Source organism: Spinacia oleracea, chromosome 3 (assembly GCF_020520425.1).
Source record: "Spinacia oleracea cultivar Varoflay chromosome 3, BTI_SOV_V1, whole genome shotgun sequence".
Taxonomy (NCBI): domain Eukaryota; kingdom Viridiplantae; phylum Streptophyta; class Magnoliopsida; order Caryophyllales; family Amaranthaceae; genus Spinacia; species Spinacia oleracea.
Window position 1 is genome coordinate 121,683,520 of NC_079489.1, and position 72,089 is coordinate 121,755,608.

The window sequence follows — 72,089 nt, forward strand, 5'->3', positions numbered from 1 at the left end:
TAGTTTCATTGACCTGATCTCTATGTTTCTTTACTATCTAATAGAAGAATCTCATAGTTTCAGTGACTTGAATTCTATGCCTACTTGGGTATAGAACATCAAACATTAGAATATCAATAGCCACTTAAAGTCCTTTGAATATTCTGTTCTCCTTGAAGCACTTGTAAAGTCTTCTAAGAGATGTCTATTCTTTAAAGCCACTTCTAAAGTCTTAAAGAATAAGTTCGGATTTTCTGAAGCACTTCGAAAAGCCTCCGGAATGTCCGTTTTATGTTTGTTGTTCGCCTCGAAAACTTTCGAGGTCTATTTTCTCCCACTTGTCATTTTGGAAACGAATCTCCAAAAGGACATTATTTCGAGCAAACAAACATTATGTTCTCAAAAATTTGTGGTAGAAACAATACCCTTGTGTCTCATTTGAATAAATCACAATGAAACATATATCTATACTTGGGCCTTAGTTTGTTGAATAACAAACACTAAGCTCCCACTGAGTTTAGGAACTCTTTAGATATATTATGAAAAGATATTCTGAAATTACTTTTCAATAGCTTTGACGAAATTGGTTTAGTTTGGTGGTAGTTGAGCATTTTGTTTTAGAAATTATAGGAAAAGTCTTTATGATTCATCATTGATCGAATCAAGTACTAATTGACTTCGATTATTCCAACTACGATATGCCATATCTTATGGACCTAGATTGTGAAATTACAACACACAATCATTGATGATCATATTTGGTCTCAAGTAATCATTAACATGATCTAACCTAGATCTTTATGATTTCTTACCAAGTGGATTTTATACTTCTGAAACTTTGAACTAGCCAAACAGATTCAACTTATATCACATTTGAGTAAATAAACCTATATTTACTCAAATCCATGTGAAATAATAAAGTCATAAAATCTTTCTTTAGCTTTGAACTCCATTGTCTAGGCGTTCTAACAATAGTTCATATCTTTTGTTACTTTCAACAAGTAAGACTAGTTGTCTTAAAATGATCTAGAAATCAATCAACTTTCAGAAGTCCATCAAAATAGAGCTTATGAATGTTAACTTGTTGATATGGTCTAAGCAACAATGCCAAAGATTTGTGGAACTCAAATCAAGGGTTTTATTTGAACCTAGTAAAGTTCTTTAAAGAGTTGTTTGTTTTAATCAAGCATATTGACTCAACCTGTAATTGATCATTTCATTCAAATAAACAAACGAACATTGTTTTTGTTTTTCTTTGAATGTGAGTCTTTCTGTGTTTGAAGCAGAAATTTAGGTATGCTGATTATGGAACAAAATAGCCATTAAGTTCCAGCCTTTGAAAGGACTTAAAACAAACTTAGATGACCCTACAATTAATGTAGCATTGCCATGCTTCATTTCCCACTTGTAGGTCATTAGTGTATCCTAGCTTCCATTGTTTGAGTTATTACCAAAGTAAGAACCTCAAGCGGTATATGATACCAAGGAAGTTTGATTGCTAGGTCACTTCTCTTTAAACATAAACTTATAGGTAGAAACGGAATCGTAAATTCCTTTCATTGTTCCTCGTTTTCCTATTTCTTGTACCCTTTCTTATAGTCTTAAGAATTGAATTCTTTAGTGTTGACTTTTATACTTTGTTAGACATGTCCAATGTCACCAACAAGGTTCTTTACCATTTATGTTGAATATTTTGTTTCAACTAGATGATCTTACCAGAAGCTTTAAAGTTCTCTAAGCATCGATCTATTCGAATGTCTAGGGACTAGACTCATTCGAGAATTAAATGGACAAAGATATTAGGTTGTTAACCATTGGTAAAGCTGAGCGTATTAAACTCAATGCTTTATGATCTCAAAACTATATTGTATTTTGAATTCACAAGCACCAATTGGTTTGCCATTCGATTTTGATATTCGAAAACAACCATAAAAGTCGATATAAGAAACGTACATTTTAAATTGCTCACTTTCTCTCTTTTCCGTGAATCGTTCTTGGATTCACTACCAATCGAGGAAATTTACTGTTACCTTTCTAAAAGGATTTATTGCAGTGCAAGATATTTAATTATAAACAATAATTAAAACATACATTGAAGCATGCAAAGTCTAAACATTTATCATGAATAATAACTTGAAATTAAAGCAACCATGCAATTCAAACAAGTTATTAGCATTTTATTCGATTTTATTGTTCCGGCAGGTGTGAATAAAATGATTCCAAGACCCTAAAACCATTGAAGAATTAAGCACAGTTTGTCGACTCAATTCTAAAACATTTTAGGTAAGCAAAAGCCTTTTGCTAATAGTCTAGAAACTACTCTTGGTTGATAGGTACGTCTAAAAACTTATTAGGTAAACCTATCGATTTTGCCACGACATAAAAGGACTCCTTACTTATATCGTTGAGTTTCACCAAAACTAACATGTACTCACAATTATTTGTGTACCTTGCCCCTTTAGGACCAATAAGTAACACCTCGCTGAGCGAAAACTATTACTAGATTGATGTAAAGGATATCCAAGCAAGTGTATATTTTGGCATGGCACCTTTTAACTCAATTTTTAAGTTTGGAACTTAAGGCTCTTACTATGTTGGTTAGATTTTAAGTGAACTAAAATCCTTAATCTTGCAACATAATCAAGCTTTTGATCTCATGCATTTTAAGACATATTTAAAGCAATAAATAACTTAAAACATGCATAAGATATTTGTGATCTAGTATGGCCCGACTTCATCTTGAAGCTTTGACTTCAAAGTCCGTCTTGAAAATCTCCGTGGGAGGCACCATTTTCTTCAAATAGGATAAGCTATAACTAATTACAACTATTTGATGGTTCGCAGACCATATTTGAATTGAAAAATAACTTTGGTATTTTAGACCAATTACATTCAAATTAATGGTACGCAGACCATATTTTCTATCCTATTTGGGCCATACTAGTCACTTCATAACCTGCAAAACAGTACATATACAATATATACCATTCACCCATTCATTATCATGAATGGCCCACATAGCTGGTTAGTAAAACACATTATGCATCACGTAAACATTTGCAGCAATTAATCAAGGGCACCAATAATCTACCAATTATTCAGTCCTTATTAATTCTAATCAAGTTGTTTTAACCTTAAGGATTTGTAGACCTAATCAAGAGTTTATGACTAAAAAGCGCTCCCACTTAAACCAATAAATTCATATGCTTTACCAATTTTAAACATAAAAATGTATTTCTAGTCCAACCGGAAACATACAAATTTAATTAAAATTTAAAGCTCATATCAATTTATAATTGAATCCAAAAATTTAATTTAATTTCAGTCGTATTTAAATTAATTCATGATTTTAATTTTAGTAAAATAATTAGAATAAATAACATTTATTATAATTATAATATTCAAAATTAAAATCCAAGAAAATAATTCAAATTATTAATTTTAAAATTAATTAAAATTACGTGAACTGAAATTTTCAATTTAAACATTCAAAACGATCTAATCGTAACGCAAACACCCTACGCGTTGCACGCCCATGGACCGTACGCACACAGCCATTGCTGGCCATGTGCGCGCAGCCCATGCGCTCGTCGCATAGCTGCTGCTTCCCTATCGCAAGCCTCCGCACACATCGTGCTCGCTGCGCGCGCCAGCGCTCATCGCACGCGAGCTATCGCTCGCAGTGCGCGCGCGCGACATCGCTCGCTGGGCGCGCGACATCGCTCGCTGGGCGCGCGAGCCATCGCTCGCTGGGCGCGCGACATCGCTCGTTGGGCGCGCGACATCGCTCGCTGTGCGCGCGAGCCATCGCTCGCTGTGCGCGCGAGCCATCGCTCGCTGTGCGCGCGAGCCATCGCGCGCTGTGCGCGCGAGTGATGCTGGGCGCAGCGCTCGTGGCACGCGAGCTTGCGCTCGCTGCGCGCGAGGCTGCGCGCTCTTGTGCGAGGCAGCGCGCGTTGTGGCGCAGCTCGCTTGCTGCCCACACGCGACTACCTTGGCTCGCCCTTCGCCCATGCCCATTCGTTCATTTCTCGTGGCACACGACACAAGGCAGGGCTGCTGCCTTGTGCTCGTGCACTACGCCCTTGCTCATTGCATTCGTGCCGCACGGGCGACGAGCTCCCTTGCTCGTCGTCGCATGCCCGCATTATACAACACCCCTTAAGGGTAACACGAAGCGTCCATTGCTTCGTGCGTGCAAGTTATATGAACGAATCGCATAAAATTTAAAATTTATATTTAAAATTAATGACAAATTAATAAATAATATTAATTTCATAATTTTAGGGCGAAAAAATCGAAAATTTATTATCCAATTGATTTCCGATTGTTATGGATTCAAGTCTAGGTCATAAAAATTTAAAATTTATCGTAAATTTACAATTTTTATGGTGGTTTTTAATCATAGGTTTCTAATTAAATTACAATTAATTATGAAAATCAAATTAATTCTAAATTATTCTAATTTTCAACAAATTAATCATAATTACAAATTAGATTGCATAATTAACAAGACTAGGCATTCAAACTTGTTAAACATATGCAGTAGGTCAATCAAAAATTCAAGATTTATCAACAAGAATCGCAAATATTTAATTTAACATCTTAAATTTACGAAAATTTGCATTCGAAAAACTAAAACCTTCGAAAAGTCATAGTTAGGCTTCGAATTTGAGAATTCTGGGTTCGGCAGAAAAATACTATTTTTGTCAAAATTTTAGAATGCCTTTTACATGCGGAATTGACACAAAAATCACTCATTTCGGATGAGTAACGAAGAAACTGCCGAAAAACTGCGTACGTATAATTAAATAAACGCAATTTGCAATTAATTAACAATTACGAAAATTAATCACCCCTTTTAATTCTTGCAAATTTGTAATATTTAACCATGTTCATGCAATTTAGATTATGAAAATAATAAGGGGCTCGTGATACCACTGTTAGGTTATGATACATATGACATTACATAGATCATGCGGAAACAACCATTAACCCAGGACAACATATTATTTACACATAATCATATAGCATAATTTAGATGCATACTCTTTGTTGCGTGCCCTCCCTAGCTGCGCCCGAACCGAACAAGAACAAGTCTTTAGGACTCCAAGTGTCGTCCCTCCGTAGATAGTCCACAGCACGTCCGGATCCGCCTTAAGATTGACCAACTAGAATCGCCCTTAAGGTACTAGAAAATTTCGGCACTTTATGAGCAAGATGTGTGTTTTAATTTTCTCTCAAAAAACTCACTTTTGAATACTTTGAAACTTGTGTATAAATTATGACCCCTAGGCCTTTATTTATAGAGTTATGGAAAAGGAATCGTAATCCTAGTAGGATACGAATTAATTGAAATTAGAATCCTACATGAATTCTATTTAATTAATTTATCCAATTAGGAATATAAATTTAATCATACACTGACTCTTGTAGATTTAGGAATCACGCATGAGCACAAACTCACACACACACGGCAGCCACAAGGGCTGCCCATGCGCGTGCGAGCAGCAGCCCACGCAGCGCGGCCCACGCATCCGTGGCCCTTGGCGCGCGCTGGGCCTGCCTTGTGGTAGGCCTGGGCGCTGCCTTGGCTGGGCTTGTGGCGCGCGCGTGCTTGCTGGGCGATGGCCCGGCTTCGTGCTGGGCCTTCGTCCGGCAGGCCTCGTCCGATGCTAATTCGTACGATACGCTTCCGATTAAATTTCCAGTTCCGGAATTTATTTCCGATACGAACAATATTTAATATTTCCGATTCCGGAATTAATTTCCGTTTCGAACAAATATTTAATATTTCCGTTTCCGGAATTATTTTCCGATTCCGGTAATATTTCCGATTCTGACAATATTTCCGTTTCCGGCAATATTTCCGATTCTGGTAATATTTCCATTTCCAATAATATTTTCCGATACGTACCATGTTTCCGTTTCCGGCAACATCTACGACTTGGATAATATTCATATTTCCGATACGATCCATATTTCCGTTTCCGGCAATATCATCGTTTCCGGAGTATTCATTTCTTGCTTGTGACGATCTTAGCTCCCACTGAAACCAAGATCCGTCGGTTCCGAATATTCATAGATGGAGTATTTAATGCCATTAAATACTTGATCCGTTTACGTACTATTTGTGTGACCCTACGGGTTCAGTCAAGAGTAAGCTGTGGATTAATATCATTAATTCCACTTGAACTGAAGCGGCCTCTAGCTAGGCATTCAGCTCACTTGATCTCACTGAATTATTAACTTGTTAATTAATACTGAACCGCATTTATTAGACTTAACATAGAATGCATACTTGGACCAAGGGCATTATTTCCTTCACATATTTCCTGGCTCATCGATTGGTAGTATACACGGATCAACCGCTTAAGCGACCTTTCACCAACCTTGAAGCGTCAGGAAGAATGCTCAATTGGGCAATTGAGCTTCACGCGTTTGATATCTCGTATGAGCCAAGGAAGGCAATAAAGGGACAGACATTTGCTGACTTCATCGCGGAACTGACCAAGCCACCCTATTTGAAGAATGAAAAAACTCAGTGGATAGTGCATGTGGACGGCTCTGCTACTCAGAGCGGGTCAGGAGCCGGCATTATCTGTGAGTCACCAGAAGGAGATATCTATGAATATGCAATGCGATTCAACTTTCAGGCGTCAAACAACGAAGCCGAATACGAAGCCCTGATATGTGGAATTCAGATGAGCAGAGCCGGAGGGGCAGCAGATGTCCTAGTTTTGTCTGACTCGCAATTAATTATCAGTCAGGTCAAAGGAGAGTATGAGGCTAAAGACGAGGCCATGATAAGATATTTGGAAAAAGTCCGCCAAGAAGCCCAACAGCTGTCTAACTTTGAAGTAAAACACATCCCTCGGTCTGAAAACAACAAGGCAGACGCTTTATGTAAACTGGCAAGCTCAGCATCCTGCGACACGCCACGTCATGTATTCTGGGAGGTAAAACAGTCCAAAAGCATTGACGCCTCGAGAATAGACATCTTGGATCGAACAGCCACCTGGATGGATGACATTGTCAACTTCAAAATGAATGGAGTACTCCCTGACGATCCCAAGCAGACAGAAAGATTACAAAAGAAATGTACATGGTTTGAGATATGGAATGGAACACTATACAAAAAAGCCTTCTCACGGCCACTTCTCCGCTGCGTAACCCCCGAGAAGGGGCAAGAGGTACTGGAAGATCTTCATCAGGGATTATGCAGCTCCCACATAGGAGGGAGGGCCCTGGCCGAAAAAACTTTAAGAATTGGATACTATTGGCCCACTCTCAAAGAAGACGCCCTCAATATGGTCAAGCGTTGTGATAAATGCCAACGATTTGCTCACCTAATTCGACGACCAGCACAGAAACTGACGCCAATCACCAGCCCTATACCTTTTGCCAAATGGGGGATGGACTTATTAGGCCCCTATACGACGGCGCCAGGAGGACTGCGTTATGTAATAGTAGCCGTCGATTACTTCACTAAATGGGTAGAAGCTGAGGCTTTAAAGAACACTAAAGCACGGGATGTGAGAGCATTCATCTGGAAAAACATAATCATAAGATTTGGCGTGCCTCAGTCTATCGTCTTCGACAATGGGCCACAATTCAAGACGCCCAAATTAGAAGAGTGGTTGGCCGACCATGGTATCACAGCATGTTTTGCATCAGTAGGACGCCCCCAAGCTAACGGACAAGTAGAGGCATTCAACAAGATTATCTCTGAAGGGATGAAGAAGAAGCTTGATGAGGCAAAGGGTTTATGGGCCGACGAGTTACCCAATGTTTTATGGTCTATACGGACCACGGCAAAAAATTCCACAGGAGAAACACCATTCTTGTTAGCCTATGGGGCTGAAGCCGTCGTACCCATTGAAATGTGCGAACCCACCCTGCGCGTCATGTTGTTTAATGAAGATGCCAATTGGGAAATGATGAAGGTGGCTTTGGATTTCTTACCAGAAACTAGAGGGAATGCGGCTCTACGACAGCAGCTATACAAACTCCGCATGACAAGGGAATACAACAAAAGGGTTTCTAGAAGAATACTTAAAGTTGGAGATTTTGTGCTTAGGAAAATGGAAGCCGTCGGACGCGCCAATGAACAAGGGAAACTCACCCCTACTTGGGAAGGTCCGTATGAGATTTACGAGGAGGTTCGAGATGGAACATACCGGATCCAAGACATCCAGGGACGTTCGATTTTGCGTACTTGGAATGCGGATAACCTCAAGAAGTACTTTTTCTAGATTGACACTTGTCTAGATTATATGCATTGTAAAGACGTCTAGAGCCTAGACGCACCGTGTAGCATGTTTTAAGCATTAAATGAAAAATTCACTGCAAGCCGGTCTTGCTGGGAAATCCTTGTGAAAAGAATGTCATCAAAACTCTCGGAGAAATGCAAACTAATGCTCTCCCAAAAAGACTAGTCGTTTAAAGGCCTAAGAAGTGGCCCAGACTAGCACCCTCACTAGGCTGATCACCTAGAACACAGGGGTTACACATTCCTAACACAGCTATATAAAGTAGCGAAAGACCTTGGCAAAAAGACCAGGGCAGACATCTGACGACTCAAATTGGGGACGTCGGACGTAATCATAAAGAAATATATGATGAAAGCTAAAAAGCAGTAAGACGTTCAAAAGGGCATCATGTCATTCCCAAAAAGTTAGCCATAATTACAAGAATTATGCACAAAAGCCACCAAGCATGGCGTCAAAAGAACATGTGCAAAAAAAAAAAAAAAACAAAAACACATTAATAAAAACAAAGACGCGTAGGAACTCGTTCCTCATCCTCGCTGGGCACGAACTCAGGAGGGGTGCGTCCTTCCCTTTGAGCCTTCTCCGCCTCAATCTGATAGGTGAGAAACTTCTCAAACCAGCTGAAGGGACGTTCGCTTGCAAATTCAGCATTCCATGCAAGCTCCATACCTCTTCGGATCGATTTCTCACCCAGCATGGCCGACTGGTCGAGGACGCTCTGTGACGAAGCGACTTCCTTGCTAGCCGCCTCCAGTTGAACCTCCAACTCCTTAAACTGAGTCTCCAGACGAGAAAACTCAGCCTCTTTCTCCTTTATCTTCTTGGAAAGATCCTCCATTTCAGAAAAGTTCTGATCAATATGCAGGAGACGAGTTGTGTTCTCAGCATTTTGAGAGGCCAGGGCGGTAGTCACCTCGTCAATCTGTTCCCGCCTGTCTAAGCGAAGCTTCTCCAGTACAGCAAAATGCTGGTCACCACACTGACTGGCCAGAAGACGGTGACGAGCTTCTTCATGCACCAAAGCAGTGCGCCACTTTTTCAGCGAGTCCAGCAGAATGAACATCTGCGCAAAAATAGTAAGTCAAACAAAAAGAAACGAGTGTGTAAAAATAAAGGTATAACGAAACTTACGTCCAGCGCCGAGGACTGCATGGCGGCAAGCATATTCTCGGCCGCCTCAGGAAGAGTTTCAGCATATTGGGGAGGAATGGCACTGCGCATCAGCGTCATTATCTTCCTACGGTCATGAGAATTGAACCCGCCTGAAGAAGGGATCTGATCCAATTCAGCATCTATGTCTTTCTGAGGATCGGGAATTTCTATGGGAAAAATAACGGCCTTAGAATCCCTGGGGGAAACTATAGAACTGCTAGACGAGGAACGGCAGGTGGTTACGATGTTGGAGTAAAACTTACCCCCAGAATTCCTAGCTCTCTCCGCCGCCCTCAGAGGGATGTTGCGGCGGACGACTTCAGGAATCCCCGCAAGAGGATCAGCTGTCCCTCCAGTTTTCTCCAAGCTAGGAGAAGCAGATGCAGCCTTGGGGACGGAAAACTCCTTAGAAGCCTTCGACGTCATTGACTTGAAGACGGGTTTCCCTGTGCCGCCAGCCCTGCGTTTGGAAGTAGGAGCCGCGTCCGTGCTCGCCTTCCTCGTCTTCTAAAAAAAAAAAAAATGATGATGAATAAAAACAAGTTGTACACAACAAAGGAAATCACGTCTGAAGATTTAATCAATACCTTCTCCTCCTCAGCAGGAGGGGGAGCCATTTGCTCATGAATGGCTTGCTCGGCTGCCTGCTAACGCTTCCAAGCTCTAAAGGTACTGGCGTCGAGTACCTTCGCCAACCAAGATGGCCTGTCCACTTGGCCTTTGGAGGCATCATCCAGCTGACCCATGGCCTCGTCTGACAAAATGAAATAAAGACATTAGTGCGGTTTTGATTAAACAGAAGAATTTGAAGTATAGATACATTACCTCTCGGCATATACGGACACAGGCCTACAGCCGAGGGGAAAGTGGGATTGCTCAGTTGATTCAGATGAGGCAACCACCCCTCGGGTATGTAGGCCGTCTTGTCCTTGATGACGAGCGGCTTGACCAGGAACAACGACGAGATCCGCTCCCAGAGCTCGGCGGAGATGGGAGGTAAAGAAGCACAATTCCCAACGAAGTTGGGCTTGGCATTCCAACGTCTCATCCTCTCACACATCTCCAGATTGGTGGTTTTGATAACCACCCACTTCTTCCTCCAATGATGCCACTTAGACGCCTTCCCCATCACAGTCCGATAGGCCCCTTTGTATGTAAGAATCAGCCAGCTCGCGGCGACTTTCGAAACTTGGGACATAGAGGCGATTCTTAGGAACGCCGGAAGAGAAGGGGTGATGCCGGCAAGCTCGCAGCGAGCAATATAGCCAAACACACCCGCCCAGGAGTTCGGGGACATTTGGCACAGGCCAATATTGAAGCTGTCCAGCAACTCCACCACAAAGGGGTGAGGGGGGAATCTCATACCCAGCTTCAAAAACGAGCCGTAAACGGCGAACTCTCCTTTCACCAGTCCAAAGCTGGTGCAGTCCATGCCAGCCGGCATGCGGAATTTATATTCCGAACCTAGATTCAGAGACGCCCCATAGGCTTTCCCCTCTAGAGTGAGGAAATTCTGTTAGGTTATGATACATATGACAATACATAAATCATGCGGAAAAACCATAAAGCCAGGAAAGCATATTATATTCACATAATCATTTAGCATAGAATTGATGCATACATGTTGTAGCGTGCCTTCCCTAGCTGCGCCCGAACCGAACAAGAACAAGTCTTTAGGACTCCAAATGTCGTCCCTCCGTAGATAGTCCACGGTACGTCCGGATCCGCCTCAAGTTAGACCAACTAGAATCGCCCTTAAGGTGCTTAGGAATTTCGGCTAGTGTTTGCAAGTGTATGGTTAATTTTATTTCAAAAACTTACCCTTTGAATACTTCAATCGTACCCATAAATTATGACCCTAGGCCCTTATTTATAGAGGTTTGGAAAGGGAATTGGAATCCTAGTAGGATACGATTTAATTAAACTTAGAATCCTACAAGGACTCTAATTAATTAAATAATCCTAATAGGAATAGGAATTTAATCACACACCAAATCCTAATAGATTTAGGAATTGTGCATGGACATAAACACACACGCACGGAGCCACGAGGGCGCCCGCACGCGTGCGCTCGGCCCACGCAGCCCACGCTGGGCAGCCTTGCCTTTGCGCGCTGGGCCTGCCTTGCGGTGGGCCTGGCGCTGCCTTGGGCTGGGCGTTGGCGCGCGTCTTTTCTTGCTGGGCGATGGCCTGGCTTCGTGCTGGGCCTTCGTCCGGCAGGCCTCGTCCGATGCTTATTCGTACGATACGCTTCCGATTAATTTCCCGGTTCCGGAATTCATTTCCGATACGAACAATATTTAATATTTCCGATTCCAGAATTAATTTCCGTTTCGAACAAATATTTAATATTTCCGTTTCCGGAACTATTTTCCGATTCCTATAATATTTCCGATTCTGACAATATTTCCGTTTCCGGCAATATTTCCGATTCCGACAATATTTCCATTTCCGATAATATTTTCCGATACGTACCATGTTTCCGTTTCCGGCAACATCTACGACTTGGATAATATTTATATTTCCGATACGATCCATATTTCCGTTTTCGGCAATATCATCGTTTCCGGAGTATTCATTTCTTGCTTGTGACGATCTCAGCTCCCACTGAAACCAAGATCCGTCGATTCCGAATATCCATAGATAGAGTATTTAATGCCATTAAATACTTGATCCGTTTACGTACTATTTGTGTGACCCTACGGGTTCAGTCAAGAGTAAGCTGTGGATTAATATCATTAATTCCACTTGAACTGAAGCGGCCTCTAGCTAGGCATTCAGCTCACTTGATCTCACTGAATTATTAACTTGTTAATTAATACTGAACCGCATTAATTAGACTTAACATTGAATGCATACTTGGACCAAGGGCATTATTTCCTTCAGTCTCCCACTTGTCCTTAGGGACAAGTGTGCATTTCCTAATTCCTTTGCCGCTCGATGCTTGCTCTTGAACATAAGGTAAGAGTTGTCATCCTTATTATGTCCAGAGGTGTTCCTCGGTTTCAGAGTTCAACTGATCAAATAAACAGATAATCATAGCCTATGATTCATCCGAGCACGGCCATGCATTTCACAGTTTCTAGCTCTCCGAGTGGCCTTGTACAACTTTGAAGCATCTCATCCCGATTTATGGGAGGACAATCCCAATCTTGCGATCTTGAGATTAGACTTCGTTTGATAGGTGATTACCTGAGCGTTGCCTTTATAGCCTCCTTTTACGGTGCGACGGTTGGTCAACGTCAAAGCAACCAGTTCTCAAACAAGTAATCTCAAATCACTCAGGTATTGAGGATTTAGTGTCTAATAATTTTAATGAAATTTACTTATGACATATTTTCATCTCTTACAGTAAAGTTTCATAGGTCTTGTCCGATACTAGTCTTCCCAAAGTAAGTATCTATGCAAATGATTATGACATTGCCATGTCCACATAGTTCAAGAAACAGAACTACTAGTCATCTTGCATTCTAATCGTCTAACGTTTTCTATGCGTCCAATTTTATAGAAAACTCCGACCAGGGACCATTTTCAACTTTTGACATTCAAGTTCACTTGATAGACATTTCTTAGTCACAGGACTGGTCCTGACAGTCTATCTTGAATATATTGTCAAATTGAAGGGACTCATCATTTAATACTAAACCAAGATTAAATGGAATATGAAAATATATTTCATATATGATAAATGTTCAACCCCTAATGTTTTACAGCCATGGGCCTCGAACCCATCTTTAAAACATTTCATGGAATTCAAAGCTATGCTTGATTTCCAGTGCTACAATGTGAGTGTTGCTTCTCACTTGTTGCATAGGTTTAGTTATCATGTTTTGCCAATCTTAATATCTTTTTCATCGAATGATATTCGAGATAGGATGATAAGATCTTTTGAGTATGTTTATTTTGTGATCTAGTCTTTCTTGCTACATTAGTGGTTCTACGCATTTTGCAATGAAGAACCATTAAGTCAACAGACATGTGATCTTCCCAAGTTCAATGAAGAACTCATATAAACAACTCTATTTTATTGCTTCTTAGGCAATAATTACTTTTACTTCAACTATATAGGTTGCTAGTGATGCTTTGTTTGGATCTACTTATCCAAGCAGTTCACAGATATGTGGAAGACTCTCCAACTATATCTTAGAACATAGAAATTATTATTTTAATTTCCCACGCAACAACTCATGGTCTTCAATCCATGTTGCCATTTCAAAACACGATGCTCTTTAGCTCGTCCTTGTTAATGGTTAACTCCAAAGGGTCTTGCTTGATCCTTTGCCAGTGTTTATGCGTGTAGCATCAATATTTAGCATATCTTTATTTCCTTGAATCAAGAACTATTCCTATGTACATTTTCAAGTACCATAAGTGTTCTTGATCTCAATCTAGTTGATCTTCACTTAGATCAATAGAGATTGGTATATGTTCGTCATGCCTAAAGTCATACGATACGTTTTTGGCGATCCTCATATTATATTATATACATGATAAATTCTTTTGTAGAATAATTCCCAATTGAATTCTATTCATGTAACTTTAGCTCATTCAGTTACAGTAGATACTGAATCCAACTAAATTCTTTGACATATAATATAGGTGAAGAATCTCATTAGATTCTTTGATGTTTAACTTAGTAAATGCTTATACATAGTTCAAACATTATTTTACTTAGATTTATTCACATGGGTCGAATATCTCCAATGGAGTATTTCGTGTTTGATTTAGTAAATGCCATTACTTAATCCAAAACAATATTATAAGATCTTTGTAAATAGATCTTAGTACCCAGTATGTACTAAGTTTCGCCTTGGTCCATCATTGATGAATAATCTCAAATCTAAGTATTTAGCATTTGAATGTTATTTCACAATAGAGAGATATGTGTGTGATACACATAGGACCAATTAAGTTTTATGTACTCCCACTAAACTTCTTATATATCTATAAGAATCATGTATATTTTATGAAACTAAAATGCTTATTAGCTTCACTAAAATACAGTTCCAATTCCCAATTGCTTGCTTAAATCTGTACTTAGATTTCATAAGTTAGCATTCCTTTTCAAGCATTTATTTGGATCCACAAATCCTATGACATGCCATGTACATAGTTTTCTTCCAACATTTGATTGAGGAATACGTTTTGTCATCCAATTGTTATATGTACCAATATGCAATCATTGCTTGAGTTATAGACTTGAGTATTACGATTATGCATGAGGTTCAACACAATCCATGCCATGAATTCTCTTGTAACCTTTAGCAACTAATCTAGCTTTGTGTGTGAACACAATTTCATGTTTGATGGTTTTTATCCTTAAAACAAACTTGCAACCAATAGGTGTGAAACTATTCTTGCAAATCAACAAAATTTCAATTTTGTCATCAAAACATTGAGTATGTTTTATGGCCTCTAACCATTTAAAACATTTGAGTCTATGTATGGCCTCTATCCATTTTAGGGAATCTGGGTTTCGTCATAGCTTTCTTACAGGTCACAAACTCATTAACCTACATGATAATAGTTTGACTGCAAGTTGTAGGTTTCTTCACTATCTAATAGAAGAATCGCATAGATTCAGTGACCTGAACTCTATGCCTACTTGGGTATAGAACATCAAACAATAGAATATCAATAGCCACTTGAAAGTCCTTTGAATATTCTGTTCTCCTTGAAGCACTTGTAAAGTCTTCTAAGAGATGTCTATTCTTTAAAGCCACTTCTAAAGTCCTTAAAGAATACGTGTTCGGATTTTCTAAAGAACTTCGAAAAGCCTCCGGATTGTCCGTTTATGTTTGTTGTTCGCCTCGAAGACTTCCGAGGTCTATTTTCTCCCACTTGTCATTTTGGAAACGAATCTCCAAAAGGACATTATTTCGAGCAAACAAACATTATGTTCTCAAAAATTCGTGGTAGAAACAATACCCTTGTGTCTCATTTGAATAAATCACAATGAAACATATATCTATACTTGGGCCTTACTTTGTCGAATGACAAACACTAAGCTCCCACTGAGTTTTGCAACTCTCTAGATATATTTTATGAAAAGTTATTCTGAAATTACTTTTCAATAGCTTTGACGAATTTGGTTTAGTTTGGTGGGAGTTGAGCATTTTGTTTTAGAAATTATAGGAAAAGTCTTTATGATTCATCATTGATCGAATCAAGTACTAATTGACTTCGATCATTCCAACGTAGATATGCCATATCTTATGGAGCTAGATTGTGAAATTACAGCACACAATCATTGATGATCATATTTGGTCTCAAGTAATCATCAACATGATCTAACCTAGATCTTTATGATTTCTTGCCAAGTGGATTTTATACTTCTGAATCTTTGAACTAGCCAAACAGATTCAGCTTATATCACATTTGAGTAAATAAACCTATATTTGCTCAAATCCATGTGAAATAATAAAGTCATAAAATCTTTCTTTAGCTTTGAACTCTATTGTCTAGGCGTTCTAACAATAGTTCATATCTTTTGTTACTTTCAACAAGTAAGACTAGTTGTCTTAAATTGATTTAGAAATCAATGAACTTTCAAAAAGTCCATCAAAATAGAGCTTTTGAATGTTAACTTATTGATATGGTCTAAGCAACAATGCCAAAGATTAGTGGAACTCAAATCAAGGGGTTGATTTGAACCTAGTAAAGTTTTTATTGTTAAAGAGTTGTTTGTTTTAATCAAGCATATTGACTCATCCCGTAAATGACCATTTCATTAAAATAAACAAACAAATAAACATTGTTTTTGTTCTTCTGAATGTGTGTATTTCTGTGTTTGAAGCAGAAATTTAGGTATGCTGATTATGGAACAAAATAGCCATTTAGTTCCAGCCTTGAAAGGACTTAAAACAAACTAGATGACCCAACAACTAATGTAGCATTGCCATGCTTCATTTCCCACTTGTAGGTCATTAGTGTAGCCTAGCTTCCATTGTTTGAGTTATTACCGAAGTAAGAACCTCAAGCGGTATATGATACCAAGGAAGTTTGATTGCTAGGTCACTTTTCTTTAAACATAAACTTATAGGTAGAAACGGAATCGTAAACTCCTTTCATTTGTTCCTTGTTTTCCTATTTCTTGTACCCTTTCTTATAGTCTTAAGAATTGAATTCTTTAGTGTTGACTTTTATACTTTGTTAGACATGTCCAATGTCACCAACAAGGTTCTTTACCATTTTAATTTATGTTGAATATTTTGTTTCAACTAGATGATCTTACCAGAAGCTTCTAAAGTTCTCTAAGCATCGATCTACTCGAATGTCTAGGGACTAGACTCATTCGAGAATTAAATGGAAAAAATATTTTAGGTTGTTAACCATTGGTAAAGCTGAGCGTTTAAACTCAATGCTTTATGATCTCAAAACTACATTGTATTTTTAATTCACAAGCACCAATTGGTTTGCCATTCGATTTTGATATTCGAAAACAACCATGAAAGTCGCTAAAAGAAACGTACATTTTAAATTGCTCATTTTCTCTCATTTCCGTGAATCGTTCTTGGATTCACTACCAATCGAGGAAATTTACTGTTACCTTTCTAAAAGGATTTACTGCAGTGCAAGATATTTAATTATAAACAATAATTAAAACATACATTGAAGCATGCAAAGTCTAAACATTTATCATGAGTAATAACTTGAAAATTAAAGCAATCATGCAATTTAAACAAGTTATTAGCATTTTATTCGAATTTATTGTTCCGGCAGGTGTGAATAAAATGATCCCAAGACCCTAAAACCATTGAAGAACTAAGCACAGTTTGTCGACTTAGTCCTAAAACATCTTAGGTAAGCAAAAGCCTTTTGCTAATAGTCTAGAAACTATTCTTGGTTGATAGGTACGTCTAAGAACTTATTAGGTAAACCTATCGATTTTGCCACGACATAAAAGGACTCCTTACTTATATCGTTGAGTTTCACCAAAACTAACATGTACTCACAATTATTTGTGTATCTTGCCCCTTTAGGACCAATAAGTAACACCTCGCTGAGCGAAAACTATTACTAGATTGATGTAAAGGATATCCAAGCAAGTGTATATTTTGGCATGGCACCTTTTAACTCAATTTTTAAGTTTGGAACTTAAGGCTCTTACTATGTTGGTTAGATTTTAAGTGAACTAAAATCCTTAATCATGCAACATAATCAAGCCACAATCTCATGCATAATTAAGACATATTTAAAGCAATAAATAACTTAAAGCATGCATAAGATAAATGTGATCTAGTATGGTCCGACTTCATCTTGAAGCTTTAACTTCAAAGTCCGTCTTGAAAATCTCCATGGGAGGAACCATTTTCTTCAAATAGGATAAGCTATAATTAAAACTAATTACAACTATTTGATGGTACGCAGACCATATTTGAATTGAAAAACAACTTTGGTACTTTAGACCAATTACATTCAAATTAATGGTACGCAGACCATATTTTCTATCCTATTTGGGCCATACTAGTCACTTCATAACCTGCAAAACAGTACATATACAATATATACCATTCACCCATTCATTATCATGAATGGCCCACATAGCTGGTTAGTAAAACACATTATGCATCACATAAACATTTGCAGCAATTAATCAAGGGCACCAATAATCTACAAATTATTCAGTCCTTATTAATTCTAATCAAGTTGTTTTAACCTTAAGGATTTGTAGACCTAATCAAGAGTTTATGACTAAAAAGGGCTCCCACTTAAACCAATAAATTCATATGCTTTACTAATTTTAAACATAAAAATGTATTTCTAGTCTAACCGGAAACATACAAATTTAATTAAAATTTAAAGCTCATATAAATTTATAATTGAATCCAAAAAGTTTAATTTAATTTCAGTCGTATTTAAATTAATTCATGATTTTAATTTTAGTAAAATAATTAGAATAAATAAAATTTATTATAATTACAATATTCAAAATTAAAATCCAAGAAAATAATTTAAATTATTAATTTTAAAATTAATTAAAATTACGTAAACTGAAAATCTCAAATTAAAATTTCAAAACGATCTAATCGCAACGCAACAACCCCACGCAACGCACGCCCATGGGCCACACGCACACAGCCATCGCTGGCCATGTGCGCGCAGCCCATGCGCTGCGTCGCATCGCTGCTGCTCACCATTGCAAGGCATCAATCGAACACGCGAGCTGGTGCTTCGCTGCGCGCGCCAGCGCTCGATGCACGCGAGCCATCGCTCGCTGCGCTCGCTTGCCAGCGCTCGATCCATGCGAGCCATCGCTCGCTGCGCGCCTGCCTATCCCGCACGCGAGCTTGCGCTCATCGCACGAGGCAGCAGTATGCGAGCTGGCGCTCGCTGCGAGCGAGCCATCGACGCTGTGCGTAGCGCTCGTGGCACGCGAGCTTGCGCTCGCTGCGCGCGAGGCTCCGCATGCTTGCACGAGGCAGTGCGCGCTGTGGTGCAGCACGCTTGCTGCCCACACGCGACTGCTCGTACCTTTCTCTCGCCCTTGCCCATGCGCCAATTGCTCACAGCCCACGACACAAGGCAGGGCTGCTGCCTTGTGCTCGTGCACCATGCCCTTGCTCGCTGCATTCGTACCGCATGGGCGACGAGCTCCCTTGCTCGTCGTCGCATGCCCGCACTATACAACACCCCTTAAGGGTAACACGTAGCGTCCATTGCTTTGTGCGTGCAAGTTATATGAGCGAATCGCATAAAAATTAAGAATTTATTTTCAAAATTAATGAAAAATTAATAAATAATATTAATTTCATAATTTTAGGGCGAAGAATCGAAAATTTATTAATTAATTGATTTCCGATTAACATGAATTCAAGTCTAGGTCATAAAAATTTAAAATTGAACATAAATTTACAATTTTTATGGTGGTTTTCAATCATAGGTATCTAATTAAATTATAACTAATTATGAAAATCAAATTAATTCTAAATTATTCCAATTTTCAACAAATTAATCATAATTACAAATTAGATTGCATAATTAACAAGGCTAGGCATTCAAACTTGTTAAACATATACAGTAGGTCAATCAAAAATTCAAGATTTAACAACAAGAATCGCAAATATTTAATTTAACATCTTAAATTTACGAAATTTTGCATTCGAAAAACTAAAACCTCCGAAAAGTCATAGTTAGGCTTCGAATTTGAGAATTCTGGGTTCGGCCGGAAAAAAAAATTTGTCAAAATTTTAGAATGCCTTTTACATGCGGAATTGACACAAAAATCACTCGATTTGGATGAGTAACGAAGAAACTGCCGAAAAACTGCGTACGTATAATTAAATAAACGCAATTTGCAATTAATTAACAATTACGAAAATTAATCACCCCTTTTAATTCTTGCAAATTTGTAATATTTAACCATGTTTATGCAATTTAGATTATGAAAATAATAAGAGGCTCGTGATACCACTGTTAGGTTATGATACATATGACAATACATAAATCATGCGGAAAAACCATAAAGCCAGGAAAGCATATTATATTCACATAATCATTTAGCATAGAATTGATGCATACATGTTGTAGCGTGCCTTCCCTAGCTGCGCCCGAACCGAACAAGAACAAGTCTTTAGGACTCCAAATGTCGTCCCTCCGTAGATAGTCCACAGTACGTCCGAATCCGCCTCAAGTTAGACCAACTAGAATCGCCCTTAAGGTGCTTAGGAATTTCGGCTAGTGTTTGCAAGTGTATGGTTAATTTTATTTAAAAAACTTACCCTTTGAATACTTCAATCATACCCATAAATTATGACCCTAGGCCCTTATTTATAGAGGTTTGGAAAGGGAATTGGAATCCTAGTAGAATACGATTTAATTAAACTTAGAATCCTACAAGGACTCTAATTAATTAAATAATCCTAATAGGAATAGGAATTTAATCACACACCAAATCCTAATAGATTTAGGAATTGTGCATGGACATAAACACACACGCACGGAGCCACGAGGGCGCCCGCACGCGTGCGCTCGGCCCACGCAGCCCACGCTGGGCAGCCTTGCCTTTGCGCGCTGGGCCTGCCTTGCGGTGGGCCTGGCGCTGCCTTGGGCTGGGCGTTAGCGCGCGTCTTTGCTTGCTGGGCGATGGCCTGGCTTCGTGCTGGGCCTTCGTCCGGCAGGCCTCGTCCGATGCTTATTTGTACGATACGCTTCCGATTAATTTCCCGGTTCCGGAATTCATTTCCGATACGAACAATATTTAATATTTCCGATTCCAGAATTAATTTCCGTTTCGAACAAATATTTAATATTTCCGTTTCCGGAACTATTTTCCGATTCCGATAATATTTCCGATTCTGACAATATTTCCGTTTCCGGCAATATTTCCGATTCCGGCAATATTTCCATTTCCGATAATATTTTCCGATACGTACCATGTTTCCGTTTCCGGCAACATCTACGACTTGGATAATATTTATATTTCCGATACGATCCATATTTCCGTTTCCGGCAATATCATCGTTTCCGGAGTATTCATTTCTTGCTTGTGACGATCTCAGCTCCCACTGAAACCAAGATCCGTCGATTCCGAATATCCATAGATAGAGTATTTAATGCCATTAAATACTTGATCCGTTTACGTACTATTTGTGTGAACCTACGGGTTCAGTCAAGAGTAAGCTGTGGATTAATATCATTAATTCCACTTGAACTGAAGCGGCCTCTAGCTAGGCATTCAGCTCACTTGATCTCACTGAATTATTAACTTGTTAATTAATACTGAACCGCATTTATTAGACTTAACATTGAATGCATACTTGGACCAAAGGCATTATTTCCTTCAAATTCAGCCACGTCTGAAGTGGGAAGATGGCGCTGGGATGAAGGTGACCTTCCTCCCCACCTGACGTACTAGCCGGCGCGGCATCAGTGCTTTCTGGGACGTCCTCTATAGGAGAAGAGGATTCTCCTTCAAACTGCTCCTCGTCTTCTATTCGCGCCATTAAATCCTGCAACAAGCCAAGACTTGCCTCAAAACAGGGACAAACTTGAAAACAGAAGACGTCAAAGGGACAAGATGACGCCTTCAGTTTGACGAGACCCATGCAAGACTAAGAAGAAAATTTGGAAGAATCAAAATCAACAAACACATTTTTCCAAAGAAAACCTTTACCTGATAAATCAAAAGGGAGTTTGTGAAAGAACTTGGATGAAGAACTGCAAGAACACGACTTTGAAGATCGTGGCGGTGCTACGGTGGATGTCGGTGGATATAAGACGCCGGAAATCGCTTTCTCCTATTTTCTCTCAAGTGATCATTGGAAATGAGGGGGGAAATCACTCAAATTGGCCACTTATTTATAGAGGGGTAAGAAATGATTACCCTTGCCACGCGTCATCACCTTGTTGGACACTCCAAGAGCAGTGAAAACTAACGTCTATTTTCACTCCTCATGAGGGGCAAATGATGTGGGCTTGAACAAATCTCCCACAAAGCCCAAAGAGGCAGCCTACGACTCATACTATCAGATGGGCCCAGGCCTGGAAAGAAGGCTCAAAGTCCTGCTACTCCACCAGAGTAAAGACAGAGCCCCATTAGGCAAAGCCATTGTCTTTAAAAGCCGGTCCAAATATGGGAGGCCCATCATTGCAGGCCAAAGGCCACGTGTCCTAAATCCCCAAGGGGCACGTGTCCCATAGTTAGGGTTGAGGGTGCAGTCCCCAAGGAACCCTAGCACTATAAATAGCTCAGATCCCAAGGTGAAGGGTATTCAATTCTTGCCCAACAACAACAAACTTATCTTTGCTCTGCCTTCTCTCTACAAATTACTTATCTCTCTAACTTATACTTACTTAAGCATCGGAGGGAATATTCCTACGGGAATATTCTTGTTTTGCAGGTTGCCAGAAGTTCGTGCCAAGTCATACTTGATACCTCCGAGGAGCGCGTGCCACATCAGCACCGTAAAAGTTCCCACAACAATATATATTTGTGAAAGGTTTTGTGCATATTTTTAACTTCACAATCTTTTATTTTGTTTTAATCAAACACTATAATAATAAATAAATAAAAATTCATCCAAAATCAAATACTAATCTAAAATAAAATTCAATCCAAAATCAAACATTAATCCAATGTTAGAGAGCCACTTAGGAAATCTAAAGGTTTCGGCCAATGAAAAATAAGATTTTGAAATTACTTTTTAGTTAAAAAAAGTCGAGTGTCATGTAGATAAATAATTAGGTGCCACGTAGATATTTTTATTTATTAATTATTAATATTACGCAGATACAATTTCATCAAAAATCAAAAAATAAATCTAAAATAAATCTAAAATGAAATTGAATCCAAAATAAAAAAAACTAATCTAATAATATACGAAGTATAAAATATAGCTGTTGGGTATATATAGGAATTTTATTTTAAAATAACAATTTAATAGGATCTGTGCATCGCACGAGCTAAAAAATCTAGTAATTAACTGTTTGAGTATGTCTTTTAATACAATCAAACATTTTCGTCACGGAAAAAATTCTAGCCATAGTTTTTTTTAACATATAGAAAAGATTGAAAAAACTTGAATTATATTAAATGGATGTAAAATTATTTTTTGTTTTGTCGGTAAGGTAAAACTAGTTAATTTTACCAAAATCGATTTAAGCTTGTTCAAGCTCGAAATTCAAACTAACTTGTTCGTAAACTAAGATATGTCAAGCTCGAAAACTAATAATCTTTATCCCGGCTTAGATCGAACAAACTAAAACTTATTTGGACCAAATTGTTTGCAGCCCTCGCCAACCCATATAACCTGCCATTTGATGTTTGTGTTCGAATCAAATTGGATTGTGCTCTATTTTTTCATAACGAACCTCGCAAGGGCCGCAACTCACATTACCAAATACAGCCCACTTCATTAAATAAAATAAAAAAACAACGTATTGGCCCAAAGGCAAGTAAACCCTCGGATCCTCCAAATCCATAATCAGACAACAAATCACAGCCGTCAAAAACCTTAAAAACCCTAATTATCAGCCTCTCCTCCAAGAACCTCCCTATATAGTGCCGTTTGTCAGTTGTCACCCCATCTCTCATCGTTCGTCTTTACAATCGTTTTATCTCCATCTTCTCCTGTAATTTGCACTCCATTTTTTCGTTACTCATCGATCGTCTTCTACGTCATGATTTTGAAAATTTTAATTTAATTTTTTTTTACTCCGTATCTAATAATTTAGAGAAAAGGGGTTGATGATGATAAATTGTAAGGCTTGTTTCTCAAAACATTCGCAGTGGCCGCCTGAGAGTTTCCCCTTTCGCCGGGGTTGAGACTATTGCTGCTTTTTTTTTATTATTGATTTTTTTTTCAGAATTAATTTAAATTTAAGAAATAAATATGAACGAGGATAAACGTCTGCCTCTTCAGCATTTTAAAAGTTAATTAATTAATTTTAATTAATTTTTTTTGAATAGTTGCTGTAGGGATGGAACGAAATCCTTAAATTGAAAATAAAAAGTCATCCGTCACTTTGTCAGCAGATTCTTTTTATTCATTTTTTTGCTGATCATACAAGATGACATATTCTTCTCCTTTTCATCTTTAAATCATCTAATTTTCTTACGAGTTGGTAATTTCAATGTTTGGAATTTAAAATTCTTTTCTGATGCTTGGATTTTGAAATAGATTTAGATAATATAGGATTGAAATTGACCGTGGCTAGGCAAGTTCTGAAATTGAGCCATAAGAATGTGATCTGGCTTTTTGAAAATGCACGGGCTTGTAGTGGCTAGCCCCTAGTTAGATTACCCTGCTTCGATTGAAAGGTAGGATTTTGAATTGGTTTGAACTTGACATTTTGCAAACGCTTAGTATGGCTTCTCGTTGTACTAAGAGGAAGATGTTTCACACGGAAAGCCGTAGATGATTAAGCAGGTGGTGGTTGAGGTAGCGGGTATTAGTCATAGAGACCTCTTCCGGACCTTTTCTTTGATTTACCGGTCATAGAGACCTCTTGCGGGTGCCAAATTGGTGGCCTTGAGACCTTTTCTTTGATTGACAACACCACTATTCGCACTAAATTTCAATTAGTGTAGGTGGATACGACACCCATGGCTGGTAGGTTAAAACAATAGGGATAGGGGAGTAAGGATCTGTTTTGGAGGCAGCGGCAAAAACTTAACAAGGTCTACGATAACTTTGATAGCATAATTTAATGTTAATCAAACTCAATAAAATAATCTGGCCAGAAATAAACTATTCACAAATATTGAGATTAAAAAAAAAGAATGTAAATTGATTGCATAATGTAATTAAGAATTGAAATAAGGGATTGAATTGAATTGAAGAACGACACTTGATTGAAATTGAATAAATGAACTAGAACAAAATAAAGTAAATGTGCTCAAAATCTAAGGTGGTTTCTAAGTCAGAAATGCGGGAGAGGGAGTCGTCGTTGGATCGGGCCAACAATTGCCCGATTGAGCGCGCGTGCAAGCTTCAATAATCTCCTGGTCGGTCGAGCTTCCGCCTGCTGCTGAAGAAAAGTTTTTTGCCCGATCGAGACTGGCGAACGTTGCCCATTCGGGTGCGCATGCAGTGAAGATCCTTGGATAATCTGGCCAAATGCTGCCGAGTCGCCATTAGGCACGTGCTCGATTGTCACCGTGGACGTCTATTGCAAAGGCCAAGTCCGACACTAAAGGTCAAACATAGGCTTTACTGGCTCCTCGAAGTTAACTAGGATCATACCGAACTAGCTCATGATCGCATTAAACAATCTAATTGCAAGCGAAAAAACTATATATTGTCAGAATCAAAATTAATTGGACATAATCAGTTAGTATAATTCTGATTAAATACTATTTGATGCATGTTTTCTCTTTTTGCTTCCGAACCGAACAAGAACAAGTATAAATAGTTTTTTTCCTAAATCACAGGAACATAAGCAAGCAGAAAAATAAACCTTCTGGTAGAAAAAAAATATATGGAACTGTAATTTGAGTAACACAGGTCACCAAACACCAAATTTTCTGAATTTAAACAAGGGTCTTTTTCATTATGAGGGTAATTCAATCTTTCCTTGTTAAGATTGTTAAACTGTCATAAAGAATATTGTGAGGTGGGTATGGCTTTAACGATAGTGTTGTATTTAACATCAGGATTTCGTTAGTCCTTCAACTCAAATAATGGAATTATAACTGCCTCTTCACTCTATTGAATTTCTTATGCTTGAATCTCATTGCATCTGTGAAGATGATTTTAATAATCCATTTACTCGTATTAAAGTAAAAATGGAACAAATATTTGGATTAGCTGGTAAGGGAGAGGTTCGGGTGTAACTAGAGGGTTTGGGTTTGGGTTTGGGTTTGAGGAGGAATATTTGTTAGGAGAACTTTCTCTTGTTATCATGTTTACAGTTTGTAGGCCATTAGCCATTCATATTATTAGTTATACAACGAAAGGCGGTAATGTTAAAGACACCCATTTCTTGGCTATCCTCTTGAATCTTGATTGCTCTTTTGTTAGTCATGCTTGGCTTATAGGTGAATCAATTTCTAGCTGTTATCTTGGTTGGATTATTCCTACCTAAAGAACCGTTCTCCTTGATTTTGCACGAAAAATTAACAGATTTCTACGTTCTAAACTCAAAGTGTCACATACTTAGAGATTGTTTTGATTATGGGTGCATTTGGAAAATTCTCGGGAACTCTTGTTTTGAAGTTCATTTTAAGACCGCTCTTGCTCTTTCAACCATCATGGCTTCCTTTGGAATTCATTTTAGTACCGTCCTTTCTCTTTCAAGCATCATGGCTTCCTAAGGTTTTATTAGCATAACCAGGATTGCACAATACCGAAAACTAGGGGTAAGTTACATACAAATTACCTCCGTTTCATAATGATCCTTGCGCTTTCCGTTTTAGGGAGAGATCCAACTCCAGCTCAATTTGTTCATTGATAAGGAGTAGTATTATGTGTTATGTACTCCCTCCATAACTATCTTACTTATACGGAGTAGTAGAGTACCTTATGAGTTATGAAATACTATAGAAAATCCCTCATTTAGAAGAACTACAATTTATTGGTCACTGCCTTACTGGTGTTGATTGTCGCTGACCACTTTTATTGCTAATTGCTAACTACATATGTTACATTCTTGATCGTTTTAGCTGTTATGATTGATGAGCGTATAGTTGATATACGCCCTCCATTTACTTTTTTGTTTAGATTCATTTTACTGCGAGGAACTTTTTGGTTTCGCTTACTGTACGTATGTGGTTCTTCTAATGTTAACTTGATTTCATTTGGTTTATTGTGGAAAGTGTTAGCTCATGGGACTTTTCTTTCTTTTTCTGCTGCTCATGAAAATTATTAGAGTACCTGAACGTGGTCATATTGGACCCAGGATTTCTTCATATTAATTCTAGTGTCCCCAAGTTCATAGAATAGAATATGGGATGGGCACTTAGAGAGGTGTTCAAATTACGGGGTTGCTGCAGTCTGCGATCCTTTAATCTCCCAGATTCTTTACCAACATTTTGCTAAAAACTCTACCTTGTTTTAGGCTTTTAAGCTTTAGTTGGTGCTTATTGGATTGAGTACTAAATATCTTTTCTTCTTTACACCTGATTTATGAAGCAATCTTGAGCGTGGACATGTTTTGGGTTCTGTGTGGACTTAACTGAAGCAGTGATATTTTAGTGTCCCGAAAAAAGTTTAGAATATAACACATTATGTGTGTTGTTGTTCCACTGACATCAAAGTGTTTACTTGATTTCAATGGTCTCTTAATTTTGTTTACAGATGTGTGTTGCTTGTTTAATCTGTTATCTCCCATCCCAACCAATCCCCCCCCCCCCTCCCCCTCAATCCTTAGTAGAGAACTCAATCACCAGCATGAAGTCTGTAAAATTATTTTTTTCTAACTAAAGGAGAGTGTTTTTTTTCTTACTAAGACAGTACAAATTCTGAGACTAAGGTTGCAGCCTGGTTGGTAGAACAATTGAAAACCGGTGTGGCCCGGCCCGTAATATGACTAATTCTGATCGGTCTAAATCTCCACTGTTAAATTGAAGCGTCATAATTTCTTCTTGCTTTTCAACCCTATAAAGCTTAGTCTCGGGTTTTGCTTCTAGTAAGGGGGGTTTTCTGTATTTCTTTTTCGAGCTTTTAGAACAGATAATTTGGTTATGCAGGTTGTGTCCGTCTTTTCATAGGAACCAGAATTATATGATGAGAGAAGGGAAACAGATCAGGTGGAGCAGCAAAGGATAGTTAAGCTGGGAGATGTAATCAGATACCCATTAATGTTAATATTAGTACCTTCTAATTTTGAATTAAGCAGTAGATTTATTAAGCTAGTAGCACAAATTTAATAATTCGCGTAATAGTCAGGTACTCTTTGATAAATTCCCTACCAATGTGAATTGTACTACCAATTCATTGGTTCTTGTTGTTTGTCTTCGTTTCTGCGATGATGGTTGCGCAGCCTGGAATTCCTTCTAAACCCTCTTAATAAAGGCCTTACTATCGTTCTTTCTGTAATTCATGTACTGCATGCGCTTGGCACATCCTTTGTTTCATCTTAACTTCAGTTCTTGTATTGCATTGTCTAGTTGTGCTTTACACGATTATGGATGTTGGATCTTACTAATTTTATACTTCTTATAGGATCAAGTGTTAGGTTATGATACATATAAAGCATATATATTTCATGCGGAAAAACCATAAAGCCAGGAATCCAAATTAATTGCAACATAACAATTAGCATAATTTAGGATACATACTTATGTAGCGTGCCCTCCCTAGCTGCTCCCGAACCGAACAAGTTTAGGACTCCAAGTGTAGTCCCTCCGTAGATAGTCCACATCACGTTCGGATCCGCCTTAGATTTAATTAACTAGAATTCAACCTAAGGTTTTAAGTTATTCGAATATAATTGTGACAAATTATTATCTTAGTTTTAACCTTTAAACTATATGAATACTTGAATTGGGTTATTATAAATTGTGAATGCCATCACCTATTTATAGGGTTGGAATAATGGAATTAGAAGTCTACTAGGTTTCAATTAATCTAATCCTATTAGAATTAGACATTAATTAAACTAATAAGTTAATGTTTAATTTAACAACTAACTCTAGTTGCTTTAGGAAATTTAATCTTTAATCTAATCCTAATTGCTTAAAGATTCGACGTATGCACGAACTCAACGCACACACGCACGCACAACCCACGAGGGTGTTAGGTTATGATATATATGAATAAACATAAATCATGCGGAAAAACCATAATGCCAGGAAACATATTATTTACACATAATCATATAGCATAATTTAGATGCATACACTTTGTAGCGTGCCCTCCCTAGCTGCGCCCGAACCGAACAATAACACGTCTTTAGGACTCCAAGTGTCGTCCCTCCGTAGATAGTCCACAGCACGTCCGGATCCGCCATAAGATTGACCAACTAGAATCGCCCTTAAGGTTCTTAGATTTTCGGCTATTTGGGTGCAAGTGTTTGGCTGATTTTGCTTAAAATCTTACCTTGAATATACTTCAATAATCTTCTGTTAAATATGTAACCCTAGGCCTATATTTATAGAGTTTATGGAAAGGAATTGGAATCCTACTAGGATACTAATTAGCTTAATTAGAATTATATTAAAACTCTTATTAACTATTTTATCCTATTAGGATTAGGAATTTAATCTTTGAACAAACCCCTTTAGATTTAGGATTTGTATCGGACACAAACACCCACGAGCACGACCCTCGCGAGCGCTCAGCCCACGCAAGCCTTGCGGCCCACGCGAGCAGCGCAGCTCGCAGCCCACTCGTGCGCGCGCTTTGGCCTGCTGGGCCTGGCGTGGCCTTGGCTGCCTTGTGTGGCGCGCAGGCTTGCTGGACGCGGGCCTGGCTTCGTGCTGGGCCTTCGTCTAGCAAGTCTCGTCCGATGCTAATTCGTACGACGCGCTTCCGATTAATTTCCCGATTCCGGAATTCATTTCTGATACGAACAATATTTAACATTTCCGATTCCGGAATTATTTTCCGATTCCGATAATATTTCCGATTCAGACAATATATCCGTTTCCGGCAATATTTTCGATTCCGGCAATATTTCCATTTCCATTAATATTTTCCGATACGTACCATGTTTCCGTTTCCGGCAACATCTACGACTTGGATAATATTTATATTTCCGATACGATCCATATTTCCGTTTCCGGCAATATCATCGTTTCCGGAGTATTCATTTCTTGCTTATGACGATCTCAGCTCCCACTGAAACCAAGATCCGTCGATTCTGAATATCCATAGATGGAGTATTTAATGCCATTAAATACTTGATCCGTTTATGTACTATTTGTGTGACCCTACGGGTTCAGTCAAGAGTAAGCTGTGGATTAATATAATTAATTCCACTTGAACTGAAGCGGCCTCTAGCTAGGCATTCAGCTCACTTGATCTCACTGAATTATTAACTTGTTAATTAATACTGAACCGCATTTATTAGACTTAATATTATATGCATACTTGGACCAAGGGCACTATTTCCTTCAGAGGGGCGCTGGACGCGCGCGCGCACGGAGCAGGCTCGGCCCACAGCGCTGCGGCCCATTGCTTGGGCGCGCCAGCTTTGCCTTTCTCGTGGGCCTGGTCTTGCGTGCTGCTTGGCTGGTCCTGTGTGCCTTGGCGGGCTGCTGTGCTGCCTTGCGCGCATGGGCTTGCTAGGCGCAGGCCTGGCTTCGTGCTGGGCCTTGCGTCTAGCAAGCTCGTCCGATGTTTATTTCGTACGACACGCTTCCGATTAATTTTCCGATGTTTATTGATCCGTTTACGTACTATTTGTGTGACCCTACGGGTTCAGTTAAGAGTAAGCTATGAATTAATATCATTAATTCCACTTGAACTGAAGCGGCCTCTAGCTAGGCATACAGTTCACTTGATCTCACTGAATTATTAACTTGTTAATTAATACTGAACCGCATTTATTAGACTTAATATTAAATGCATACTTGGACCAAGGACATTATTTCATTCATCAAGATGATGGATTGGATCGGGTAGCAAATGAAGATTAAAGTTGACATTGAGAATCATGCACACATAAGGGAAACCAGTTGAAGATGAAAAGATAGAAGATATTTAGATTTGGATTATACATTTTAGTTTTGGATATGATCATTTGGTTTTATTTTGAACATAATAATGTAATTTTCATAGATCGTACATCAAACACATTAAAGAGTTGTTTATTAGTTTAACCTTCAAAATGACATTTTCATATTCGTGCATGCAATAACTATTTTGGATTTATATTATTATTAAGGGTTGATTCCTTCTTGTGGCTGCTCTTTGTGTTTGCTAATTTGTTAGGGAGCGGGCTGTGCTCCCTTCCTTTAGTTGCTTTTGTTGTTTCCTTGTTTGGAACTTATTTTGTCTACTACCTTTTCGTAATAAAATCGCTATGTTACCAAAAAAAATATTATAATTTTATTATTTATTATAAATATTATTATTATTATTATTATTATTATTATTATTATTACTTGTGAACCAATTTTGTAATATTTGTTAAATTATTATATTTAATGAAAAGCATTACTTTGCAAATGTTACAATAGATATTAAAAAGTGTTAAATATGTAATGCTACCTAATAATAGAAAAGTGTTCCTAAATACTGAACAAGGTGTTACGTTATATGGTGAAAACTGATACCTACGATTCAATAAAGTGTTACTGTAAATAAAAAGATGATATAAAAAAGTGATTTTAATGGTTAAAAAGTGTTACCTAAGATATTACGAGTAACACTTTTAAAGTGCTACAATAGGAATAGAAAAGTGTTACATAAAATTATTTTTGGTAACACTAGTAAAAGTGTTATTAAAAGTGTTACCTAATAGAATAGGTAGCACGAGCAGATGTATACCCATAAAGTGTTACTAATCTATTGAAACACTTTACCTCCTTTATGTAACAGTTTTTCAGTGTTACCTAAAGTTAATTATGTACTAGTGGAGCTAAACAAACCATCAAACGGCAAATGAGAAAATATTTGTCTGAAACGAAAATATTGCTGGAAACGGAAAAATGATTCGTATCGGAAATATTACGAAAACAAAAATATTGTTCAGAAATGGAAATATTATTGGAAAGGAAATTTTACCAGAATCGGAAATATTACCGAAAACTGAAATATTGTTCGAATGAGAAATATTGTTGAAAATGGAAATATTTGTCGGAATCGAAAAATTTACGGGAATTAACGGAAATATATTCCAAATCATAAATATTACCGGAATCGGAAAACAAATAGGAAACACAAAGACCGGCTAAAGCGCCAGCACAAGTCGGGCCAGCGCTAGCGCTAAGGCCAGCGCCCATGGGCCAGCGCCACGAGGCCAGTACAGCAGCACAGCGCCAGCCCTCAAGCGAGCAGGCCAGCGCCTGCGCGCGCACCAAGATGGGCTACACCCATGGGTCATGTGCCTATGTGGGTTGCGTGCTTGGCCATGCCTCGTTTTCTTGTGCACTAAGTAAACTTGCTTTGCAAGTTGTTTGGGCCATGAGTAACCAATTTATGTTAGGATTAGATTTAGATTTCTAATGTAACTATAATTGTTAATTTGATAAGTCATCCCTAATTCTAGTATCTGAATCCTAATAAGCTTGGGATATGTGATGTTCTAGAATAATCGATGCACTATTAATATGACCTTAAGGTGACATATTTTATAAACTACTTGAATATACAATAAAGTCAATACCTTTGCCTAACACTAAAAGTGAAATCGCGAACTAATAGAATATATCCTAGTTGGTTGAACATAAGGCGAATCCGAACGTGTTGTAAACTATCTACGGAGGAGAGGCATTTGGTTTGACTTTCAACAGTAACATTTGATGGATAATGATTATGAATAATGTTTAAGTAAAAGATATATGAATAATGCACCTGGTCATCTGTTACTCTAGGACTCTCTAGAAAAGATGACATCACCCGAGCAAACGATTCAGGAGGAAGTTGTTGCTTGAACATCTTTAGTACTTCTGCTACAGTATCTTTCACAATTTGATCTTTATATGGTTGTATATATTCACTAGGTATGATTACACCACCCACTGAAGCTTTTCTACTCTTGCCTTTTACTTTTGAACACCTTCCTAATTGCTTGTGTTTTCCTGAGTTCTCCAGGTTCATCACTTCAAAAAATGCACTATCTCCATCAATCTGTCTTTGACTTTGGACTTTCTAATTAAATAATTTATCATATCCACTCGCTAATTAAAATATATTTACTGTTTACCTTGAACATATCTAATATTACAAAATATCAGACTTTCGTGATTGCAAAATCAAACGATTCAGTTGCTCTACTTCCCCCGCCCCCACCCCCATGAATTCAGTGAGTATTCAAATGATATTACTTGTTTTGAGCTTTCTTGGTCACGAGTTTTACCTTATTTAATGTAGAACCCTGGTTATGAAGGGGAAAAGAAAACCATCAATGAAAATTAGGTTTATAAACATTGCGTACCTCATAAAGAGAATTTATGGTACTTACTGGATCATTTTCATTTAGTACAGGTACCAGTGTACCACTTCTGAATCCAGTAACCGATTTCAGCTTCAGAAAGTTGTGATCTAAAATTTGGATCCCTAAAGTAGGTATCTATAACAAGAAGTTGAGCAGCAGTCAGGTCCAACTGACAAAACATTCACTACATAGTCAACATATATGCTAACAAGACTGACCAAACAGAGGCAGGTACTTCCATAATCATAAGTAGACACTTACTCCCTTCGTCCCGGAATACTTGACCCGTTTTCCTTATCGGGTCGTCCCTTAATACTTGACCTGTTTCTAAAAATGGAAATATTCTAACAATATTATATTATTTCTCACTCCACCCCTACTAACCCACCTACCCACTACTCTATACAAAAAATAATTAAAAATTCAACCCCTACTCTCCCCCAACCCCACCCCTTTACATATTTCCCACTAACTACATTAAAATAATACCCCACTATCAACTACTACCTATTAAATTAAATAAGTCAATTCAAGTCCCTTAAACTTTATGCCGGTCAAACCGGGTCGAGTATTTCGGGATGGAGGGAGTAGTTACTTAAATATTAACCTAACTGAATAATGTGTCATAGAGAGCCATGAGACCATTATACCTAACAACAACACATGCTTTCCCATCATATTCAACTTGCGATTTTTGTAGATCAGCACATCTGCAATATTTGAAATATACCTTAAGTTCAAAATAATTTTTTAACATAAGAAAGCTATCATACCTAGTGATAGTTTACTTGGTATGTTAACATGAGAAAGAAGAAACCATTGGTTATTCAGGTGCTGTTAGTGTCGGTGGTCAGAGGCTTAGATTTAGGAAATTGGTTAACAATAAGTTTATAATTTTCTTTCTCTTTAAAGCTTGTCATTGCCTAAGAGTCAAGTTGTGTCGTATGAAGTGTTTTTATTATTGTGTGCAGAAGAAATAATAAATGTAAAAGAACCATAAAATAGGGAAGTTTGCATTTCCTGGCCTTCAATCAATATTGAAGTCTATAACTAGTTTCTCGAGTCATTCCTGGAAAATTTTGGCTTTGTCACGAGATATACTTGATCTTAATACTTTGAGATGTGGTAAAAGAATCTTTGGCCATCAAGAATTCTGGCGAGAAGTAGTGATTAGTAGATAGAAATGCTTAGTGAAGCTACCATTGTGGGTGAATACTCTTGCATTGTACAAACTAAAATCTGATGACATGAAAGTAAGGTGAGTTGCTACACTAGTAATTAAAGAGAAAAAACAACAAATTTTCCGATGAGTGTATGACAAACATGAAAAATACAAGGGTCATTTGGGTGATCCCTGCAAAAAATGTTACAATGAATGCAAGTCTTCGATATTCTACATGATTTTTAGTAGGATCAATCTCGTCCTGAAGTAGAGTCCCTAGTAGAAGATCGAGAAAGAACAACTATAAATTAATCCAATGAAGATATCTCTTGAACTACCCATGCAAGCATATATTAATGGAGGTATAAAGCTAGAGTCTGTAGTAGTATACACCAAACAACAGGGTATATAATTAATCAATTAATATCGTGTATTTACACGTACCCTGTCTGCTAAAAAAGCTAGAGTTGTGGCAGTAGAGCTTACATAATCCATATTGCAGATCTAAGTTTGCAAGTTTAGAATACCCTATATCCTGTTACACCAACAAAATAAAGAGAGTCACAGATGATTTTTGGCCCGAAAACAATGGAATTTCATTGTATACCCGAGGGATACAGAGACTAGCAATAGTGAGGCCATAAATGAGGTCTCCTCTAAACTTCTTGAGATTATAACCTCTTCCCCATTCAAGGATAGGAAAGACAGCTTGAAGACCGAGAATAAACTTCTAAAATTAAAACTATACAGTTTCAATTAATGAATTTCACTCTATTTTTAATCAGATTCTTCCTATGGTAAAAGATTGTAAGATTTGATTACACATAACTTAATTGTTTTATACCCAAATCACTCTTCTAGATTAAAACCTAAATTTTTATCAATAAAATCAAAATTCTTCCTCGATCTATAAGCCTTAATTACGTGAACCATTACTAACAATTAGATTAACCCTAAATTTGAAAAAATGGCAAGAAACAAATATGAAATAAGGTGGACATTTTCTAGGTCTTTCAAAACGAATAATTCTGCTAAAAACACCAAAAAAGAAGGAATCACTTCCCGAAGCAACACCACACCGAATTCAAACGGCGGCGAGGCTCGAATTTCTGGATCCCTATTACTTAACCAGCTCGCTACTTCATCAAATGGGAGAGATTGAATTGGGGGTTCAGATATGGAGGCACGAGAAAGTAAATTAGCTAAGGTTTCACTCTCCTCTTCTTTTCCTCTCCCTTTTGGAACATATAAACCTTATTCATTTGAAATAAATTGGGGAAAGTATTTGGAAAGGTTGGGTTTAAGGTTCATTTGTGCGAGTGTGCGAGAAGCTGACGAAAGACGTAGTAACTATAGATTTTTTTTATTTACTTCATATGGCCGATGCATTAGCCTTATCAGATGATAGGCCGTTGCAAGGGTTGTTGCATTATCCCTTCCTAATGCAACGGTGCAGCAGGATTGCAACGCACCGTTGCGTTAGCCGCACCTATTACAACGATTAAACCCGAACCGTTGCATTAGATTCTTTATGACCGTTTCATTTAGTCGAAAATGTAGTAGTGAGGGGCACTGGTCTTAGCGCTATCGTTGGGCCGACTTGTGCTGACGCTTTGGCCGACCTTCTTGTTTCTGATTTGTTTTCCGATTTCGGAAATATTTCTAATTTGGAAAATATTTCTGTTTCCTGTAAATTTTCCGATTCCGATTTCCATTTTCGGCAATGTTTCCAATTGGAACAATATTTCCGTTTCCAGTAATATTTCTGATTCCGGTAATATTTTCCAATAATATTTCTATTCCTGAACAATATTTCCGTTTCCAGTCATATTTCCGATACAAACCATTTTTCCGTTGTCGGCAATATATTCGTTTCAGACAAATATTCTTGCCTTTTCCTTTTGATGGTTTGTTTAGCTCCCACTGAAACCAACATCCATCATTTTCGCATGTCCATATTTAGATCGAGTATTTCAGAATATATTATATTCACCTAAATACTTGATCTGTTCACGTACTATTTGCGTGACCCTACGAGTTCAGTCAAGAGTAAGCTGTGACATTCATATTATTAATTCCACTTGAAATGAAGCGGCCTCTAGATAGACATTCAGATCACTTGATCTCACTGAATAATTAACTTGTTTAATTAATATAGAACCACATTTATTTGACTTAGCATTAAATGCATTAAATGCAAACTTGGAACGAGGGCATTATTGCATTCACGTGTAGTGGTTCAGAAAGCATGAAATGGGCCTAAAAAAACCAATTTTCCTCTTAATAACCTGAAAAATCAAAACTCACTACGTAACACAAATTAGTACTAAGATAGCTCTGAAGATCGAGATCATTTAAGATAAAAAAGTACTAAGGGACGGGGGAAAAAATTCTATACAAAACCAATACATCACCGACTACCTTCAAGTCACTCGTGCGTGAAGGTCCTGTGAGAGCACTTAGGGTTTGCTCCGTTCTGGGAGGCAGATCAGGGTTTCGCAGATGTCACCGACGCCAAGATGTGGACATAAGCCATTTTAGACGCGTTGGAAGGAGATTACCATTACGTACCCCTTTGATCTTTCCATGATGACCAGACTTCCCTGCGCTGATTAGGAGGTTGACCTGGATTGCTTGCTAAGACGGGTTAGCCCTGAGGTTCTTGAGGAATTGCTAGGCGGCTTCCTCGAGACATTTTAACTAAGCGCCATTTCTGCTGGGAATTAGAAGTCGACAAATTTATTATTATTATTTTTCTTGATATTTGGGTATTTTGGTCATTTTCAATATTTTGTTAAGAAATTAATTTCTGCATTTCCTATGATGTTGGGCTTCTTGCACACCCTCGTTAAGTCATCAACGGGCGTGCCTAAACACGTTGTATCGTACTTAAACAAAGTGATGGGGAGAAGATATAACTGATTCTATAACTTGTACTACATACTTTTATTTTAATTGCGAGGGATAGGTTGAGTCGAACTAAGTTCACATGAAAGAGTATTTTGTTACATGTAGTCATGTAGATGCTAATATATGATTAATTATTTTTTATTTACAACCGTTTGTACGTAGTTGCAAACTTATATGCAACTATGCAAGTTACGTGAAGATATGAGGAAGTTTTTTTTTTCATATGTGATATGTGATTGTTAATGCATATCATAGCAAAAGACAAAAGTAGGAAAAAGACAAAAAATGTACTTTTTTTTACAGAATGATACTTTTTTACATGAATGGTTCTTCATTTTGTGTCTTTTAGCTATTTGACTTTTAGCAGATATGTGTGTTGCCACACATATCTGATATCCGAAAAAACGACCCCGATATGAGAAAAATATGCTGAAAAAAGAACAATTAAATATAATAATGGTTAAAGATGTGTATTGTCATATATGTTAGAGATGTCAAATCGGGTCACCGGATGGGTTGTGGGTTGACCCATCACAGTCCGAGTCTATTCGGTTCGGGTCAAGTTCGAGTTAAAAGTTATCGGGATCAGATCAGGTCTATTCAGTTCGGGTCAATTTCAGGTCAATTGTTGTCGGGTCCGGATAAATTTCGGGTCGGGTCAAGTTCGGTTCGGGTAAAAAACGGACCCGGTGATCCCGTGTCGGGTTCTAAACGCGTTTTGTCGGGTCAAACCCGGGTCGGGTAACTTTTGGTCGGGTAAACTTTGACTCCGGTCATTTCAGTTCGGGTCAATTCAACACTAGTTCGATTTCGGTTCGGGTCATCTCAGTTAGGTCTCGTTTTGGATCGATTTCATTCTAGATCTTCTCAAGTCTTTATCGATTAATGTTTTCATTCTATTTCTAATTAAACAAGTTATTAATCTACGTATTTAAGAGTATTTTTAATAACCATATGTAAACAGTTGATACACAATATATATAAATCTGCAGTAGAATATAACTCTTTAAGTTGACATGAAATTCAACTTACTAAATAATAACAGTTCGGGCAGAGTTTAGGTCGGGACAAATCGGTGTCGGTTAGACAACAGTTCGGGTCAAACCAAATCGGGGCAAATCAAATATTTACCAGGTCAAATCGGTGTCAGGTGGAGTTTGGGTGGAATCTGACCGGTGACATGTGGAGTTCGGGTCAGATCAAACTGGTTAAGGGTGGCGTTCAGATCGGGTGAAACGGGTGTCAGATAAAGTCAAATCGATTACAGATCGGGTTTCAATCCTGAACTTTCCGAGTCAAACCAGTTCGGTTAGAGTTCGAAACAAATGGTTTTTTCGGAGTCGGGTCAGCTTCTGACACCTCTAATATATGTGCACAATCTAATTATATATTTAAACATAAAATATCAATAACAAAGAGAGAGAGTATATTTTAAGCATCACAAAATGTAAAAATATCCATGTGGGTAATGGACTTGATTATTTGTGTACATTCATAACATGCAAGAGAATGAAAAATATATTACAAACATCACACCAAAAGGAAAGGATCTGCATGCACCATCATTATTATATTTCAACAGAGAGACAAGCCGGTGTTCTATAAGGCCAATTAAGTTGGTCTACCAGAAGAACAAACCGCCTTTCCTGATGTTGTTGGTAAGATCATAAATCTCAAAACCAATGTCTTTAACAATGATTTCGACAGGGAAGTAAGTTTCTGTGTTTTTAGAAGCAATTTCAGTGATAAGCTCAGTTCCATGTTGTGAAAAGGACATTAGCCTATCACCAAGATCCTTGAGCACTACTACAACTTCCTTTTCCAAGGTTTCATTTTTGTAATGAATCTTATACTTTTCAGGGTTACTCCAATAAGGAATATAACCATGAACATCTTTGTCGTCTTGGGTTTTGCCTGGCTCAACATCACCTTCTATTTCCATATAGGGGTTTACGAAGTGCACTACATGCTTTCCTTTGTTGGTTATTTTTTTCACCCACGTCTTTCCATACCCTATTGGACCTCCAAGCCCGACTTCGGCGTTGGCCGCCTTTCCTATTCCCTGGATCATTTCAGCCATTTCGAGAAAGAGAGATCGAATTGAAAGAGAATTGAAAGAGAGGTGAAGGTAGCTAGGAGACTATTGCTTATGATTTTTTTTTAAAATTTGGGAAGGTGGTGAATTGGTGATGATAAACATCCAAGGTTGTAAACCTATATATAGGCCCATGATTTGGGCAAGCATTGCATACTACTCCATTATTTAATGTTACACACCATATTACGGAGGTTTTGACTGTCTTTTTTATTAGTTCAATCATTTTTTTTTAATTTTTTTTTTCGTTCTAGTACGAGGAGTTTCCAGCGCCTTCGTCGAGTAGACTAATTTTCTGCATGCGTGAGTTTGCATAAGTACCTTGATGTGCGACATCCCTTCCGGCTGAGATTTTTTCCATAATAAAGACGCGAATCCGAGATCTTGGTTAAGAAGGCCGAGACCCTTAACCGCTCATGTCAACCCCGACCAGTTGGTATTTTGTTTTTTTAATGCATGTCAAAGAGAATGTACCATAACATTGACCTTCCAAGTCGCTAGTTATAGCATCCTTATTAGTACTCCCTCCGTATTTAAATAGGAGACACACTTGGTCAAGTACGGGTATTAAGGAAGAATAGTTTAATGAAATAAAATAATAAAAGTGGAGTTGGGGTAAATATTTGAGTCAAGTAAAATAAGTGGGGGCCATTAAATTTTGGAGGGGTGTGGGGTGGGGGTTTATGGAATTAATTGTTTAATGTGGTAGTGGATCATAGGGTAAATTAGATATATGATTTAATTAGATTTTGGGGTTGAAAATCTACAACCTTTTAAAAGTGAGGAGTCCAAGTTCACTATTCATCCAATAGTGCTGTTACGATTTTACCCCCAACTCTAACTCTTTACTACGGTTTTATCCTCGCTATTGGATGCTCCCACGTGATCTCATCCTCTAGCCTTATTTCCCCTCTACGCTTTCTGTGTTTCACCCTTTCTCTTTCCTCTTTTCTCGCGGATCATTTTCGATCCCTGACTTCTTCTCCTTCTACCTTGCGGTTGCGGCTCTCCCCCCTCCTCCCTGCTGCTTTCTATCTCCTCTTCCCAAGGCTTCCTCGCGGCGAAAATGGTGAGTTATGTTAAATATTCTCATCTCCGCATTCTATGGTAATTTCTCTTAGTTTCGTAATTTTTCTTCAGATTAGGTTTAGGTTTAAGGATCATGATTAGGATTTATGCAGAGTTATAAAATTCAGGGTTTGGCTTTGGTGTTTAACAGAAAGGGAATGAAACCGGAGAATCTACGAGCTCTTGATCCGTCTTTGTGCAAGGTATTTTAAACTTTTAGGGTTAGTGGTTGAGTTTGCTAAAAAGATGAGCTTCATCGTCAAAGCCGAACTCAATTTGAAGTTAGGGTTTTGATTTTGATTATTTTTGATTTTAAAAAACTGATTGTGATTTTTGATGACAGTGACATGAATTTTAGAAATGGCTTGTGATGTCTGATGACAGTAACATGAATTTCACGGATGTGAACAATTTGGAGCATTGTATCAAGTATTTGAACCAGACTCTTGTTACTTTCGGCTTTTCGGGTTCGCTTTATCTGTTTGGTAATGATCCTATACGTTTCTTACCTTTTTGTTTGATTTTCTTTTGAATTTTTTCAAGGTGAGTGGATTAGTTAGGATTAATTTTGTGTTGTGTTGTTTTGTCTGGTCTTGACGTCTCTTACTTGTAATTGTCTACACTCTTTGTTGCAGCAGAGGCAACGAGATATGTGAGGTTCGACAATCGTCTAATGAGCAAAGTCAGCGGTATGAATTGCTGTATTTTTTTGTTTTGCAGCTGATTTTAGTTTAGCATGTTAGTTTAATTTTTGTAGTAAAAGAATAAAAGATATACTCGGATTGATGCTCTAATGGAATGAAAATTGCGATTTATTTGTGCTCTTGATTCCGGTGATCTTGTAGTCTTAATAAATTTTGTTACTATATTTATAAGAAGAGTGTAACTCTAAAAGTGCTCGTCTTTCCAGTTTGTGCTTGAATGTGGTTTGCTAAAAAAAACAAACAAAACGACCATCTTCATACGCTTACTGAAATGAGTTCATATTAAAGTTTTTGTTTGTTGTGATCCATTTAAGATGCTTTCAATACTTCCATGAAGATGTGAGGTCTGAGTTGTTGTTTAAGTTTTGAATAATTTATTACTTTTATTAAATAGAGGATTGAAATCTTTAGCTCGTGTGGTCTGTTTTGAAATATTACACAGCACCCAACTATATAGGGTTTTGTTGATTTGCATTTCAGATTTTATATCTGTTATGAGGATCGTTGGATATGGATTTGTTCTTCTGATATTTGTTGTGTTTGCTTTTGATTCTTTTCTCGCTGTTGTTAGATTAGAGATTGTCCATTTGATTAATAGTGAGCAGCTACCATGTCATTATATTTTATCAATGAACATCGGATGATTTGTGTACTGTGGTAGGCAAATCGATGTCAGAAAGTTTACCGAAGTTAGTGCCCGTGTTGGTCTTACTGGACTGACTGTTGCTGCGTGATGCTGAGGGACAAGATGTGCTGCTCTTTATTGACAACATTTTCCGTTTTACCCAAGTATGGTTTCCTGTCAAAGAACTTCTCTACTCATTGAATCTTCCGTGGAATCATTTTTAGACCTACTCATTAAGCGAGCTCGTGTTCCCTCAACTCTGGTTATTTATTTAATAGAGAAAAAATCTATTATTTGCTCATTCTATCCGTGTGTTTTATTCTCAATTGTTTTCTATATATAAGATCTTGTACCTCATGAAGCAGTTGAAAAATAGCTAAAATATCTTAGAGAAGAACTACCATCAGTGGCCTTCAAATGCAGCACCCAAGAGCAAATATCAAATTTGGGGTAGAAGTCCTCAAAGACTGCAAAACCATTCTGCAGACCAGTGACTGTCTTTGAGAAGACACAAGGAGTCATGATGTAAGAATCCCCGTAGAAGAAAAAGGCTGCCAGCCACCAATGTTTATCAATTGATGTTATTGTTGTATTTTCTGACAAATCATCGAAACATATAATCATTGTCTGTTCTTTGTTGATTTAGGACGCTGTGCAGATCAAAAAGTCAATCATTGTTGGAATTATAGGGCTTCCCAATGTTGGCATAGTCTCATAAATAGTTTGAAGAGAAGCTACATAGCTAACGTTGGTGCCACTCCTGGATTAACTAGGTCACTGCAAGAAGTTCAGTTGGATAAGAATGTAAAGTTGATGGACTGCCCTGGGGTTGTTATGCTTAAATCTGAGCAGAGTGATGCTTCTGTAGTTCTTCGAAATTGCAAAATAATTGAAAAGCTCGAAGATCCGCGAGCACCAGGTAATACGATTACCTATTTTTAGTCTTCACTTGATATTTTCTGTTATTGATGCAAAGTTACATGATAGCCTAGCTAACATACTGTACTTGGTGTTTAAATTATGGTGTCAATGCCAAAGTTTGAATTTTGGTGCTTAATGTTTCAAGAGAACTTATGAACTTGCTTGTTTCTTGTGACTGCGTTTTATTTATTATTCCCTGATTTTTTTTTCTTTTTCTATTCTTTTATGGTTTTGTGATCTATTCTCTCAACATTATCATTTGCAAACTATAAATTATATGGATTTTGGTGAATTGTGAAAAACTCATCTTTTGTTAGTAGTGGGTTATATGTTGTCACAATGATTTTTCTCTGTATTTTCGGGTAGTTTTTAATTAAATTTTGTGGCTACTGGTTATGTTGTATTGTTTATTTTAGGATTCCTTGACTTGCGATTCACCATGTACGTGTATTTGAACCCTGATATTGGAAGTAATTGTGCATAGGGATGCTTATAGTTGGCTTACTGTTCGAACAAAATTTGCATGAAGTGTTCCCTTTTGTTGGTTGGTTTGTCGAAAATAATCTCTACTTGTTATTGTGCAATAAACCTTATTCACCCACTATGGAGACATCCTTTCAAAAATAGTCCTAACTCACAAAGAGGGAGATGGCCAAGATCAAATTTCTAACTCTCTTTATCACTATATTGTCTTAATCTAAAAGGTATGCTATCCTTTGACATAACTCACTTTGGATTTATTATTTAATGAAGGAAATAAAATATCTAGATTAAGGGGCTAGAGAAAGATGTGAGAATAAACTTTTCTTCAATTGCATGTGAATAGTGTATCGAACATGTTGCTTATCTTGATTCGTTAGTGATATTTAAACCATTTAAGTACTTCTTGTCCTTTGTGGCGTTGCAGTAAAGCTTTGGGACATTTGTGTTTACTGAAAGCTAATGAACATTTATCTAATGAGCAAGAGAAGAATACATATGGTCTGGTGTATGGGGATACAAGATACAAATTTTGCCACTATGTTCGAGTGCACTATTACCAGATATTGTGGAAGTTATTCATATTTATTGATCTATTGTTGTCTCCTTAGCTGATAGTTATCAAATTATCAAGATGTATAATTCTTGTACAAATAAGTCAGGTTTAGCTTTTTAGGTTAGGTCATATTTCTATGCTCTTACTTGTCTGCAATAACGGTAATGGTTATCAACTCTTTGTAAAGGATTGACTAGAATGGAAACTTCTCTTGCAATCCTATATTGTAATTATAGCTTAATGATATTATATTACTTCCACTTTATTTTTAGCAAACATCAAACCACTACTTCGTATATTACAATCTTACAACAAAGGCATTTAATATAAATACTTGGATTACTTACTCTCAAAAAAAACCTAGAATTATGTTAACCGATTATAAGTGAGTTACTTAAGTTAAAATAATTAAGTTATTAATTTCACTAATTATATTTTCCTATCTTGGGGGACCGTGCGCGATAGCGCACGAGCCAACAACTAGTTTACTAAAAATAGTAAGTATGTCTCCTATTTAAATATAGAGGGAGTACTACGTAAAAAGGCAAGGGGGTGGATGTAAGAGAATGTGAGTGAAAATTTCCTAATTTTGGGTGGTAAGAGGGGTAAGTTAATACATTATCAAAATATAAAATAAAGCACAATGCAAACAATATTATAAAACATACTAAAATAAAAAGTCTAAAAAGCATTATGAAAATAACAATCGCACTGGTTTGACCGGTGCTGAGTTTAAGACACTTGAATTAACTTATTAATTTAATGGGTGGTAGTTGACAGTGAGATTTTTTTTTAATATAGTTAGTGGGAAATGGGTAAGGAGTTAGCGAGGGTGTGAATTTCAGATGATTTTTTTAGGAAGTGAGTCAGTAGGTAAGTGAGAGAAATTACATAATATTGGTAAAAAATTTCGATTTATAGAAGCGGTGCAAGTACTAAGAAACGACCCGAAAAGAAAAATGGTGCGAGTTTAAAGAGACGGATACTCCGTATATTAATTTAGGTAGCCTTGCTTGCATCTGAAACATATACTCCCTCCGTCCCGAAATACTCGCAACGGTTTGACTTTTTGCACTATTCATATAATTCATTTAACCTAATTTTAGTTATAGTATATGAAAATAAGTGTTAGCATATAATATACTAGTTTTATATGCACGCGATGCGTGCGAATATAAGAAACCGATTTGTGTTATTAAATTTAAACCTGAAATAACATGTATAAAATATAATATAAATGCGATACGTGCGAATGTAAGAAACGTTTAAGTTAGATAGAGCCGAATGCATATAAGCAGATTGATTAAAATGGTAAGAATTTATTTAAGGGGTTGGATTGATTAAAATGTTTCTATGGACACTTCCTATTTGGTAGGTTGTCATTATATTCTCTATTTTGTAAGTGTGGAGGGTATTTAAATAATCCAAGGGGGACACCAAAAGTGGATTTACTAAATTAACCTCACCTCTTCACTTATATAATAGAGATTATTGGCTTCATCTTAATATATATTATCAAAATATTAACATTTCATAGGTTTTTATAATGACAAATTTGCCCAATACAACCTAATAAAGTTCTCTATTTGCCAATTACAACATCAAATTTCTAATTTTGCCAATTACAACCTTAAAATTGTACATCTATTTTAAATTACAACTCAAAATCATTTTCCGGCAAAAATCACTGGAAAATGATGTCATAACGTTATTAAAAATTTATGAAGTACATAATATAAGTAAAAAAAATTTATTTTTTCGATTATTTTAGTTTACTTGTTTTAATTCTTATTTACCGATTTAATTTTTTTAGAAAATGTGTAATTATTTTTCTTAATATATGACATCACATTTCGGGATTTTTGCCGAAAAATAATTTCGGGTTGTAATTTAAAATGGATATATAAGTTTAAGGTTGTAATTGACAAAAATAGAAATTTAAGGTTGTAATTGGCAAATAGAGAACTTTATTAGGTTGTATTTGGCAATTTTTCCTTTTATAATATATAATTGAAGATATTAATGATCAAAGTTGTGCATTGACAAGCGTATTCAGTTAAACCGTTGCGAGTATTCCAGGATAAAGGGAGTATTTTTTTTTTTCTTTGGTAGTACATACGAATATGAAAGCTTCGTCTACGTTACAATATTAAGACTGCGAAGTCTAGTCCACGCATATTTCATTTATTTATCATACTAACTAATTGGATTAGCCGATTAGGGATATCATTAAATATGTCGTTTAGCATAAAATAAATTATACAAACTTTTGTATAAGGCAGTCTTACCGGTAAGACTGCTTTGTTGACACCCATCATGCCACGTGGAATTAATGACATCAGCATTTATTTTTTGTTTATTTATTTCAAAAATATATATGCACCCATTTTCTATTTTTAAACCCTAATTTTTGGCAGTCTTTCTCTCTCCTCTCGAACTCTCCTCTCTTTCTCTCTCCTCTCGTTCTCTCGGCCTCCATCTCCTCCAAAACTCTACAACGGAGATCACGAAGCAGACAACGGAGAAGACATCAATGGTTGGTTGTTGAGGTAATTCTTCTCCCTATCTCCTTCATCTCTCCTCCATTTTTCCTCATTTCGAATTTCGATTGATTTTTTGTGTTATCTTACAGCGGTTGGCCACCGCAAGATCCACCACAGCCTATGCTTTTTTATCACGCCGCCGCTGCTCGTCAAGATTCGAGAAGGAGGAGAGCGGCGAGGAAGGAGGAGAGCCGCGCGGATGGTGGAAGCGGGGAGCAGTGGCGGCGATTCACCTCCTCGCAAACCTACGGCGAGCCGCTGCGGTTTCGGCCTCGACGTTATCGGCGGTGACTGCGACGGGGCGGAAGCGTGGAGTAGAACGACGAAGGAAAAAGAAGTCGAATATAGTGGTAATGGAAGCCTTCGCCCGCCACCAAGGTTGCTCGTGTGTCCGCCTCAGCCGAGAAGTCGATTATGATGATAAGAGGCGAAGGAAACAGGTTTGATTTTCTACAATCTGTAGATTTTAATTTTATTTATCTGAAATTATCATGTTGCTGGAATTTTTGGATTTTGAATTTTATGTATGCGATTTTGTTTTTGTTTTGATTAGGTTTATGTTTCGTTTCGATTGAATTGTTTAGGTTTTTTCTAATTTCCTCTTTTGATTTAGGTTTTTTCTATTTTTGAATTTCTGACAGGAGGAGGATTTGCCACTGGTGGTTGCTTCTGGTGGTTGTCGTGGAGGCTACAGTCGCCACCCTGGTGCTGGAAGTTGCGGTGCTCGGGCTTGATGGTGCTCGGTGTTGTTCATGTTGTTGGTGTGGTAATCGGACCAATTGATGCAGAAGGGAAGCCTTGCCGGTGGCTGCTAAGCCTTGCGGTGGCTGCTAAGACTTGCGGTGTCGCGAATTAGCAATTGATTGCTGTTATTTAATTAGTTTTAGGTCTTTTGTTTCAGTTAAGAATATGGTTCTTTTAGTTAAGAATGTTGATGGTTTAGTTAATTTCATTTTGAATGCTTCTTTTAGTTATAATTTATTTTGTTTTAGTTACCAATATTGTTGTTTTAGTTACAATAATTTCATTTTAGTTAAGAATTATTTCATTTTAGTTAAGAATAATCTTGTTTAGTTAAGATTAAATTTCTGAGTTTTAGTTAAGATTTTCTGAAATTTAGTTAATATTTTCTCATTTTAGTTACGAATTTTCAAGTTTAATTTAAAATTTCTGATTTTCTATGTTTTAGTTATGAATTTGTAAGTTTTAGTTACGATTTTCTTGGTTTTAGTGAAAGTTTTTTGAGTTTTAGTTACGTATTTTTTAATTTCAATTCAGGGCTTTGGTTTCGAATTTTTGAGTTTCACGAGTTTAAGTTACGATTTTCTTGGTTTTAGTTAAGTTTTTTTTACTTTTAGTTATGTATTTTTGAGTTTTAGATAGCGAATTTCAGAGTTTTAGTTAAGATATAAAATTTTTAAGCATTGAAACCAATTAGTTAAGCAATTGAATCAATTAGTTAAAAAATTAAACTATTAAGTTAAGCTTCAGAATCAATTAGTTAAACAATGTAATAAATTAGTTAAGCAATGTAACATATTAGTAAAACCATGCAATCAATTAGTGAAGCACTGAAACCAATTAGTGAATCACTGGAAGCAATTAGTAAAGCACTGCAAGCAATTAGTGAAGCACTGGATTTAATTAAGTTAACCACTGGAACTAATTAGTTAAGTTTGAGATTCAATTAGTTAAGCAACGAAACTAATTAGTTATACAACGAATCCAATTAGTTAAACAATGAACCAATTAGTTAAGTACTGAAACCAATTAGTTAAGCAATGAAATCAATTAGTTAAGCATTGCAACTAATTAGTTAAGCTTTTATGAGTTTTAGTTAATAATATATTTGTTTTAAATTAATAACTATTTGACTCATAAGTTTAACTATTTTGTTATTCAATTAGTTATGATTTTATTACTTTTAGTTATGTTTTACACTAGTTTAGTTAGTACCCAAAAAAATTGAAAATTTTAATTTCGAAAAAAAATTAGAATAAAATTCGAATCGGAAAAAAAAAAAGAAAAAGTTTAAGCCTGAAATTCAATTAGTTAAGTTTGAACACCAATTAGTTAAGCCTGAAGTCCAATTAGTTAAGCCTGAAAAAAAAATCTAAATTTTTTTTTCAAAAAAAAAAAAAATTAAAAAAAAAAATGTTGACGTCAGCACATGCGCCAACATGGCTGCCAGCAAGACTGCCAACAAGGCGGTCTTTCCTGTGAGGCGGTCTCACACAAAAGTTTCTGAATAAATTATCGTTAAGCATATATAGGCCGGTTATGCACTTATGCAGGAATAGGTCAATTAATTAATGTAAAATTTTGTATTTGACAGTTCTATTAATAGGTATAAAATCAGCTTCTTATACCAATTAAACAAGTGTAATTTCTAAATTAAATAGTTATTGTAGGGGGTGTTTTTGCTTGAATTGCTTTTTTCCCTACTAAGGGGCGATTTTTAGAAACCTTTGAATTTTTGGATCTTGAAGCAGTCGCCACCAAACATTATTTTAGGGTCCCGTTTGGAGAGACCAAGAGTGACTCAATTTGGATAAGACTTTGAATCTTCGAAACGGATGGGTGAGATCCGGGCACGGGAACGAGATGCTTATTCCGCGAGCTTTAGAAATTATTCAAGTACGTGGCACAACATTTTCGAAAATACTCTAGTTTAGATTATGTGGGTTTGAATTTAGGACAAATTGAATTTCAACTTTGTATTGTGGTCACTTTGCTTTAAAGTTAATTTAAGGGAACCTAAGATCGGTTTGTCCAAGAAATTATCTTTGTTAAGCGTGATGTAACCTTGCATTTAGCATGTGCGGTGATGAAAACAATAAAGCAAATAAAACAACATCACAATGGTAAATAAGTGCGGAATTAGTAAATACAAGACCCCCTAGAAATGGACTAGGGAGTAGGTCCACATTGCCTAGAAGGCCTAGGCAAGTAAAGTTGCATAATTGAAAGTGCGGAATTGAAATGCGTTATTGAAAGTGCGGAATTGAAAGTGCGGAATTGAAAGGTGCATAATTGAAATTGCAATATTGAAATTTGAACTTGGGCACATGAAATCCGAACGCGAAACGACTACTTAAAAATAAGTGCGTTCGACACGAATTCAAAGCCAAAAATCTCAACTTGGGAGAAGTTCCTCACCCCAAAGTATCCTAGAATTTGCATATAGAACTTGAACTTGAAAGCTTGAAACTTGAAATATTGAACTTGAAATACTTGAACTTGAAATATTGAACTTGAAATATTGAAGTTAAGAGACTTGAATCTCAAAAATCGGGCCTTTTAATGTTGAAAACGTTAGATCTTTGATGTGCTCTTACTTTGAAAGAATCCTAGTTTAGGGAATGAGCAACCCTAAACATTGTTGGATAATTTGAAAACTTGAATTTGTATATTGAAAAATGGAGTCTTGAATCTCAAAGACTAAACCTTTAAAAGTTAGAAAGACATCATCTTTGATTACTCCATGTTTGAAAATGATTCTAGTTCAAAGAAGTGATTACAAACAACTTTGAACATCCTTGAATCTTGAAAGTTTGCATTTTTGTATTTTGAAAAGTTTGGATTTTGAAGAAATGTATGATTGTTGCAAGTGACATTTTTAAGAGTAAAAATGCCAACTTACTAATCATTTTGAAATAGAAAATCAAAGCAACATTGAATAGATTAGGGTTGGAATTCGGAATTACCTAGTTAGATTTAGGCAAGCTTTCCGATTAGAACTCCCAATTGCTTAAAGCTTAAAGATTGTATGGTGTTTTTGGAGGATTTTGTATTGATTTTTGTATTGAATTTTGAGGTGCAATTTTTGCATTACGACGTTGTATGTCGATTTTTCCCTCCCTAAACTGCTCAGAATTAGGGGTATTTATAGAGGAGTTTGCTGCTAAACGCCAGCCATTGCCAGCGCCGCACGCAGCTGGCAGCGCCCAACGCTGGTGACGTGGCGTGGATGCTGCCAAAAAGGACGGAAAGACGCCGTCCTTGCTTTTGGATTGTATTGCTGTACCATTGTACGACTTGCACGACCTTGGAACGTAGTGATTTCTTGGGGATTAAGGCTTAGCTTTCGTCTAAAAACAAGCCGTTTCGGGTTTTTGAATTCGGTTTTACGGGACGAGGCCCGACTTGCTCGGTTTTGTGGGTCGGCGCCCGAATTTGTCTTGCCTTATATGATTTTGAGTGGAAAAGGCCTTGTAAAACCAATGGGATAGTCCATTGGGTGAGATTGTATTTGGATTTTGAACCGAGTTCCGGAAGGGGAACGACCTCGGGGATTGGATTTTGGCTCTTGGATTTTGGACATGCTTTTAGCAATTGGAATTTTCCGCACGGAGTTGCTCCAATTACCTAACAAGGATAATGGTATCGTCATCATCCCAATGGGGAGACAAAAATTAGGTGTCTAAAGAAGCCCCCACTTTGACTGAGCGTTCGGTTAGGAAAGCGCAAGTCAAAGTTTTCGACTTGGGATGGAGAATGATTAAGATGTTCTGCAATCAAGACCACTCTTTGTACGCCGGTACCTGCACAAAACAGGCGTTAGAAAAAAGGATAGAGTCTACCTCCGTTCGGGTGTGACGACTCCGGTTTGTACTTGTACTGCACTTCCGTCTTTGAGTTAGGACGGAGCTTGGCATCGAAAATTTCGAATTCTTGAATTCTTGAATTTTGAACTTTGAATTTTTTGAATACCCAGAGTTAATCCGTTGGGGATGTGCTTCACTGGGGACAAGAGCTTTTTACTGGCCCTTGAGATTTTGAAATTTCGGCTGACTTTCCTGGAGCTTGGGTCCGTTGGGAGTCGAACGCCTAAATTGTTGCATTTTTTGGACTTTGTATTCTTGAAATGCTCATATGTTTGTACTTGGAGATACAGGTATATACCCGTATTTTTGGAAAGTAGCACGATTTGATGTTTGATGCATGGTGCAGAAAACCATAGCAGCAAAGGACGTGCAATCAGCACGGGAGACCGCGCGCGCTGAAGATTCCTGCGCATGCAGCAGGCAGCGCTGGGCGTTGAGCTCGGCGTTCGACGCGGGGCTGCGCTATATAAGCGCCCTTTGCCGTGCCATTTGAAGAGCCATCTCTTGCTCTCTTGCTTTCTTTTCTCTCTCAAAGGTCGAATTGCCTCCCCTTGGTCTTGTTCTTGCCTTGTCCATGTAAGTATTTCATGTTTTGGTTATTCTAGGATTGCATGTAGCTTTGATTTTTTTGCACTTTGAAATGATGATTGCATGATAGTAGGGTTCTTGAATCTTGTAGAAAATTGTTTGATAGCCACTCGAACTTGAACTGTTGGAATTTTTTTCTTAAACTTATATCTGCTTTGGCGTGGGTAGCCTAGGCGTTGATGCAGAACTTGTATACCTTCTTTGGCATGGGTAGCCTAGGCGTTGGTGTAGAACTTGTATACCTGCTTTGGCATGGATAACCTAGGCGTTGGTGTAGAGGTCCCTGGTCGGGTCTGTACCGCCGCTGGGATCTTTGAATTTTGACTTTTGTACGGGCTAGTGTAGGATAGCCCCCAGTTTAGAATCTTGATGTTTTTTATTATTCATGACTTAGTATGCCTCGTCACACTCGAAGAAAGCTTGCCGAGCGCTTAGTGGTTCGAGCTGCTATGGAGGATGCTTCGGATGATGAAGCGGCTGCCACAAATGTGCCGGAGGGGGGCATGATTCCCCGGAGACTACTTGCTTTCATTGGCACTGGTTGGAGTCCTTCCGATCTAGTGTTCCGACCGGAATTTCATTTGTCTCAGCGGCCTCGCGCTGGCTTGGTGAGTCTTGCACTGTGCTTTGAATTTGTGTTTTGAACTTGTATAGGTTTTGAACTGATTTCGTTCATCCATAGGCCGATGGAGAGCCGTTTCGCACCTTTTGGTCCTTGGCGGAGCTTCAGAAGGCTTTTCGAGCCATCCGTGCTGACGAGGAGGCTATGGAAATCTGGTTGCAGACAGGCCTGGTCGATTTCTAGCGTGCCATGGGACATACCCCAAGGAGAACGAGGATCAAACCTCGGCTACAGGCTTTGCTGGAGTGGTGGTCGGATACCACCAACACTTTTCATATGGCATGGGGGGAGATCATCATTACTCCCTTCGAGTTCGCCATGATTACGAGCCTTCCTTTTTCCGAGAGGACCGTGATTTTTGATTCTAGGATAAAGTGGTTCTCGAGTACTGCCAGGGACTTGCTCGGCCCTGTTGTTGATTTGGCGGATGATGACACTCATGCTTCTGTGACGGTGATCATGGACGCTATCCGTAGTGTAGGCATATCTGCGGAGCAGAGGGTTCGACTTTTCCTCTTGGCTCTGGTGAGCAGAGTGATGGCCCCGAGCAGGAACAGCCGGGTGCACATCGGCTTCCTGACAGCTTTGCAGGATTTGAGGGCTGTTTCGAGCCTCAACTGGGGTGGTATGGCATACGACCACCTCTTGTATGAGATGAAGTAGGCTTCTCGGACTGCGCCCGAGGGTGAACCGAGCATTGCTGCTTTGTGGAGTGTGCTGGAGGTATATGAGACTCCTTGTACTTTGTATCTTGTACTTGTATGCTTGTATCTTGAACTTGACTGATGCTTTGCTTGTTTTTGAAAGATTTGGATGTACGAGCACTTCCCGACTTTGGCGCCGGATCGTACTGGAGATGCGGCTTACCGGTATGCTGCCTCTTGGATAGGAGCGGTGCGCAGATGGGTGCCTCTGCCGGCCTCCCGCAGAGCTTGGCGGGTTTTACCCGTTAGTGAGGTAAACTCTTGTACTGGTTTGTTCTCTTGTATTTGTATTTGTATAGTTGCCTGAATTGTATGCTCTGTAGGTGATTTGGCGTCCTGTTGCTGACGCGCCTATACCTGTTTCGGCGGCTCGGGCCCATTTCTTGTCTTCGAGGCGGGACTTGCTCCCGGGCGTGTATCGCCATATGTGGTACTTGGGGGAGCGCGTGTCCCTTCAGCACAGTACGGGGGACAGGCTTGTCCCTAAGGATCCTCCGGGATCCCTGTTGGCGCCAGATGATGAACTCGCCCAGCTCTACTTGAATGCTGGTGATGCTGTTTGCCTCCCTTGGGAGAACTTTGTAGATAGGAGGGGTCGTTATGAGGACCTTCTGTGGAGACTCGCTCCACCTGTACGCTTCGTACTGCCGGTGAGCTTTTGAATCTTACATCTTATATTCTTGTATTCTTGTATGTTGGTGTGATTGTATGATTGTATGATTTTATGTAGGAGGAGGAGGTTGATCCTGAGGACATTCCCTATGCTGATAGGGTCATCCGCTATGAGAACTCGGACGGGGAACAGGTGGAGGTGACCATTCCTGTAGCTTCTCCTCCGCACCGGAGATCGTATGATGCTGTACCTGAGCATTATGCAGCTGTAAGTACTTGTATTTGCTTGAAATTGATTGTAATATTGTATCTGGGAATTGATCTTGAATTTTGAATGCAGGCGCCTCGGGTGAGAGTGCGTCGCTGGATGCTTTTGATTGATTCTTTGAAGAGGCATTGTGCCAAGCTGACCCAGAAGCTTTCTGGCCGGGACAGAGAGGTGCTTTTCTTGACTTTGAAATTTGTATTTTGGAAAACCAAAACTTGGATGTTGATTCTTGAGATTTGTATTTTGTATAGGAGCGCCGTCGAGGTCGCGGAGGTTCCGTTGACAAGGAGCGTCAAGCGGAGACTTCATTGAGGCAGGAAGGACCAAGCTTGGATTTGGGACAGGGGTCTCGTGCTGGTACTTTCCAGAGGCATTCTGATGCTGGTAGGGGAGCTGCCCCTTTTGTATATGTTGATCCCACCAGGAATTCTTTCGGATATGCGAGCAGTTTGAGGCCTTTTGTTCCCCCCTGGTTACTACTTCGGAGGGAGCGGTCCTCAGCCTTGGGGTGCGGATGCTTGGGCATATTGTTCTGAGATGGAGAGGATGGGCCAGGCTCAGATGTTTGGGACACCGCCGCCTTATCAGTACCCTTCCCCTCAGCAGGGAGTTTATCCTTCTCCTGGCACTCTTCGTATCTCGGAGCAGGAGCCTGGTAGCCCCGGGACAGAGCTGGATCGGGATCTGGAGCGTTACCGGAGCCGAAACAGGGGCAAGGAGCCTGTGATTGACATTACGGCTGGTGATGACTCAGACTGACCCTGCATGGTAGCGAGTTCCAGCTTGCCTTGGTTTATTTTTTTTGTATGGATGGTACTTGTATGGATTTGTACGGTTTGGAACTTGAATTTTGTATGGTTGTATGGTTTTGACCTTGAATTAGTTTGGAATTTTGAAGCTTGGTTTTTGTATGTTTGAAAATTTGAACTTGTACGCGTTGTGTGTGCCTTTGAAATTTGTAGCTATATGCATGCATGAGGGATTTGCAAAAATTTTTGAAAAAATTTGCCCATTTTTTCGGGTGTATATACCCACTATAAGCCCCCACTTTGACTGAGGTTTTTTTTGGTTAGGAAAAGCGCAAGTCAAAGTATATAACTTTTGCTATGCATATGCAGACTCGACTTAGGACGCCGATCTAGGACTAGAATGCTTGAATTTTGAATAGATTGACCCGAAATCTGCCCGAAGCGTTGACTCGGATTGCTTGAAATTGCGCGGCTTGCGGCTTTGGAATCTTGAATAATGGAGGTTGTACTCTGCTGTCCGAAGCACTAAAGGGTGTGTACTCGGAGTCATAATGGAGGACGGTGGCCTCGTCCTTCGTTGCAGACCCCTGCGTTTGGCGCAGGGCTCGGCGCCTGGCGCCAGTGTGCTGACATGCTTGTATAAATAGGGGGCTCGTCGGATCATTTCTTTGCAACAATCCTTCCCTGCTTTCCTTTGCATACTACTTCCTCGCGAAAAAGAAGAGAGAATATGGCTATGTCTTTTGAAAATGCCTTGAACTCGTGGCTTGGTTCGCTAGGCAAATTGGAGAAAAGGGAGCTTGATGGCCTGCTTCTTGGGGTGCTCGCCTCCTTTCGATTTGTAAAGCTTGATGTGCGCTTCATTCTTGATGCTCTGGAGGCTTGGGATCCGAATCATCATGTCTTCCGCTTCGGAAATAATGATGTATGTCCCCTCCCTGAAGAGTTTAGTGCCATATTGGGGTGGCCCATTATGCTGGAGCCATGCATGCCCAGTGTCGAAGAACACTTTTTCTTGGGTTTTGAAAGATATTTGGGCTTGAAGCCCCCACTTTTGAGTGCTATTGTATATGGCAGAGGGGTGGATTTGTCCCTCCTTGTCACCTATTTTGCTGGGCTTGATGTCCCCAAGGCTTCCCGCTTGAGGGCCTTGAGCTTTTGTATCTTTGCTCGCTTCCTCTTTTCGAAACAGGGGTTTGGCAATGGTGATGCCTCCCTAATAGAGATTGTAGAGAAATTTGCTAATGGTCGGGACCCAATGCCGCTCGTGATTGGCGAAACATTGATGGGCCTTGACATGTTGAAATCGGACCCCTCTTCCTTGCCGTCGGGAAGTCCGGTATTACTCCAAGTAAGGATCTGGAGCTTTCTCGTATATTGAAATTGTACTTGTATTTTGAATGTTGAATATTGAAATACTTTTCTTGTATATTCCCCAAGGTCTGGCTTATGGAGAGGCTCATGCTGGTGGCACCACCGGAGAACATGGAAAGCTATAATAGAAAGGAATTCACTGTGCGGCGCATGGTATATGGCCGGATTTCTTTGGATGAGTGGCGAAGCGCACTTTTTGGAAATTGGATCTTGTATAAGGTGGGTAGTTCCTTGGTGGGGAATTGCTGCTATGAGACACGCCCCGGGTTCTACTGCTTTGAGGGTGCCAAGCCTCACGATGCTGGTCTTCTACTCGCCTGCTAGAGTGATGAGACAGTATGGCATGAAACAAGAAGTCCCGGATTGTGCTGAAGAGAACCCGAAACCTGTTGCGCTGAATGCAAATCGACTTGAAGTTTGGAGGCGGTATTGGGTCGCCAAACCATTCTTGAGTGTTTAATGCCCGCCCGAGCCTGATACTCTGTCTGCAGGGTATATTGTATGGATAAATGGCCCAAGCCAGAGGGACATTTCTTTCTCCAGACCAGCTAGGGTCCAAGGTTCTAGAGCTAGACGCCCTGCATCAACTGATTATGAGGAAGGTGACGGGAGTGTAGCCCGTCCGGTGCTTGACCGTTCGGAGTCCAAAGGAGGTTCGTCATCCTCCCGTCTTGGAAGACTAGCAAGTTCCTTCTCCCGCCGCTTGGGCAAGGGGAAGATTGATGATTGATTGCAGGATGAGCCAGGGGATAGTACTCAAGGTGCCAAGACTCAAGAGCATAGTTGTCCGAGCCTAAATCTTTGTAGGCTAATGTGTTTGAAGTTGTATCGGAAGGAGTTGTGTTTTAAGAATGTGTTTGAAAAATGTGTTTAGAAAATGTGTTTAGGAAGTGAAAAGGCTTTTAAACTTTGCTTTACTTGATCCTGACCTTGTATTAGCTTTGAAGGCTTTAGAGCCAAATAAATGGCTATTGTGTTAAATTCCGCTTGAACATGCTTTGCTTTGAATTGGCACGTTTGGAATAAAGACAACAAAAATTGAATTCTGAATTTGATTTGATTTTTAGGATGCCCTTAATTGAGGAAATTTTGAATTTTTTTGTATTAAAGTGGCCGGGCCTCGAAATGAGGTTGCCTACGTGTCCCGTTAAGGAATCAGGCCGGACGTAGTTCTAACCCTTACAGGACTTTGAATTGGATTCTTGAATTTGAACATAGAACTTAGACATAGAACTTCTTGAGTTGATCGAGGTTTGTCAGAGATTGGAATTCTGTTCCATCGATGTCTGTTAGTTCGACCGCTCCCCCGGAGAGGATTTTCTTGACAATGTATGGTCTTACCCAGTTGGGTTTGAATTATCCCCTTGGGTCCATGATGCTTTTGCGAAGGGCTTTCAGGACAAGCTCGCCTTCCTTGATGTTTCGGGTTCTGACCCTTTTGTTGAAATGTCTGGCCACTCGGCGCTGATAGACTTGTACATGGTGAGCGGCTTGAAGCCGATGCTCATCAAGCATGATTAGCTCATCATACCTTGATTGTACCCATGCAGCTTCTGGGATTTTGCTTTCGAGGGCTATCCTTAGAGAAGGTATCTCCAGCTCGATAGGTTGTACTGCCTCCATTCCATAGAACAATGAGAATGGGGTTGCACCAGTTGAAGTGCGAATTGAAGTTCGATACCCCCATAATGCGAAGTGCATGCAGCTTCTGGGGCCAGTCTTTGTAATTGGTTGTCATTTTCATGATGATGGCTTTGATATTCTTGTTGGCTGCTTCGACTGCCCCATTGGTTTGTGGGCGATAAGGCGAAGAGCGATGATGTTGAATTTTGTACTCGGTGAATAGGTCTTCACACTCTCCTTGAAAATGGGTTCCCTGGTCACTAATGAACTCGTGAGGAACTCCATATCTGCATATGATGTTTTCTTGTATGAACTGGGCCACTTGCTTGGAACCCAACACTTTGAATGACCTGGCCTCGACCCATTTGGTGAAGTAGTCGATCGCAACCAATATGAACTCATGACCCCCGGTGCCTGTTGGAGTGATTTTGCCAATGACGTCGATACTCCAGGCTGAGAATGGCCACGGCGATGATTGAGAGTATAGCAATGATGGGGGAATGTGCTTTAGATTCGCACACTTTTGACAGGTAGGACATTTCTTGATAAAGAAGTAGCAATCCCGCTCGAGGGTGTTCCAGTAGTATCGAGCCCTGATGATCTTGAGGGCCAACATCTTCCCGTTCATGTGGTGCCACAGACTCCGGCATGTATGTTGTCCATGACTCTTTGAGCTTCGTGCTTGTCAACACATCGGAGATTAGGGCCGCTAGGGGACCTCTTGTATAGAATGCCGCCTTCTATGACGAAATTGGCTGATTGTAGTCGCAAAGCCCTTTGATTCTTGCTTGAAAAGTGCGGGGGATACTCTGAGTTTTCCAGATACCTTTGAATGTCTGTAAACCAAGGTTCATCTCTTTCTTGCTCGACGTTGTCAATAGCATGGACATATGCTGCTTCTTGACGCGTTTCAATTGTAAGTGGCATTTCGGCCATGCAATTTGGAATGTTGATCATTGAGGCCAGCTTTACCAGTGCATCGACGAATTGGTTCTCCTCTCTCGGGAGGTATGTATAGCGAATCTCTTCTACTTGCTCAGACATCTGCTCAAGATAGGACTGGTATGGAGCCAAGCTCTCGCTCCTTACTTTCCATTTGCCGGAAATTTGATTGATGATTAGGGAGGAATCCTCGTAGACTCAAAGTTTCTGGACACCTAATGCTAAGGCAGCTTCCAGGCCCATGATGCATGCTTCATATTCTGCCGCATTGTTTGTGACGTTGAATTGTAGTTTTGCTGATATAGGAATGTGAGTTCCATCTGGGGCTACTAGAATTACTCCAACACCACATCCGTTCTGATTTGAAGCACCGTCAAAATGCATTGACCAACTGTCATCACTTGTCATTAAGATTTGCTCGTCGGGTAAGTCGTAATCATCCTCTTCTGCCTCGATAGGACAGTCGGCTAGGAAGTCTGAGACTGTTGAACCCTTGATTGACTTTTATATTTGCGGAATATATTTGAGATCGAATTTCAACCACCTGGACAACCGTCCGTTGAGAGCTAGTTTTTCGAATAAATACTTGAGAGGATCCACTTTGCTGATTATATGCACTGTATGGGAGAGCACGTAGTGCCGTAGTTTCTTTGTGGCCCAAACTAAGGCGATGCTGAGTTTCTCGAGCTGAGTGTATTTGGTCTCGTACTCGATCATCTTTTTGCTTATGTAGTATACGCCATTCTCCTTGCCTTCAATTTCCTGGGCGAGCATGGCCCCTACTGCTGAATCCGTTGTTGTGAGGTAGAGCCTGAGGGGAATCCCTGGCACATGGCTGGCTTTAGTACTGGTGGGTTGAAAAGGTAGTTCTTGATAGTGTCGAACGCATGCTGACAGTCGTCATCCCACACTTTGGGCTCGCTTTTTCGGAGCTTTCGAAATACCGGTTCACAGATCATTGTGAGTCTTGAAATGAACCTACTGATATATTGTAGTCTGCCGAGAAAACCCCGAATTTCCTTTTCATTCGTTTGTGGTTGCATCTCTAGAATTGCTTTGATTTTCGAAGGATCAGCCTCGATGCCCCGAGAGCTGATAACATATCCCAGCAACTTGCCTGACGTTACCCCGAATGCACACTTTTGAGGATTGAGTCTCATGTTTTATTGCCTGAGCCTGTTGAAACTTTCGAAGTACTGAGGTATGCTCGTGTCGCTCTTTGCATTTGACAATCATGTCGTCGACATATACCTCAATTTCCCTGTGAATCATATCGCTCATGATGGCTGTGGCTGTTCTTTGATAGGTAGCCCCTGCGTTCTTTAGTCCGAATGACATAACTGTGTAGCAATATGTACACCCCTGAGTGATGAAGGTTGTCTTCTCCATATCCTCCACTGCCATGGGAATCTGATTGTAGCCTGCATACCCGTCCATAAAAGAGAGTAAGGCATGATTTGCGGTGTTGTCGACCAAGATGTCGATGTGAGGCAACGGAAAACCGTCTTTAGGGCTAGCCCTGTTAATATCTCTGTAGTCCACACACATTCGTACTTTGCCGTCTTTCTTTGGAACTGGGACGAGATTTGCAATCCATTCTGGATACTTTGCTTCTCGAATAAACCCGGCCTCTAGCTGCTTGGAGACCTCTTCTTGAATTTTGAGGGAAACATCCGGTTTCATGCGACGGAGTTTCTGCTTGATGGCTTTGAACCTGGAATGAGGGGAATTGTATGCTAACCGATGCTTGGATCAACCCCTGGCATATCATGATAGGACCATGCGAAGACGTCTATGTACTTGTAGGGGAATACAGTTAAACATAATAACATGTGCGGAAACAATCCCCAAAGCCAGGAAGAATGTATAAAGCACAGATTAAGCAGACTTACGTTTGAAGCGTGTTTTCCACAAATTGTCAACGAACACGAACTTAGAACTCCAGTTGTCGTTCCTCTACTTGGTTCACCGACACGATCAGATCCGTCTTGATTATCGTAGCTTAGACAATCGATCAAGAGTTTGTGCTTTTGGGATGAACACACTTTGGAGGCACAAAGAGAATTAGGGTTCTCTGTTTTCTCCAAGGGTTGTGTGTAAACTGAATTGTGTTAAGTTGGAAAGTGGTTAGAAGGTTATTTACATAACCTTACTAACCGACCAAGCCATAAGGCAAGGTCGGCTAGCAAGCCCGCGCAACACCACACGGACACGCACAGCCAGCTGGGCCGTGGGCCGCGCTGCTGCTGCTGTGTCGTGGTCTTGGCCCGCGCGCACACAAATCCTCAGCCATGGGCCAGCGTTGCTGCGTTCGTTGCCTTGCTTGCTTGCCTAGCGCGCGCACCCATGGGCCTTGAGTGCTTCGTGCACTCGGCTCGTGGGCCGCTCTTTGTATTCGCGATTTAATATATTTCGGATAGATTATTTATCGTTTCGTATACGATGAATCACCGTCGTATGATACGATTTATTTGTCTCGCCTAGCTTACGAATATTCGCGATGATATACGATTCCGATGCAAGGTCGTATCGTATAATACGTTTTCCAACTAATTCCCGAAAAGCTATTAAATGGATTTCCGATTCATTTAATCCGGTGATCTGTTACGTGTCATTGGTGTGAGCTTGTAGGTTCAGTCAAGAGTAAGATGTGAGCTTAATATTCATTAGAACTCACTGATCGGAAGCATTGCTCCAGCTAGCTGTTCCGATCACTTGATCTCACTGAATTAATTGTTCGCAATTAATCTGAACCTTGGTATTAGACTTAATGCGCCTTGGGTGAAGGACATATTTCCTTCAGTCTCCCACTTGTCATTCAGACAAGTGTGCATTCACATTCCTTTGTCACTTAGTGTTACTTACTGAACATAAGGTAAGATCCAAGCCATCCTTATTAGGTTTAGAAGTGTTTCTCGGAATACAGAGTTCAACTGTCAAACTTTTGTAGAAGGTTAAGCCTTAACCATTCTGTGCACGGCCATGTATTTTACAGTATCTAACTCTCCGAGAGGCCTTGTTACACAACAACACCATATCCTATCAAAGATAGGAGGACAATCCATTCTTGCAATCTATGAACACTCACTTTGTTTCATAGTACGTCTGATAACTGCTTTTATAGCCTCCTTTTACGGTGCGACGTTTAGCTAGAATCAAAGCGAACTAATTCTCAAACGAGCAGACATAATCTCTCATGTTCTGAGGAACGGTTTCTAATCACCATTAATGAGAACTACCTATGACATGACTTTAATCTCTTAAAGTGTTCTCATGGTCAATCCGATACAAGATCCAATAAGTATCTATGCAAAAGATTCTGACATCCAGTCACTCTAGTTCAAGAAACAGAACTAAGTAATCTACTTGCAATCTAATCTTCATTAGTCATTGGTCGTCCACCTTTTAATGACCTGGATTAGGGATCCTTTGTGACTTCAATATTCAAGTTCACTTTTGGGTGTTTTTTTGTCGAAGAATCCATCTTGACATCCCATTTGAATGATTTGAATCACATGGACTTATCATTTAATTCTAAACCACAATTAAATGAATATGAAATAATAAATTTCATAAATATGAAATGGTTAAACCAATTGTTTTAAACATAGATCTAACAGATGCTCTAAAACAATACTTAGAAAATCAAAGCCATTCTCCAACATGCTTGATTCCCATGGTTGCTACATGTGCATTGTGTTTCACTTGTGGCAACGGTTTAGTCAATGGATCCGCGACGTTGTCGTCAGTTCCAACCTTGCAAAATCTCGATTTCTTTTCTTTCAACGATCTCTCGAAGTATATGAAATCGCCGCAGCAGTGCTTGGACTTCTGGTGGCTCCTAGGCTCCTTTGCTTGGGCAATAGCTCCGCTATTGTCACAATACAAAGCCACTGGTCCTTTAATGGAGGGGACAACACCAAGTTCTTCGATGAACTTCCGAATCCAAACAGCTTCCTTTGCTGCTTCTGAGGCAGCAATGTACTCGGCTTCAGTTGTAGAATCCGCAATAGTGCTTTGCTTAGAACTTTTCCAGCTTTCTGCTCCGCCGTTGAGGCAGAACACAAACCCAGACTGTGATCTGAAATCATCTCTGTCGGTTTGAAAGCTTGCGTCCATATAACCCTTAACAATCAACTCATCTGTACCACTATAAACCAGAAACTGATCCTTATTAGTCCTTTTCAGGTACTTTAGGATGTTCTTGGAAGCAGTCCAATGCGCCTCACCTGGTTCTGACTGGTACCTGCTCGTTGCACTGAGTGCGAACGAAACATACGACCTTATACAAATCATAGCATACATGATGGATCCAATAGCCGAAGCATATGGAGTTCCACTCATCTTTCTACGCTCATCAGATGTTTTGGGACACTGATTCTTGCTTATATATGTTCCATGTGACATGGGTAGATGGCCTCTCTTGGCTTCCATCATATTGTACCTAGCTAGCACTTTGTCAATGTAAGTGCTTTGGCTTAGTCCAATCATCTTCTTAGATCTATCCCTATAGATCTTGATGCCCAATATGTACTGTGCCTCTCCTAAGTACTTCATTGAGAAACATTTCCCAAGCCAAGTCTTTACAGATCGACTCCAACATAGGAATGTCGTTTCCAATAAGCAGTATGTCATCAACATACAAGACTAGGAATGCAATTTTACTCCCACTGACCTTCTTGTATACACAAGATTCATCCTGATTCTTGATGAAGCCAAACTTATTGACTGCTTCATTAAATCGTTTATTCCAACTCCTTGATGCCTGCTTTAGTCTGTAGATGGACTTCTTAAGCTTGCATAACTTTCCTTGGTTCTTTTGATCGACAAAACCCTCTGGCTGTGTCATGAACACAGTCTCTTCAAGAGCACCATTCAAGAAGGCAGTTTTGACATCCATTTTCCATATTTCATAGTAATGAAAAGCGGCAATCGCAAGGATTATCCGAATAGACTTAAGCATCGCGACTAGAGAAAAGGTTTCATCGTAGTCAACGCCGTGAACTTGCATGTAACCTTTTGCTACCAATCTAGCCTTGTATATGTATAAAATTTCATCTTTGTCTTTCTTCAATTTGAAGACCCATTTGCATCCGATAGGTGTGAACCACATCCCAGACTTGATTTTCAGACATGGAGTCTATTTCAGATTGCATGGCCTCTAACCATTTAATGGAGCTTGGGCTCGTCATAGCTTGCTTGTAAGTTATAGGTTCATCACTATCCAATATGAGAACGTCTAAGTTTTCAGTCAAGAGGACGCCTATCCATCTGTCCGGCTGAAAAATAGTTCTACTTGACTTACGAGGGGCAACAACGTTTTGAGGAACTACTCCCACTGGCTCTTCTAAAGACCTTGGAGGTTCATCAACCTGAACTTCTTCTAAAGAGTTCTGAGTTTGTTGTTCGTCTCAAATCTCTTCAAGGTCTATTATTCTCCCACTTGTCAATTTGGAAACATGATTTCTTTCCAAAAAGACACCGTCACGAGCAACGAAAACCTTGTTGTCTGACTTGTTGTAGAAATAATACCCCTTTGTTTCTTTTGGATACCCAACGAAGATTTTTTTTTCAGATTTAGGTTGTAGCTTGTCCGAAATTAATCGCTTGACATATGCTTCGCAACCCCAAATCTTCAGAAAAAGACAACTTTGGAAGTTTCCCAGTCCATAATTCGTATGGAGTCTTTTCAACAGCTTTTGACGGAGCACGATTCAGTGTGAGTGCTGCAGTTTGCAACGCATGTACCCAGAACTGTAAAGGAAGTTCGGCCTGACCCATCATTCACCTGACCATATCGAGTAAGGTCCTGTTTCTCCGTTCCGACACTCCATTCCATTGAGGTGTCCCTGGAGCAGTCAATTCAGAAATAATACCGCATTCTTTTAGATGGTCATCAAACTCGTGGCTAAGATATTCACCTCCTCGATCCGATCTTAGAGCTTTGGTTTTCTTGCCATGTTGGTTCTCTACTTCATTTTGAAATTCTCGGAATTTCTCAAACGATTCAGACTTGTGCTTCATTAAGTAAATATAGCCATATCTACTGAAGTCGTCCGTAAACGTTATGAAATAGCTGAACTCACCTCTAGCTTTCGTACTCATAGGCCCACATACGTCCGTATGTATTAGCCCTAGTAGTTCGCTTGCTCTTTCTCCCACCTTTGAGAACGGTTGCTTTGTTATTTTCCCAAGTAAACAAGATTCGCATTGATCAATCTTCTCCAAGTCGAATAATTCTAGAATTCCTTTCCGTTGAAGTAATTCCATGCGTTTTATGTTTATATGGCCTAATCGACAATGCCACAGAGATGTGAGATCCGAATCACCAGTTTTAGCCTTTTTGGTATTTATATTATAAATGTGTTTGCTCGTATCTAGCACATAAAGATCGTTTTCTTGTTGTGCTGAACCATAAAACATTCCATTCAAAGAAAAAGAACAACTATTGTCTTTAAATTGAAAACTAAAACCTTTAGAATCCAAACTTGAAACGGAAATGATGTTTCTGGTGATACTAGGAACGTAGTAACAGTTTTCTAGTTCCAAAACAAACCCACTAGGCAAAGAAATAAAATAAGATCCTACGGCTAATGCAGCAATCCGTGCTCCATTTCCCACGCGTAGATCCATCTCGCCTTTATCAAGCTTTCTACTTCTCCTTAGTCCATGCGAATTGGAACATAAGTGTGAGCCACAACCAGTACGTATCTAATACCCAAGAAGTAGAATTAGCAAGATTACAATGTATAACATACATACCTGAAGGAGAAGCAACGTTTCCGTCCTTCTTCTCTTCCTTTAGTTTGGGGAAATCTCGCTTGTAATGACCAATTTCATTACAATTGAAGCATTGCGATGTAGATGGAGAACGACCCTTCTTCATCTTCTTCTTGGATGGCGCCATTTGCCTTCCTGAAGTAGATGGAGATGCACCCTTGCTTTGGATCTTCCCCGGAACCTTTTTCTTGATTTTCTTACTCTTTACTTTTAGCGATGCTTGCTTATCACTTACAAAGTCCAATTCATACTGATGAAGCAAGTATATTAGTTCACTAAGAGTATTTTCCCTTTTCTTGGAAAAATAGAGTAGTTTGAATTTCTTATAACCAGGGTGAAGAGAATTAAAAAGTATTCCCGCAGCTGCAGAATCTGGGAATGGATCACCAAGTAACTCAAGCCGGTTGAAAAGCCCAACCATTTTCTTTGTATGAGTTCTGATTGGCGTCCGCTCTGTCATTTCAAGATCAATGACCCTTTCCCTTGCTTTTTGTCTTTTGACGTCAAAGCAACAACCCAGTGGAGCATTAAGCTTTAGATCCTCATATGAATTTACCAATTCAAAAACATTTTGGTCGACATGTTGACCACCATGTTGGAATCTACCACGACATATATCCCTAAGATGCCTTAGGAGTGCCCATGGCTCGTATGCAACGAACCTTGCACTCCAATCATTGGGGATAGAGCCAATAATAAGATCCATCACTAGCGACATGTGGTTCGCCCACGCACAATGCTTTTCTGGAATCATATCATTTGAGTAATAGCTGGGGATGGGATGGTCAACTACATATTCAATGTTGTTCCACCTGAGGAATTGCCGAAGCTTCCTCTCCCAATCAAGAAAGTTTGATAGGTTCAATTTTACATCCAGAATTTCAGTTACTTTGAGTTGTGTTTTGATTGCGGCCATTTTGATTACTACAATTGAAAAGAATTTGCAATAAATAACCATTCATAAACTTCAATAACTTTGAAATAAAAGCAAACATGCAATCATTAAAGATATTAAAACATTTCATTCATACAAAAGCAAAAGCATGGTCCAAAAACGAATGAAACGATTCCAAGACCCCAAAAGTCCTAAATCCTTAAGCAGCTTTGGCATGTCTTAAGTAGTTTAAGATTTTAGGTAAGAAAAACCTATTGCTAGTAGTCTCCAAATTACTCTTTGGTTAATAAATTAATACCATAATTTATCCCTTTGCCACAACATAATGCCATTGTTGTTTGAGTTGAAACCACAATCAACGTGCTCCTTTGGGATGCCTTACCACCTAAGTCAACTAAAATAGCACCTCGCTTTGGCGTAAACCTACTAACTTAGATCCTTAGATTTTTGTAAGTGCTTGATTTGGAAGGCAATTTTAAAGTCAATATTACTTTGGACCTAGTTGTTTCTATGTTGGTTCGATTATTTAGTGAACTTAATCTAATCGAGTCATATGAAACAACCTGTTCATGCAAATCATACATACATTCATACATTAACGCATAATATATATATATATATATATATATATATATATATATATTAAATTGCATAAAGAAATGGTGATCTAGTATGGCCCAAAACATCTTGTTTTGAAGCATCCAATCTTCATCACTTCCTTGTTAGCTTGGCATCGTCTTGAATCTTCGTTCAAATGCTAACTTAAAGTTCTAAACTTAGAAATATTTGAAAATAATAAAATTACATCAAAATTTCCATGGTACGCAGACCATATTTAAAACTTTACATTCAAAGATAGAACGGTACGCAGACCGTATTTAACTATCCTAAATTGGCCATACTAGTCACTTGGAGTACTTGCATTACATAAAATATACATTCTATGCATTCACCCATTCGTATGCTAAAACGAATGGCCCATATAAATATGCAAGTATTTACGTGAATTAATTAAAATTCACATTCACATAAACGCGTCCTAAAAGATTAATCAATTTCCAAATTATTAATCCTTAGACTTTATTCTAATTAAAATTGAATTTAATTAAAATAATGCGACCTACGAAAATAATTAAAAATAATTATTTCATTTCAATAAATATAGTGGCTCCCACTCAAACCAATAATTATTCCGGATAATTAATTACGAAATATTAAATTAAAACTCGTGGCCCGACCCAAGCAAATAAAATATTAAATTAAATATCCCGTTAGCCCAAATTAATGAAAATATGCGAAGCCCAACGAAATAAACAATTTTCAACGAAAAAGTTCAATTACGTAGTTGGGCTAGGCTTGTGCCCAGCCCCATAGCCCTTGCGTGTTCCCTACGAGGCGCACGAGCAAGCTCGCACACCCCGCAGCCTTCGCGCGCGCTGCGTCGTCGTGCATCGCTGCGCTGGACGTCGCATGGCGTTGTGCCTTGCTTCGTCGCAGCCCCCCGAAAGAATTCACACGCCCTTTCCTCGCCCAGCGCGCACGAGGCACGCATCACGCTTGCTGCTGCCCGTGTCGCTGCGGCTCGGCCATCGTATAGCAGCCCGCATGGCTCGTCGAGCCATACGTCCACCACACATCGTGTTCGTGCCTTTGGTTCGTGCCTACGGAAATTAAAAATAAATTTAATTTCACGAACTTGCATTAATATTATTTTTCAAAAAGTTACGATTTTTATTTTCGAAAAACAACGATTTTTAACGATTTAATAAACTTTAACGACAATTCAATTTCGTAAAATATTAAATCAAAGGCTAACATTATTCAAATTTTTAAGAACGAACGAATCAACTTTAAAATTTGAACTTTTAAATAATGAAATCCGAAGCTTTAAATTGTTCATTAACATTTAAATTTCAGATTTTTAATAATTAGGTTTAAGTGCGATTAAAATTAACGAAACCATTCAAAATTTTAATCCAATAATTTTTAAAATTAGCCACTGACCCATGAAATTATATCCCTTTTCCCAATTAACCGAATTATTAAACCAAAATTAATTAAAATTCAATCAGGGTTTCAAATTGTACGAATTGGGGAAAGGAAACATTAGGGTTTATACTTATCGGAAAATTCTGAAATTTTCACCATACATGAAGAATATAGCCAGTAACATCGTGTCAAAATTTCAAGAAATTACGAGTGGTATAGGTTGACCTTTTAATTGAATTACTGTCCGACATTTTTAATTTTTAATGAAAAATTAACAAAAACGCCCAAAAAACGACACTTCAAGGCCTGTTTTTGCAATTCCGTTCTCATGAGTTGATCTTAGAAAGTCCTTTTAAATCAGATTATGGTTTTAAAACTTGAAACAACGAATATTTTTGATTTCCGACCTGATTATTACGCAATTCATCCAATAATTCGTAAAAACTCCGAAAATTCAACAAAAAATTCAAAATTTTCGACAGATGCAAAAACAATTAAATCATGCTAAAACATGGTTTGAATACATAAGGCTCTGATACCACTGTAGGGGAATACAGTTAAACATATTAACATGTGCGGAAACAATCCCCAAAGCTAGGAAGCATGTATAAAGCACAGATTAAGCAGACTTACGTTTGAAGCGTATTTTCCACAAATTGTCAACGAACACGAACTTAGAACTCCAGTTTTAGTTCCTCTACTTGGTTCACCGACACGATCAGATCCGTCTTGATTATCGTAGCTTAGACAATCGATCAAGTGTTTGTGCTTTTGGGATGAAACACTTTGGAGGCACAGAGAGAATTAAGGTTCTCTGTTTTCTCCTAGGGTTGTGTGTAAACTGAATTGTGTTAAGTTGGAAAGTGGTTAGAAGGTTATTTACATAACCTTACTAACCGACCCAGCCATAAGGCAAGGCCGGCTAGCAAGCCCGCGCAACACCACACGGACACGCACAACCAGCTGGGCCGTGGGCCGCGCTGCTGCTGTGTCGTGGTCTTGGCCCGCGTGCACACAGCTCCTCGGCCATGGGCCAGCGCTGCTGCGTTCGTTGCCTTGCTTGCTTGCCTAGCACGCGCGCCCATGGGCCTTGAGTGCTTTGTGCACTCGGCTCGTGGGCCGCTCTTCGTTTCGCGATTTAATATATTTTCGATATATTATTTATCGTTTCGTATAAGACGAATCACCGTCGTATGATACGATTTATTCGTCTCGCCTATCTTACGAATATTCGCGATACGATATACGATTCCGATGCAAGGTCGTATCTTATAATACGTTTTCCAACTAATTCCCGAAAAGCTATTAAATGAATTTCCGATTCATTTAATCCGGTGATCTGTTACGTGTCATTGGTGTGACCTTGTAGGTTCAGTCAAGAGTAAGCTGTGAGCTTAATATTCATTAGAACTCACTGATCGGAAGCATTGCTCCAGCTAGCTGTTCCGATCACTTGATCTCACTGAATTAATTGTTCGCAATTAATCTGAACCTTGGTATTAGACTTAATGCACCTTGGGTGAAGGACATATTTCCTTCAGTACTCTGATAGTAGCTTGATAAGATCATCCCGCTCTACTTGAGAAAGAGTTAGACCAATCTGAACTAATTTTGAATCACCGTTGTTAGAAAGATTAATTTTTTCTGTTTCCTCAATTATGGGCGTCCTGTTTTCATGATTTTCAATATCTTTTAGAATTTCAAGGTCAGTTTCTTGTGAAGCAAGGTTGTTAGGATTAGGATTGTGTTTTGAATTAGAACTCGAAGAGTAAGCAGAAATTGAAATGTTATTGAAATCAGCAATCATTACATCGACTGTTTTGACTTGAAGCTCGGCCTTTAGAGGCTCTTGATTGATGCAAGACTCTAGTCCTAGACTCTTAGACTCGTTGCAAAACTCGAAAATTGAAAGACAGACTCTGGATTTGAACAAAGACACTAATCGTAAAGATAGTTCTCGGGGTATTACCAAATATCCACGCCATCGTCATAATCATCATAGGCGGGGCTACATGCACAGATCTTCAAGACTTGATCCCAGACTTGGTCCCATGTGTTGTAGGGAAATGCAGCGAAGCAACCTTTGCATGAAGTATTGAGCCCTAAGAGGAACATTCTCACCATTTTTCCCTCTGGCAGCTTAGGCTTGATTGTACGGGCAGAGATTGCCCACCTGTAGTAGTAATCTTGGATGCACTCATCTTTTCCCTAGCTTACAGCCGACTTTTGCTTGATGGAAGTGTCACGGGAGCTCGAACCTTTGAGGGTGAGGCAGGCAGGGCCGTCCAATATTTCCTCGAACCAAGGCTCTCCGAAAAGTAGATCGAAGTTGGAAGGCACATCGATGACTAGGAATTCAGCAATGTTGTAGTAGGTGTCGAAGGAAAAGACCAAATCGAGGACTCCCAGGACTTTGTATGTGACACCTTGAAGTTTGACGGTCTGCTGGGCAGTTAGCATGAGATCGTAATCGGAGAAGCCCAAAGCCTTCAAGGTGGCGAGGGGACAGATGTTTTCTTGAATGTCGGTGGTTACCCTTGGCTCAGGGTGAAGGAAATAATGCCCTTGGTCCAAGTATGCATTTAATGTTAAGTCTAATAAATGCGGTTCAGTATTAATTAAAGAAGTTAATAATTTAGTGAGATCAAGTGAGTTGAATGCCTAGCTGGAGGCCGCTTCAGTTCAAGTGGAATTAATGATATTAATCCACAGCTTACTCTTGACTGAACCCGTAGGGTCACACAAATAGTACGTAAACGGATCAAGTATTTAATGGCATTAAATACTCCATCTATGGATATTCGGAATTGATGGATCTTGGCTTCAGTGGGAGCTGAGATCGTCAAAGGCAAGTAAATGAATACTCCGGAAACGATGATATTGCCGGAAACGGAAATATGGATCGTATCGGAAATTTGAATATTATCCAAGTCGTAGATGTTGCCGGAAACGGAAACATGGTACGTATTGGAAAATATTATCGGAAGTGGAAATATTGCCGGAATCGGAAATATTGCCGGAAACGGAAATATTGTCAGAATCGTAAATATTATCGGAATCGGAAAATAACTCCGGAAACGGAAATATTAAATATTTGTTCGAAACGGAAATTTATTCCGGAATCGGAAATGTTAAATATTGTTCGTATCGGAAATAAATTCCGGAATCGGGAATTTAATCGCAAGCGTATCGTACAAATTAGCATCAGACGAGGCTTGCTAGACGAAGGCCCAGCACGAAGCCAGGCCGTCGCCCAGCAAGCCAAGCGCAACAAACCACACGCCAAGCCTCGACCAGGCCCAGCGCAAGGCCAGGCCCAGCCAAGGCATGTGGCGCGCGCGGAGCAATCGTGGGCTGCGAGCAAGTGCAGCTCTCGTGGGCCGCGATGCTTGCGCGGGCTGTGCTCATGCTCCTGCTCGTGTACGGTTGTGTGCAAGACGAATCCTAAAGCTATTAGAATTCGTCATATGATTAAATCCTAATCCTAATAGATAAAGTTTATTTATTAGAGTCCTAGCAAGATTCTAATTAAACTAAATTAGTATTCTAATAGTATTATAAGTCCTTTTCCATAACTCTATAAATAGGTGCCTATGGTCACAAATTTATATATATAACATTGAAGTATTCAAAGGTAAGATTTTGAAGCAAAAATCAGCCAAACACTTGCAACCTATTTAGCCGAAATTCTTAGAACCTTAAGGGCGATTCTAGTTGGTCAATCTTAAGGCGGATCCGGACGTGCTGTGGACTATCTACGGAGGGACGACACTTGGAGTCCTAAAGACTTGTTCTTGTTCGGTTCGGGCGCAGCTAGGGAGGGCACGCTACAAAGTGTATGCACCTAAATTATGCTAAATGATTATGTGTAAATAATATGTTTCCTGGCATTAAGGTTTTCCGCATGATTTATGTTTTGTCATATGTATCATAACCTAACAGTGGTATCACGAGCCTCTTATTATTTTCATAATCTAAATTGCATGACATGGTTAAATTTTACAAATTTGCAAAGAATTAAAAGGGGTGATTAATTTTCGTAATTGTTAATTAATTGCGTTTATTTAATTATATGTAGACAGTTTTTCGACAGTTTCTTCGTTACTCATCCAAATCGAGTGATATTTGTGTCAATTCCGCATGTAAAAGACATTCTAAAATTTTGACAAAATTAGTATTTTTCGACCGAACCTAGAATTCCCAAATTCGAAGCCTAACTATGACTTTTCGGAGGTTTTAGTTTTTCGAACGCAAAAGTTTGTAAATTTAAGATGTTAAATTGAATATTTGCGATTCTTGTTGATAAATCTTGAGTTTTTGATTGACCTACAATATATGTTTAACAAATTTGAATGCCTAGACTTGTTAATTATACAACCTAATT

General features: G+C 38.9%; 1 long non-coding RNA gene and 1 other non-coding gene across 2 annotated transcripts; one reads left to right on the top strand and one right to left on the bottom strand.

Moving 5' to 3' along the window:
• Positions 1–23,814: 23,814 nt before the first annotated feature.
• Positions 23,815–23,926, top strand: LOC130471208 (small nucleolar RNA snoR99). The gene has a single exon (XR_008931869.1). It is a non-coding gene; the product is annotated as a small nucleolar RNA snoR99 (small nucleolar RNA).
• A 797-nt stretch (positions 23,927–24,723) lies between these two features.
• Positions 24,724–35,380, bottom strand: LOC130470499 (uncharacterized). Its single transcript, XR_008930969.1, has 4 exons — positions 34,495–35,380; positions 33,539–33,598; positions 32,916–33,023; positions 24,724–25,119 (listed from the first exon to the last, which is right to left on the bottom strand). It is a non-coding gene; the product is annotated as an uncharacterized lncRNA (long non-coding RNA).
• Positions 35,381–72,089: the final 36,709 nt, after the last annotated feature.